Here is a 58,034-nt window from a genome sequence, read left to right as displayed (position 1 = left end):
TTTCTATTCATGCTTTCACTGATACTTTAACCATCTACCTCTCAGCCCTGCTTTATTGTTGGGACTCAAATGTTAAACTGATACTTTGTCTACAAACTCTCCTCTTGAATTATCTAAAATGAAGTTTGTTAACTACCAAACTAAATGGTTCATAAGACAGTACTTGCCTATTTGTTTTCTCTGTCAATTTTTTTTTATGAAAATTTAATTAAGTTCCTCCAAGTTACTGAAGCTCAATTTGGCCTATTTATCCTTGTATGGAATACTGCTCTCATTTTTGGATGCTTCATATTTTGCTGTTACCCTGATGGGAGAGAATCTAAAGCAATTAGTTTACAATTGACTGCCTTTTCTTCTTCCTTTGATCATATTCCTTCTAATTAAGATCCAGGGGACAAACAAGTGTGACCAATTTGCTGAAGGAACTGAATTACTTCAATCATTGAGCTTGTTTTGTTTTGAAGAATGAGTTAATCCAGCACTGTAATGGGTTTGCTTTGTTTTTATTAGATTCATTTCATAACCTGTCTCACAGAGCTCAAAATATGTTTCTCTGACCATCCGGTAGCCTCGTAACACCTATCTCAGTCATCAGTAATCCTTAGATTGCAAGACTCACATTGTTTTTTCCCTCTATTGCCAAGCTTTAGAATTCACTTAGTTTCTGTTTTTCTTGACTCTTGATTTTCATCCTTTAAGAGGAATTACTCCTAACAACTTAAGGGTCATCAGTTCATCCATGTAGCATGAATGAAACTTGATTTTTAGATTCTACTTGCTCATTAACAAGTACTCAAATTCCCCAGGATTATGTGAGACAAAGAAACTTTGTACTCCACATTATAAAAGCAATGAAAATGAAATCTTCAAGTCAGGGAAATCCTGTTAGTACAAGGAATGGGGAAAAAATCTCTGACTAACTCAAGTACAACAAAAGATGTACAGTATTTAATTGACAAATGGTTCAATTTTTCCCAACTCACAAGGTCCTCTCCAAGTAATATGTCAACCAGAAACAGCACCATGAAAGACTCAGAAGCAGGAGTGAATGCCAGACAGTACCACAACTTACCCCATTTCCATTCATTTCTGTATTTGGACAGTATCCACTAACAGTGATATATTTGCCTATGTAAGTAAGGGATTAATTTTAAAAGTTTAACTTAATAAGAAAACAGCCTGTATCTCAAACGTTATAAACCTTTTAGATTCTACAATTCAGTTAAAAGAAAAATACAAGTTACACATGTTTTCACTATTAGTGAATAGTTAAACCTGAGAACTGGTACTCACAATATGAGAGAACAAGTGATAACTACCCCCACACGTTCACCATGAAAAGGTCTCCCAAGCAATGCTTATATATTCCTGGCACTTTTCTATCAATCCATTTCACTGGGGATCCTCTTTCTTCTGTGGAATCTCCATTCCTTCTTGAATTCCTTACAGCAATTTAAAATCATCTTAAAATAGGGTCTCTATACCAAGGAATCAGCCTTTCAAAATGCTGTAATATAAATAGCAAAATATAATACAAGTTTATGGAATTTAATTAAATATCAAAATGAGGATCAACTGTATTATCATATATAAAATATAAATATACACAATATTTACAAAACAATCACAAAGCATATATTCCCATTTAGCAAACATGCTGACTTCCTTCCATTCATCTTACATCATATATCCATTTGTTTAAAATTCTCAGGTACACAGTCACTATCCTATAGATCTTTTCTTAAATAAAATTTGTCTGCATAAAACTCTCATTTAAAACTTCCCAAATACTGAAATACTCATTAAAACAGACTTTCCTTTCATCATTGTTCAAATCATAAGTTTGCACTCTCCAATAACTGCACTTTGCTTTTGAGGGAAAAAATGCCATGTCATCTGTATATTTCTTTCAAGTGTGTACAGTCTTCCTCTTTAAATCACAATAACTGTGTCCAAACACATCCACTTCCTGACATTGTACTATTTTAACATATATTGTCAAGACGAGCATCTATCTACTGTGGCCATTAACTCTCACGTTCGGTCGAATAACTATAGCCTTTTCTCCACCCATCAAGTCCTCTAAAAATTGTGACAAAAGTTTAACGAGTGAATGTCGTTTAAATCTACTGGCCTCGTGGATCACATCTTTGACCATCTTTAATTTTGAATCGTGAGAGCCCTGTATGGTGTTCAGCTGATCAAACAGTTTGGAGAAATCTGAAAAAAAAAAAAAAGTATTTTAAGTTACAATTCCTGTTTTAACTATATTATAGTCTAATTTTCAGAAATGAAATGCTGTAATAATGCAATGAAAAACTGAATGCACTAAAAATAATAATCCATTTCCTATCCATACAGTAAAATTCTATCCTCAACAGCCAAATACCAAAATCCTCCTTAATCATTATGAATTAAAATAATTTAAAAGCATTTACCTTTGTAAACATGGCTTGAGCACATGAAAACCTTTTCAACTAAAAAAACTAACAGTCAAAAGTATGTTTCCTAAAATGACACATTTTTAATTAATTTATATTTTTCATAGCTAACAAACCTGCAGTCTTAACGTGAAGATAAATTCTTCTAGCACCAGCTGGAAACTGGTAAGAAACACTAAAATTGTGGTGCAAGGAATTGTTGGCAACGGGGTTCGACCCATGGGATGAGAGAGGGGGCATCAGCCGACCTTCTCTCACCTGATATGCTGTGACGCATCCAGTTTCTTCCAGCCCAGGAAAAGAATGAGGGGAGGCAAAGGTGGGCAGTATACGTTAAGACCACAAGTTTGTTAGCTAAGAAAAATACAAATTAATTAAAAATTTGTCATTTGTTCATACATGGAACAAACCTGGGACTTAACGCAAGGATAGACTCACTTTTGGTAGGAGGAAATAGTCTTGAGACAACTGAAGGTTCAGCACACCTGGTCTCGTTTCCTGGATAAGAGAGTGAAAAGGAAGGAGACGCAAGCCTCTGATCTGTTTGATAAAAAGTTATCAAACAGGCAGACCACTGGGCTAATATACAATGTGAAGAATGACTGCATAGATGGAAGGTAAAGATCTATATCTGTTCAGATAACAAACTTCGTTAGCCACCAACCTTGTTTGTTATCATTCCTCTCTCCCCTCGCTAGAGAGGAAGGACAAGCTTCTGAAAGGTCATGTTCGTGTATAAACACAATATACTCAAACACAATGACCACTAGCTCACCTGTACCTAACCAGTTCCAGCGTATGATGGATCAATCTTCTCAATGCCTGCCGGTAGAGAAGAAAGGGGAAAGGGAAAAGGAAAACGACCAGCCATCTCATTCATTCTCACTTTCATCCCATCAACTTAGTAGATACAAACTGTCTCGCTGAGCAGCCACCACCGGACCCAAGGAAAAAGTGTCCAAGGACCTGTGGGCAATGTCCCGTAGGTAGAAGGATGTGAAGGTGGTTTGACGAAGCCAAGTACCAGCCTTCAGAATCCTTTGAACAGACAAGTTCTTTTTGAATGCCAAAGAGGGGCCTGATCCCTTAACATCATGTGCTCTTGCATGCACTATGTTGGCATCAGAAGTTGAAGAACTGTAAGCATGTCTAATCACTTCACGTAGCCAAAAGGAGATGGTATTCTTGGACACTTCCTTGTTGTACTGGCCTGTACTAACAAATATTCTTCAACACCCTGGTCTGAGGCGATGAATCCTTTTTAGGTAACTACGCAGTGCCCTGACAGGACAAAGTAACAATTCATCCGGAACGTTGTCAACAAAATCCCCAAGGGAAGGGATAGAAAAGGACTCAAACCTGTCATCATGAGCCAAGGAATTCTTAGTCTTAGCCACGAATTCCGGGACAAATTCGAAGGCTACTGACCCCAAGCTCCCATATGTTTAACATTAAATGAGAGACCATGGAGTTCACCCACTCTCCTTGATGAAGCTAAGGCCAGTAAGAAGACTGTCTTGAGGGTCAAGTTTCTGTCCGAAGGTTGACGTAAAGGTTCATGTGGAGCACGAGTGAGACTACTGTACTTAATACCAGAGTCAGGTCCCAACTAGTAGGTTTAGACTCTCTAGGAGAACAAGACTGCCTACAACTTTTGAGCAGAAATGAGATTTCCGAAGAGGAGGACAGGTCCACATCTTTCTAACGTAGAACTACACCCAAAACAGCTCTGTGGCCTTTGATGGCAGACACAGAAGTATGTTTTTCCATACGGAGAAAAACAAGGAAATCACCTATCTGCTGAACAGAAGTTCCGACTGGAGAGAAAGCCCATTGACGACACCAATCACATAGACAGCCCATTTCCCCTGGTACACAGCTGAGAAAGATCTCCCGAGATAGCCACACATCTCTGACGCTGTTCTGCGAGAAAAACCTCTTGCTCGAAGGAGATACTAGATAGTCTCCAGCCGTGAAAAGATAGGGACCTTACTGATTGAAGATATCTCTCGACGTGAGGCTGGCAGAGGAGGCTGTGCTATGCAGGAATTTCTCTTGGAACTGCAGACAGCAGAGCTAGCAGATCGGGGAGCCATTCTGCATGAGGCCACAAGGGAGCTACTAGGGTCATCCTGAGATTCTGGGAAATCACTACCCTGTTCAAGACTTGACGGATCAAGCAAAAGGGAGGAAAGGTGTAAACTCCCAGACTGTCCCATGGATGAAGCAGGGTGTCCTCTGCCACAGCGCAGAAATCTTCAGCCACCAAACAATAGACCTCTAACTTTCTGTTGAATCTTGTTGCAAACAGGTCTATCATTGGTCTCCTCCACAGATGGAAGATCCTGTCCGCTACCTCCTGACGCTAGGACCTGGTGCTGACAACTTAGCTTGTCGGCTACTACATTCCTCTTGCCTGGAACATACCTGGCTGAGAGATACTGTATACTGAACAATTGATTGCACACTGGTGCAAAAGTACCACCGGTAAGTAAAGTTGGCGTGACACTTACCCGCCGTTTGTTTACTTAACCCACCAACGTAGTTTAACCAACATCAGAATTACGGAGTGCCCCGTCACCCTTTCCCGAAACTCCTCAAGTGCTCGGAAAGCTGCCTTCAGCTCCAGAACATTTATATGAAGTTGCTTGTTCTGTGAAGATTCCACACTCCCAATGTCAGATCTAGATGTGTTCCCAACCCTCGTACGAGGAGTCTGAGAACAAAAGCTCTGGAGGTGGTGAATGAAGAGGCACTCCTATAGCCAAGTTTTTGTCGTTCAGCCACCACAGGTCTTTTCTCACTTCTACTGACAGAAGGTCCTGAAACAGATGGGAAGCCCTCACAGGGGACCAGAATTCTTTCAACCTCCACTGGATTGATCGAAGATGTAGACGGCCGTGTGGAACAAGTTTCCCCAAGGAGGTCAAGCACTGATGCTATAAGGCCCCATTATAAAGTAAATGACTTTTTTTACCTTATGATTAAAGGGATTTGCTTCAAATTTTTACCACTTATTCTACAACTAATAATGGAAATTCTCTTGTGGGGAAATTTAGAAATTCAACCTCTTGAAGTTCACTTATTTTGCAGTTGAAAAAAATCATCACTTTACTTTTCAAAAATAATATGCAAAAGTAAAAGTTGCCCAGAAAAGTGATTTTCCCGACGACAAAATAAAGATATACAGTATACTTATACTACACTCTGTAAAAGTTTCACTGAATGTGGTTCAGCCTTCTTGGAGAAATAAACATTTAGTTTTGAAAAAAATAAGTTTTGAGAAAACAGCAAAACAAAATAATTTTTGGACTTTCAAGACTCCTGAGAGAATCAGGACATTTTGAGCAAGTTATCCCTATATCATTATAACCCGTTTTCTCTATGATGCTACTGCTAGAGAGAATGGGATAATTTAGTGGGTGACAATTATTTTTATATAAAATTTGTTGACACTTTTTCCAGGTTTTTTTTTACAATTTGTCATTCAGTGCCATGCAAGCAATGAACAAAGTTATCCATGAACCAACAAACTTATTCACGAACCAATCTAAAAAAAATTTTTTTTTTAGCAATAATATTTCAAGATATGCTTATTTACATGTAAAACAGTCCAAACCAGTGTATAACTCATACTTGATCGTAACCAGGATTACTCGTACAGACTTTTATAAGCTTTTTACAATTTGTCGTTCACAGTGTCGTACAAGCACTTACGAATCTTTTTACAATTTGTGGTTCACAGTGCCATACAAGCAATGAACAAAATTGTCAATAAAGCAATCTAAAAATTTTTTTTAGCATTGTTGCTTCAGGATATGTTTATTTAGATATAAAAGAGTTGAAAACTGTTAATAACTAATATTCGATAATTCTTCAAAATTTGGTGGTTGGCACACCCCTTAACAAGATCAATTACTTGCACTTCTCGACGTATAAATCTTTCAACAGTATTTGTTCTTAGAGACTTAGAGATGTAAATTAATTTAAGCAGGTAGTACGAAGAGGCCAAAGGAAATGATTGAAAGCGTAAGACCAAACATGATACAGCTGGAGCTGAGAGGAAGCTGCATACACATCTGTGAGATGTGCTTCCAGCCATGATAAATTTCTCACAAATGACTAAAACTATTTGTTTTTGCCTAAAAAAGACAAGAAAGTACTCAGAGTTGGGGGACTAAAAATCTAAAGTTTATGAGCAACATGGACATCTGAAGGATTAAGATTACTACTCTGGCTAAAAGCACCCCTAGTCAGCCAACACATTTGTTGTACTAACTGCAGTGCTTAAAACAATCTGTCAAATACTTACATACACTACCAGCCTTATGACTCATTTTCTTCAAACTGGGAATAGTTTAATGCAACATCCCAAGGTCTTCTTTACTTTCCGACATAATCATTTCTCTTTGTACCAATCTTTGAAGGCTTCCTTGATCTTTCACTACATGCCTTCATCAACTGCATCAAGTTAATCCTACTGTTCTGCTTGCTTCAATGTTAAATAATTCATATTTCATAATGCCTACATAACTATATAGTTATCATTCTTGATGGCCAAACCACTGAACAAGAAAAATAAGAGCATAGAACTTTCTATTCACGTCCATTTTTTCTGATTTTATTATTGCCTTCACCCTGTTTCACTCTCCCAATTACACCTATTTCACTACTTAGCTAATGCTGATCCATAATTTCTTCATGTTAAGTAATAACACTGTTTTAGCAGTAGCAGACAGAATTTAGAAGCAGAGAAGTAAGCTTTTTCTTATTGTTTCACAATGCCACTTTATCTTCCTTTAAAATCATCCTTCCAATTACTACTGTAATCGAATCAGCGGTGCTACATTTCTTAACTGTACTCAAAAGGATACAAAAAACCACAGTACTTACCACGACCTGGTTTTTTCACTTCTTTAAAGCAAGCCATTCTAAGTTCTTTGTTGAATGTTTTTGTAGCCTGTGAATCAGATGGCATAACTGGACCATTCTTTTCTTCATGGGGTATTTCAGGAGGAGGAGTAAGGTTTCTTGTGGGTGAAGGTGCAAAATCAATTTCATATGGCTCTGGTCCACTCGTGGTACTAGTAGGGGAGGTATTTGCTGTGGTGTTCATTTCTTCTTCTCTCACAGAAGGGGGTGTTGGTGTAACATCTGCAACATTCAAAAGCATAACTGCCTATTTCCATAGTTCAAAACACCAAAAAGCCCTCTAAAAATGCTTATACCTGAATAGTTTAATATTTAATCACAAAAAGTGCATTCTGTTATGAAAATTAGATGAAAATACAGTAACCTGTGAATATTTCTCCATGAAAAATACCCTGAATGGGCGAATTTTCTGAGAATAATAAGAATATGTTCCACATAGAAATCCGCGAATAGGTGAAGCCACAAATCCGGAACCGCCAATGGGCAGGGGTCCACTGTACTACTGTATTTAGTTATGTATGAAAAAATAAAAAAGCATAGCTCTGACGCTAAGGGACTCCAACTAACTTTGTATATTTTTTGGACCTTCAAATTTCTTGGAGTTATAGCAAGTTATGCTTATGACACTCAGTTGTAACATTTACTGGCATTAAAAGTATGCACTGTAATGATTAGGTATATACAAATATTAAACACGTCTCATTCTTTGAGTAATAAGAAACTATAAATATTAACATGTCTCCCTCCTTGAGTAATTGTAGTCCATCACCATCCCTCATTTTATTTTTTCTTAAGTGTATTTAATTCAGAGACAAGGCAGGCAAGATACAGTGAAAATATGGAGATGGGAAGGTTGAGTGCTGGTCCTACATCTAAGTTCACATGTATTCATGATTAACTTTGCTTTTATCTGTTCAAGTTAGTGATACTTGTTTGGATTTTTTTAAACATTTTTTCTTGTTTCTTTTCTTTCTGCTTCACCCACATTACTTAACTATAGGAAGGGATTTTATTTGCAATCTTGATGTTTCAATACTGTTAAGAAGTCTAACATTTTAGGATAAGAGGTATTGAAAAATGCTCATTTCCACAGGTGACATTACCTCCATTTAACATGGTATGCACATCACTTGCTAGAGGAAGTGGTCTATCATCTGAGAGTGACACTGATGACGGTGATCCAGGAGGAGATACACTCAAAATTCCAGGAGAGTAACCAGGTGAAGGTGTTGCAGCATAACCAGAGGGCTGGAAAACAGGAGTGTCAGCACGTTCAGGTCTCGGTAATTCTTGACGCATTTCAAGTCTCTCCTCACCTCTCATGGGTGCAGGAGAACCAGGGGGACTAGACCTAGAACTAGGACTAGTAATAGGACTAGGAGCTGGACTAGGGCTAGGGCAAGGACTGGTATTTGGAGTTGTAGTAGTACTTGAACTGGGACTCTTGTTGATCCTCGGTAGAGTGAAATCCTGAGGTAATGGTCCCCGTCTTCGCTTGTTCGGTCTACCTGAGGGGGATTGGGATTCCACAGGTCGCTTTGATGTTCGACCTCCTCCACCTGCTCCTCCACCTGTTCCCATTAAATCTACATCAGCTTCATCAACCATCATAGACATCTTCTGTAAATAAGAAAACATGGCAATTAACAATATATTCACTAGATGCAAAGCTTGTTGCAATTTCTCAATTTTACGAAACAAACATACCAATATATAACAATTCTCATAGTGCAACACCACGGGGGCTGAGATTTTCTGAAGAATCAAGAACCTACTTAAATAAAACAAATAACAAACCTTGTCAATCTTGAAAGGATTTCCAAACATATGCTGCCTAACTGGGGTAGACTCAATTTCTCGCAACGGAGGTGTCATTTTCTTTAAATAATCCTGGAATATAAAAATAACTCCTCATAAAACTTACACTTCAGTCTCATGAAAATTCTTTTATACACTTATTAACTGCAGCCTTCACCTCAAAAGGTATACTGAATATATATAAACAGATCTGAGTAAATAGGTCCATTCCCAAGCTTTACAGTAACTGTATGCAATCCAAAAAGTTGATACAACTGTCACTTACTGTACCTCATTGTGGACTGCATACCCGCTTTAAAACACTTAGGTCCCATTAACAAAGCATGTTTGCACATTTAGAATTTTATTTATATGACCTACAACTCTAACTAAATCTGGGATACTTTTTGTATTTTTGAATTTTCTACAAAATCTGAAAATCTGGATGGAAGAAAAAACTGAAAAACTATAATAAACAATGAACACAAGTGGTTTGCCCAGCAAACTGACACCTCATAGCTACCTCCATGAGAGCTAAGAGTTTAGCTTGTGGTATGGTTAAATGACCTTTCATGATTAATAAAAGGGCAAACATCAAATTTTACAATTACACTATCATTGGAATTCAGTTTGCCAATGCAACAGTATCATAATGGAAGATATGTAATTACTGTAATCCCAGTACACAAAAATTAAAATCTGGATGTTAAAAAAAAAAATTTTAATTTACCAATTGTTTCTTACAATTACTCTCAATACAGTATAGCAAATGAGAAAAATATGAAACTTACCTGATAATTGCCCATTTGGTTAATTGGACGACAATGGAGTTGATCCATGTCACGTTCCGTTAACAGATGCGTTAAAGATGACTGTAAACAAAAAAAAATCAGTACAGAAAAGTTCTACCTTTACCTACTTCCAATCTTGTACATCATGTCATATACTCAAAATTCACCTTGTTTTCATGCTGTAAATAAAAAATTAGCAGAAAACATTAGTGGACTATATTGAGAAGTGGGCCTAATGCTTGCATAATTTTAATAAATTACTGGAACTGCATTTCATAAGTTTAACAGGAAGTTAACAATTTCTTTCCATAGTATGCATGACCTCTTTACACAGTAAAGTTCACGAGGAAAGCACGAAATGTTGAGGATAATGAAGTATCAGGAGGAAATAACTTCTTAATAGGTAAACAAATTTTCTAGATATTTCTTTGCACTAACATAAATACCAACAACTGTCATTTTAAGGTTATTAAAGATATTACAACATTATTGTTATTTATGTGGCATAGTAAATTATAAATTGATCAGAGCATAAAAATAAGTCATAGGGACTTGACCTAACTCATTTGTCTAACAGGTATGAACAAAATCATAATAATGTTTATCTGACTTGTATATAGAATCTCACTTTACCTCTCTCCCTCAAACACATATTATTGGTGTCATAATTTCAAGTTTGTCGAAGATATATTACAATGTTGTTATTTATGTTGTAAGATATAGGAAAAGATCAACTAAGTGCCAAAACACATCGTAAGTTTCTTGAATATGTGAAATCCTACAAAAATGCCTGGCTGACTAGCATAAAAAAGTCTTTCTTTCCTCTTTCTCTCACACAGCTATACTACTGATATTGTATTTTTTTAAGTAAAATACTTTAGGGTAAAACTATTTATATCATCAAACTGTACAAAAAATGTTAGGCTACTGAAACAAAAGTCTGTTAGTATTTTGTGTGCATACAGCCTTAATGTAATAAATTTAAAATTTGCTAAAAAAATATTGTATTTTGCAATGCTAATACAAATAAAGTAAAATACAAAGTACAGTAATAGGGTATGTACAATGTAATGCATGAAAAAATGGTCAATATTGGTAGGACATTGTACTGGGAGGAGAAAGGGGGGATATTGACAAAAGCTCATGGAATACAATGCTCAACAGAGGTATGATGACTGATGCATAATAAATACATTTTACAAATGTTTAACTTAGCTGCTTAATACATGGGCAATATATAAAACCCTTATGAATAAAGATGTCTATGAAGCAAAGGAGACTTGGTAAGTTTGGCCACATTAGATAATATTTAATGACATCCAACAATAACGAACACAATGCAAGTTCAGTAGATTTAAAATGACATGCATAACGTCAAGTTGAAACTGCTGTTGCTAGCTGCTTTTTACAATGATAAAAGAAAGCCCTTTATGCTTGGCTGTGTGTATGAAGAAAAGAAGATTAGAGTATGTTATGGGAAACAGAAAATTGAAAATTGCAAAGCAATATACTTCGTATTGCTTTTATATTTCTGACGTCAAACTTTGTTATAGGAGACAACAGTAGTTACGACTATGTCTGAGAGTATGATTTGTTGTTACCATAAACAGTAGCTCAAAACCCACATAATAAACTTGTATAATTGACCTTCACCATGAATTTCCTTGACCTTATATATGTGTCTTATATGCTCCAGCTTCCTACTGGGAATGCCTGACCAACAGGTGATCAAGATCACCATTCCATATTATGCCTTTTTAAAGGTTAACATAGCAGCTACTCCAATAACATTTATCAACTGGAATGTTGTTTGTAGATGTCAACCCAGTATTATCAGTTTCATCTCAAAACAAAAGATCAAATTGAAAAAGGGAGGATTTTCATGTACTACTAACATCAAACACCTCTTCCAAGCCAAAGATAAAAGGCATTTCAGATATCTTACTAATATTCACATGTAAAACTGCCCTACTTTACATATATCCTTATACTACGCTAACAGGGATTTTAGGAATTAACCTTGCATACTGTATTAAAATTGCCATTTTTAATCACCCACAAAAAGACAATCCATAAAATGACAATGACTTCAAACAGCTCACCAATAAAGCAGACCCAAAATTTAACTTTATAATGGCATTATTAAAACTTTACATACCTGCAAGAAGTTTGCTCTCATTCTTGTTAACTGATCTAGGAGAAGGGATCTGGGAATATCGAAAGGATTCCTATACATTTGAGGATTCACTTCCCCTTCACGAACCGCAAGGACAAAGTTAGAATATTCCGTAACTTGATCACGTAAAGAGGCCAATTTACCTAATATAAAAAAGAAAATTTTTTTCTTAAAACTAATTATTAAAAATATATTTTTAGAAAATAAAAACTTGAACTGTTCAACATCATCAATTGCTAATATACTAAGGCCTTCATAATGGAGCACAGAAATTAAAAAAAAAAAACTAGTTTCTCATATAAACCATCAATCACACCTATGCCTCCAGCACAAGCCGCAATGATCCCAAGACGTACAATTCTTAGTTCACAAAATTAAAGCACTCTAACCACTAGTGCTATCGTGACCCTCAGGTATGTATTCACCAAACACCTCATATTCCAAATAGAATAAAGATATAGATTTAAGATTAAGGGAGTTGGGCAGTGGGTACTTTAAAATTATTCATGGGTCTGTATGTACTCTGATTTTTTGTTGTTATAACTTTGTCTATAACAGCACCAACAAATCATACACTTGCCTACATTGTTACTTATGTGGAAGTATGAGTTACTGAATGTCCCAATTTGACTGTGAAGGCTTCAAGGATCCAGGGGAGCTCTTATAAACCAATAAGTGAAGGACTGTCTCTAAGAAATTTATGAAGGGGTTTATTCCAGGAGTTAATGAACCCAAGGAGAACTACATGACATTTGTATTCACTTTAATTTCATTAGGAAATGTACAGAAACAAACCAACTAATAAGCGAGTCACTGGAGCATAAAATTATACAGAAAGAGTGAATGGAAAATAAAGACGTGTAAGAAAATAAAACTGTATCTCCCAAAGTAATAATTGGTGCATCATGATTAATCACAACGATAAATTCAACCATCTGTATGTCAGACCAAAGCCCTAGCTAAAATAATTAAGTTATGAACAATTACTGAAGGAAAGAGGGTTCTAAATAAAAGTTACATCTCTTACTTGTACTGTCTCCTTGTCTCGATCCTACTCAAAGGTTCTTCAGAATGACCTGTCTGAGGCTTTTTTCTCAGCTGTTCTGTCAAGAGGTAAGGCCAGATATCTGACTTCACATAAGAAGTGTTCAAAAACCTTCTCCAAACTGCCTAAGAATACGGTAATGGAGGTTGAGGCATATTTGGAGAAGGAAGCAGCGATAACTTTTGGCACTCACCACCTAAGACTACATATCTAAGTATACCAGAAATGAAGTAAATGCATCCCTCTCAAGTCCCATTCATTTAAAATGAATTTTAGATGCTGGTACATTGGCACAAGTCTGTATACAGCAAAACCTGTCTAGTGCCAATGTTGACTGATGTCTGTGTTTAGTGACAGGTCAGATAACCAACAAAGTATCTCCTTTCCCCATCTATGAAGACTGTCATCAAGAAGAAACTCTAGGAAGAACAATGTGATCAGCAAGGATGAATAACACCAATCAATGAGGAACCAGACATAAGCCAATCTGCAGGTAATGAACTAAGAAGTTAAATCTATTATGAAGTTAATCTGGCCACTCAAATGGTCTAACAGAGGATTGACAAAACCTTACTGGCCAAATCAGAGGTACCAAAGCTGATGGGTCAAAGACAGATTAACTAGGCTGTAAATGTGAACCTCATAGAAGTCCAATGAAACTAAAAGATTGCGTTAATGGAGAGTATTGAATCCACAACCAACAACAAGGCTGAGAAATGGGTGGCTGAAGGACAAAAATGGGCATTGTTGGAGTCTTAGCGACTCAACCCTCACTGATCAATTTGTGAGCATTACCTCACATCTTTGTCAACTGATCAACTACATCAGTATTACCACCATACATCCCGAAGTCCACTGGTAGCCACAAAAAAGCAGAGACATCCTTCAGCAGTCATCTGGTGGCTCAATCTTACCTGCAAGAGCAGGCACACCAAAGCATGAATGGTTCAGTCACCATAGTAAGCATGAAAACAGTTTATATAAGAAAAAGAACAGTCCATTGGTTACTCATCTGGAAGCTCAATCACTGTTGCACGTATGGCACTGCTAGGACAGTCACTAATACCATGCAACCTCCAAATAATCTCTAATCAAGATTTTATACCCAGAAAGAAAATTTGGACATGAAAACACTAGTAAGGAAATTTAGGAAAGATTAAACACAACAAAACAAAGTATGGGGGCAGGAACAGAGCCAGCCCTTAAAAAAGCTTGCAATCCCATGGAAGGAGATTGAGGCTCATTAGTTTCCCTGAGCCATACACATGACAAAATACAGATAAGAAAGGACTTCGACCTGTGACTTCAAAAGAGGCAAAAAATGGAAGAGCAATGCTTCCTCGATGTCGGCATTAGTCACACTACAGAGCAAAGATAAATGAATACAGCTGTGATAAGGGTACCACTGAGAGCTGTGGGAGCATATTGTTCATCTACAGCACTACAGCAGGTTGGTACAACTGGGATACAGCTACATGGAATAGGGCATTTTACGATAGGTTTCAATGAAAAAACCTCTTTACAAACCTCATATTTCCCGAGGAGAATCTAACAGATGCAGATCCTTATCTAAGGATAACATAAAAGAATTACATTCCATACCAGGTAACCCCTGATTCACATGCTACACACATGAGGGTTAAGTAAACAAAGGTAAACACTAGCCTGAGGCTAAAAACAACACACACCACTCGAGCCTGACTTGAACTACAAACAGGCTGCATTCATGAATAAGCCAAAGAGGAAAATTAAATGTGGTTAATAATCCGATACACACGAAAACTGAAACTTTCTAAATTTTCAAGAGTATCTGATGTAAAATATAATATAATGAGAGACTGAATGCAAAAGGGAAATCACTGCACTACTTAGTAAAATAAAAAAATTCAAATTTAACTGTAAATTGAGAAAAAATGTTTCAAATCCCACTAACGTAACCCCAAAACAAAGAATGCTAGAGCTTCAGCAAAAGACAATGAATGAAGGGAATAAAAAAGAATCAAACTGGGTAACTGATGTACAAACCCATGGATGCTAAGAAATTGCACAACTGAATGACGACTGGTGGGATGCATCCAAGGATGGTCCAAACATGCATACTGGAAGCTTATTTTTTCCCTGAGATTTACTTCAGGGAAAAAAAGCAGTAAGAACAGTGGTAGCTTTGTTCAATAACAGCTAAAACAGGAAGGGATGACACCTTGCCTCCTCTTGTTAATGAGTAAGGCACTAATATCAACTATAAAATATGCAAAATATAAATTAAAGTGGATAAAAAAAGCTTAATTCATTTGAAATACTCTGAAACATGCTACACGCAAGCTTAAGGGTAAAAAATACAGGAAACTGAGATCTATGACTGCTTACATGTAGCTACTGAGAAACCATAAAACCTAATCATATGATATTCCCCCAATTCTAGTTTCATTATACAAACTTATAGTAAAAATAAATGGGTGAAACAAGTTGTGATTACAGCTAAAAAGAATACATAGCTGAGGGTCCATAAGGAACTAGTGCTGCAAGTGCTCCTCTGCTTTTGTGAACTAAGGACTGAGTCTGGAAATGATCACAGACCACAATGGTGGCATTTGTACAATTGATGGGTTATAAACAATACCATTTTCATTCAAACTATGAATTACACAACAATTACATAAACTTGAACAGTCCAATTATGAATTTTATGAATATTCTAGAATACCCATATACAATTCCCCAGTGTTTTCAGAGCTCAACAACTACTGAACCACAGGGCTGAATGCAATGAACACATTTTAACTGGCACTGGGGCAGCCATATGCATGTTTATCTTAATGAAGATAATAAAAAACCTACTAGGATATAATTATAAAACAAAGTGAACACATTTTCTGGTTTGTGATATTACACCAGCTGCTTAAAATTAACTACCTGACAACAACATATAGTCCATAGTGACAAAATTACTTTAAATAAAAGGGGCTACATTTTTTAAAACTAGGAGACTTTTGAAAGATTTTACCAACTCCTATAAAGGTAAGTATGAGGGAATTACTTTCCATGTTATCAAAATATAAAATTTTCATGATTGAGTAAGAATTTGCTTGTTACTTGTGCGACTTAAGACAGGTATAAGGTATCATCAAGGTAATGAAAAAGTAGATTTACTAAGGAGAAAAATAATCTACTGTACCTTGTAATGTATGATTAGAGGTTAAATGTCTACTTAAAGGTCTTCTTGGTTGAACTCTAATCCCTTCATGAACATGACAAGTGGTTTGAGATAGTCTTTTCTCCACCTGAAAATATTAATGAGCATACAGTTATGATGGTATAAATCCATTCGTTTAAACAACTTCCTTACCAAAACCACACTTTTTACAAATACAGTAATTAATAGAATGGAATGTAATATAAAGTTTAGGCCAGAGGCCAAGCACTGGGACCTAAGAGGTCATTCAGCGGTGAAAGGGAAACAGAAAGTAAAAAGGTTTTAAGATGTAGGAGGAGGAGGAAAACCCTACACATGCACTATGAAAACAATTGTTAGGAGGGGATGGAAAGTAAGATAGAAGGAAAAGAATATGAACACAAGCACAGTATAAGGAATGAAAGGGTTGCAGCTAAGGCTGAAGATATACTGCAAAGAACCTATAAGTAATGCCTACAATGCATTGCTGAGGTGTGCTGAAAGCACTACCCCTTACAGGGATACAAATAATCAAATAAAATTTCCTTTATAAAAACTCATCACTAAAGAACATTATATATTGTTTAATATACTTTAACTCCTTTTTTATGTCACTGGATTATTATTATGTAAGTTTAACCGGACCACTTTGTCAAAATCATATTTATTACAGGGCTAGCCCAAAAGGTTTACCTTTACTAACGAAAAATGATGAAGTTTAAATCAATTTGTATTTTTCATAACTAACAAACCAGTGGTCTTAACGTAAGGGATAAATTCTCTAGCGCCTGCTGGAGTCCGGTTAAAAATATCACAAGCTATGAAAAAGCTGGAGAAAGAGGAAGCACATTTAAGACCCAAGTGGAGGAATTTCGCACAATGCCTTTTGAATCACTGGGTGTTGGAGACAATGACAATAATGATCACAGTAGTTGCCACTTCGGCTGCTTTACCAGCATCTTCAGCTCCTTAATGCCCATATAGGCAGGGATCCACAGTATTCTAATATTCACACCTGATTCAAGTATGTAATGAAATCCTTATTTGTCTTACAAGAGAATTTTCAGAACAATAGTTCTGAAAGGGTTCTATAGCACTTCTAGTCACATAAGATCACAAACTTCTGCAGCTGCCTACTACCCAATTCAAGTTGGATTTAATATGGTCACTGTCCTCCACCCTGCTCTTCCTTGAGCCCTCACTGGCTTCCCTTAACAAAGGAGGTCTGTGGGCTCCCTCCCACTTCTCAACTATTTATTCTTGATTTTCCTTTCTGTGTCTGGACTGCAGGCTCCCCAGCTCTCTTCAACTGCTTATTTTGAATGTTAGTTGCTGTTTGGACTATATCCCGAACCCATCCATGTAAGTCGTCGTTGATGCCTTGGCCTTTACTCATTCCTGAACCCACAGAAGGTTATCAGTTGGGCTCCTAGTATTTCCACTGTGGTGATGGGATACTCGCAGAGAGGAGTATGCCATGTGAAGACCTGTAGGGTTAGTAGAATGTTGCTCTTCAGTTCTCGAGGTCCTACTTGAGGTTTTCCGTAATTTTCATACTGAATGCCCTTCTTGGCTGGGTCTTGGGCCTCTTGCCTCCACCTCCAAATGGCTGTCGCTGTTTCATTCCCAAAGATTATCAGCTTCCCTTCAGTGAACTGATTAACCCTTTCAACAGAAAATCAGCTGTGTGACCAGCTGCAGCTCTGGCCTTTGTTACAGTGAGCATGGCAGCTAGGTTAAACAGTTACTTTTCAATACCATCCATGGTAGCTCCTCTACCAATTATCTTTCTTTACTATGCTGGAAGGTTAATTATTAAATCTCCATGAATTACATGCGAGCAACCAATTGAAGACATGATAGAATTATTCCATAATGTGCTCTACTGTAATAAAAAAGTAATTCAGTGATAGACTGGATTCTTCAATTTATTCTTATCAGATTCATCACTCCATAAAATCTGCCTCTGACTGACAGTGATGGGTTTTATATTTAGAAAATCACTAATGCCCCATTTTTCAGCATCTTCATTCCTTTTATGCCCCACATGGGCAACGATCCAATACATTTCACCTTTACATGAGCTTCATATAAATTCATGTGATGAAAACCTTACCTTATGTACAAAAGCATGTTGAGGACTACAGTCTGACAGGTTTCTACAAATTTTTCTATCAGAGTGGTCTCCGCACCCAGAGATATGCATCTGTATTTACCAAACGCTTAATGGTGAGACAAAAAAATACATAACACAGGCAGGCATGATATGTAAAATACAAAAGGTTCTTTGGCTTCTGTGGAGAATGCCTTTAATAATCTATTTGCTACAAATTTCAATTCCAAGTTACCAGTGCACCCCTCAGCCCAGATGGACAATGAGAGTAGAAAATTAACTACAAGCTGGATCTCTCTAATCCAGTAACCTTGGGACCTGGATGCTGCTGGATGATACACACTTACCTTAAGAACCCTAAAGGAACCCCATAATTAACCATTTGCTTATTCCATATGCATACTGCTGGGTTCCCAAATGCATATCGGTGGGTTCCCAAAGTTTTCTTTTTTAAAGAGTAGTTTTACCTGACCACTGAGTTAAAAGAACACTTCTAGGGCTAGCCCAAGGGATTAGTTAGCAATGTTATATGTAAAGTTTATTTGTTGTAAACTAGATTTTATTCAAGAGGCTGCAAAAGTATGAAAATTTGTTCCCCAAAGGTAGAACCAAGCATGAAGTAGGACAAAATACCACCCATAACCCACAAAGGCTACAGTAATGCTGCTTTAGGACCATCCCAACAATAAACAATTTCAAATCTTATGACAAAACCATTACCCTTTCAGTTGTCTTTAACATCCAACTATTATGTCACTGGAATAGCCATTTTCATTGCAATAATTAAGTGTCACTGAATATCAAACTGCTTTGTCAAAAAAAAGTCTCAACATTGTTAAAATTTTTACTACTATAAATTGTCACTGAATATTAAATTGCTATATCAGAAGTCTACACAAATATTACAATGTGCAAAATAAAAAATCGTCAGTCACCTTTTACATTCCAACTATATGCCTAAATTTACTTTATGATATCTGGAATATTTTTGTTGAAAAAATGAGGTTCATTTTGTAGTTTAAACATGAGACCAAATTCAAGGTTCATCAGATTTAGTTGACTGACATATCCCATACATACAGTACTTTCTGTTTCTTCCTATGATATTTTATGTTCCATGCCTGCCTGTGATATTTATTTTTGTCTCAGCGGTAAGCATCTGATAAATACAAGCACATAAGGTAAGTAATTCACATATGTAAAACTGCACACTAGAATTTTTTGGTTCTGTTAGAAATAAGCAAATGAAGAGCCAAAAATAAAAGTTTGTTACAAAAAAAAATGGCAAAAATAACAATGCTAATGAAAAATATGCCAAACCATGGGAGTTGCTGAACCTGTTTTAATATTATTGATGAATAATTTACACATACCCAGGACTCTTCCACTGCAAAAGAAATTACTTCACCAACCGCAATTCCATAAGTTTCACATGTACCAAGACACATCACTTGATTAAGTAGTTTAAGCAGAATACTTCACTCATGGGAATTATGCAGCGAGATCCCAGGGACAGAGGCTGTTGTGCACAAGCAGCCACATCTATCACTGGATCTTCTAAAACTTCAACCAACAACTCCAACTAGAGAACTGGAGATAATTCGTGATTGGTGTAATGGGAAGAGTATTAATCCTCTCAGATTCTGGAGGGGATGGGGAAGGGGGTTGTCCAACTTCATCTAACTATTTTTCCTATATACAAGCAATGATCCTTCTCACTGATAAGTAAAAAAAAAAAAAAAAAAAAAAAAACCTTAACCGACTACAGGGCACCATTTGTATCTTTAACATAACAATAATGTATAAGGGTGACATTAATTACATGTACAAATGACCTCCCCACTTTCATACAACATATACTTACATCCAAGCATATCCTTTCATATTCTAATTTTGCTTGATTTTTTAGTCTTTTCAGATGATTAGTAACTTGAAAACTGAGAGAATTGTCTAAATTATCAGCAAACAGATTTGAAGCGCCCATTCGACCAAGGGCTCGTTTTAGTGGCTGTAAAACAGGAAAAGTAAATTAGCAAGTGGCAACAGCTTTAAATTACAATAAAAAATGTTTTCTTATGTTCTAAGGGTCTACAGTTACATATGAGGCTGAATTTTCAATTAAATTGTAAATATATGCACAGTGAAGATATCTAAAAGTCTTGAAATATTCTATACTTACATTCGCATAATATGGAGGCATTGTACGTATATAATTGTCAAACTGCAGTCTCCATTCTTTGGTAGGTTTGAGACGATGAGTTTTGAACAGATCATCCAGAAGAGGTAGCAAGACTGGGTAATTATAAGGCATTACGAAGAGATTTACAGTCTGAAGTGAAGTACTTGCCTTCAGATACCCAAAGGGATGACCTACATCACTGTTTTTACTACTGTTTGGGATGTAAACCTGCAAGAGAGAAAATCTATGAATACAACAACATCAATCACTCTGAAGACTATGCCCCATACAATCTTACAAATTTAATAAGTATCAGAATGAAACCTACCTGCCAGCATACAGTAGGCTGCTTTCTTGATAAGATAAATTGCGTTAAGGGCGAAGGTTCTAATTCATACTTGTCAAACGGAAGATTATCTATTACCATTGGTTCTTGACTTGTACATGTGAATTTTACATTAGGATGAGCACTTCTAGCAGGCTGAAAAATAATGCAAAAATTAGTGCAATATTAAAGCAAAATCAATAGAGAACACCAAAAATGGAAAAATTCTCATTTATCAGAGACCTGGCAACAAGGATTACTTTTATAAAGAAAACTTATCTAATACAGTAGAGCTCTAATAAGATTTAATTTCTAAATTAGATCAAAACAGGAAAATAAAGATTACCATTATCACCATAAAAGAGACCTCTAGGTCAGGTTGGTAGACTATCATTGGGCTTGTCCAAAGGATTTGTTCTTAAATGAATATTGAAAATGGAACAGGGTTATATTAAAAAATATGACAGCTGAGTGGGAAGAGACCAAACAAATTGGATCAAAGGTACAAAGCAGAAGCAAAGGTTAAAGTACCAAAAAAAAAAAAAAAAAAAGCAAAACGGTAAGTGCCATCTCCAATGTGCTTAGAAAGGCACAAAGTAAGCAGAATGCCCCCACAGAAAGTGTATAATTATCTTTAAAACAAAATAAATTTTTCAGGCAAATCCATTACTAATAATCAGCCCTTGCATGTGAGAGTAAACTGCCTGATATTTATTGCATGGCAATCCCAAGGTCTCATTTGTGCCATCTGATTCATGAACTGCTAGAATTAGTGGATTTCAACATACATTCAATGCCAAGATTTGAATAAAATTCTACAGGTCATTTTCCTAGTAAATTTAACAGTTTTTAAAACTTAAAGATGAATACCATCACATGAAATAAATTGGTCTTAACAGATAAAATCCTCTCTAACTTATTCTGTTATTGAAACGTAAAGCAGCTGTGGCCAGTTAAATACCATTTTAAGAACATATCACTCATGACAGCACAAATTTGCAAATTTTAACACTTTTCTTCTATATCATAAAACCTTAACTTCAAATGCAAAAGAATTATAGTCAATACAAAAATAATATATAAATAAAAATTCTCAACAAAAATTTACTTACGAGTGAAACAGTATTAACATCTGGCCAAAAGGATTCTGGTATTGGCCAGAAACCTGAAGGACTACCTCTCTGAGCAGGTCTTGGTACATAGATCATCTTACGACAGTTATGCCACGCATTACTAGAGGGATTTGGTAGTGGCAAAGGCATTGAATTTGGGGTATGGGGACGTCCTCCATTCTGAAGCATGTGACCTAACATGCCTCCTCCAGTCCCTGCCAAAGTGCTGGCACTTCCTAAACTACCATTATTCTCCATATTATTTTGTTGGTTCTCTTTGTCCACTTCAATGACATCCGGCACCTCTTTTCCTAAAGAACATAAATTACAATCATGTTTTCTATAAGTTTAAGATAAAAGTTCTCAAATTTCCTAATAGCACTGGAATATATTACACTTTAGAATTTATTAAAAGTGAACAGAACATTTTAAATTTTGCACTGAAGAACAACTTTACACTTAGGAAAACTTTGTTCAATTTAGAAAGACAATGTACTTTGCTCACCATCAGAATTTATAGGTGGAGGGTCAGGACCAATTTTTTCAAAATTTATTACAACACCACTCTGCACTTTTTGGACCAAACTGTCAATGCACTGTTGGAACATTCGATGTGAACGAACTGCATAGGAACGACCTAGATTGATGGGAAAAAAATCTACAGTGAATCCTAACCATATAATGGGAACCGAATACCATAAAATGGAAGGAATGGTCAAGCAGACTATTTGCTTGATTACTAAAATTTCCTTCATCTCTTTAAAGCAGATTATCAGTGTATCAAAATTTGCTGCAACCTTATTAATTTGGTGCTTCTCTGAAGTTCATTAAATCCAAGAATTTTCTTTAGTTTACTTATCCTATAATCATTAAGGACACTTAGCACAACTACTTTTTCTGAGGAGAATGCTAAAGCAAGTTTCACAATCCACAATAAACCCTTTATTCCAGTGACCATACTATTTGTAATGAAATGTACTAGGCAAAAAATCTTCAAATGAACAACAATCCACGCACATCAGTACTGCTCATGAGTAAGTCCAGATCTACAGGTCCTCGATGTCCAACCAGTTCATACCATTTTTGTCTGCTTTTGTATTTTGTGATGGACCACCATTTTTTTACACACTAATCTCTCTTTTATCCATTTACTGCTTTGAATCATCCTCATTATACAAAAACCCACTAACCATAATTAGCCTTATTCCATTTACAATGAATCCAAGATAAAAGACATAATTTGACAAGGATGCATCCTAACCTCCCCTTAACCTAACCTATCCAAAGGGACTGTACCTGATCTAGCAGAATGATGTGCCAGCAACTATTCTGCGGTGTTAACTTGTGCTTTTCGTCCTCTCTGTTATTGTGTGCTTTTTTCATTCACTCTCTTTTTCAAAGTGGTCAACGTGTGTACTTCACTGATCTTAATCTGTATGTATTGGTTTGATTTTATTCTTTTTCAGCTGGTTTCGTTCAGCTGACACAGTCACACATGTACAAGAGGTTTCCTTTCTGAGATTCCTAAGCACCTTATTAATCATATGTAACTTTTACCCTTGCTTGGCTATCATTGGAACTTTACATTATTTCTCCAGACTCAATATGTCTTCATATCTCCCATTTTCTGTTTCTTCACTCATATCAGTATGTTGCACTATTACTGGACGATTTCAATAATATGTCTTAATATCTCCCATTTTCTGTTTCTTCACTCATATCAGTAAGTTGCACTACTGCTGGACGATTTCATTTTCTCCCACATCTCGAGTGGTCCCTTTCCTGCTCATTTAATGTTAATTACTCAGTCCTCCTTGTAACTGCTTGACTAGCTCAGGGTGACTCTTCCTTCAAAGAGAGCCTAGCAACATCTGAAGGTCACTTCTATCAACATTTTGTCCATTCTCCTCCAAGTACTTCAGTCTGATGATGGAGTTTCAAGACAGTGACACTGGTATTTCCTTTAGCAAACACTGGTCTCTGTACCTTCATCTCATACCTGAGGAGCCCATCCTCAAATGTTTCATTTTTATGTGACTTCAGGTGCTGAACTCTGACTTCTCTTTTCACTCTTCATTTCAAAGATTTTCTGGATGCAGATTTTTCTCCAGCCTAGCTCCCTTCCTCTCCACGAAGGCTTCCTTGCTTCAAATATGTCATCTTTAAACACAACAGCAAGACCAACACAATCATCTAAGTTAGGACCCATCTGTATATGTATTATGTGTACCATTACAACATCACTTCTGCATACACCCCTGTCATCATCCTGTATGTCTCATGTAATAAATGGATAGATTAACAGCATAATATGATACATAAATCTTTTCTTAACCCCAAATCCACAATTATCTCGGCATACTATTATAAACTTCTTCCATTTGTGCTAACAAGGTTTTCTCAGTGGGGGCTGAACTCTTTAAGGTATTCTGTAAAGTGCAAAGCAGACCTTTAATTTCTCTGTTCAATCTGGAGATTTCATTGTTTGATTCCTTTTAACCTGTGTATTGATAAACTTAATTTTTCCTACAAACCTTTTACTTAACAGAATTTCACACCTCCCTGTCCTACATTCTCATGATCAGAGGTGCAAACATCACGAGGTATAAACCAGGTGGACAGTCAGGACCTGTGGATCTACCATACACATCTTGACTACTTACATACATCAAGGGATCCTTCTTCACTTGAATCTTTTTTGTGACAATAAATGAGCACTATTAATAATTTTGAAAAAAATTATATATTCACAATAAGAGATATAGCACAAATAGGCCATCTGTGCACCACATGGAGACATCAAGAACTACAGGTTCATGAAAAATGGCTAGGTCACACTTACGAAGTACTTGAAGCAAGTTACTTCTTAACCAAAGTTACAGTACATTAATACAACATAAAACATTTTTCTTACCTCCAGTCTGTTCACAGAGTTTATCTAAAGGTGAATTATCACTTGGAACTATACCCATAGGGTCAGGTGCAGGAGTACCAGTCAATCTTAGAACTAATCCAAATAGCCTTTGGTCCCAACGGAAGATTTCTTTAGTAAGCTCTGCACCCGGTATTGGATTCACCTTGGGTAAGGGGAATATCTGTGGATGAAAAATATGATAATTTTCATTATAAAATTAATTATTTGGATACTTACCTACTGTTAATGTTAGATTTATCTTTGTGCCTTTTGGTGTGATTGGTATTTGAAAAAAAAATCTAAATACACTTGGCTAACCACTCTGACTGTCACTGTAGTTGTCTGTTGTGCACCAGATGGTGTTGGAACGTTTGTGTTCCTGTCACATTTCTTCATGACCACCCACTAAGATGTGGCAAGGCTGGGTGGGTTTCCACTTTAACAGTAGTTAAGTATCCAAATAATTAATTTTATCATGAAAATTATCATAATTTGGAATGAATCTTACCTACTATTAAAGTTAGCTGAATGAGGGTGGTGGGTTAGTGCAGCCAGAGAAACAGAGTTCAGCCAAGCAAACTAAAGGCTTTTTAAAGGAAAAAAAAAATCTCAACATTCCTGCCTGCTGAGTGATCCTTACTGGCAAGTAATGTCGCCAGACATTGGAAACACAACAGGGTGTAAGGTCCTCGTAGTGAGACTTGTCAGAGGATCCTTACAGGGGAAAAAAAGGACTCTATCTCATAGAGCACTGGTGACTCCTGTGCCTGAGTCGAAAGCCCATAAACAACAGTCGAAAACTAAAGACAACTACCACCATCAGATAAGAAGGTGCACTCCTATACACCAAAAGTGTACTTTCATGCTCCCAAAATTCAATAACGGGATTTCTAACAGCTCTTGATTTTATTTATTTTATTTATTTATTTATTTATTTTTTTTTATTTATTTGTTTTTATTTACTTATTTTTATTTATTTATTTTTTTATTTATTTTTATTTATTTATTTATTTATTTTATAAGACAGAAAGCAAGGTTAGAGTACTACCATATTTGGTTTAGGAGAAAGAATCCCCGTAGCAACGAAAGGACTAAGGGCTTAATACCTCATGCTAAAACTGAACACTTGTAAATGATGAGACAAAAATTGGTTATAATTCCCCTAGGTGCAAGACAACCTTCTCTAGAAAAAGGTTTTAAAGTAAATAAAGACATGTTTACGGTACAGAACCCATGAGGATATTTCCAAAGATGGTAAAAACTCAGGAATCAACTCTGTGTGCATTGATTTTAGCCACCTTGGACACAGGAGTGTTTGGCCTTCTAACACCACAGATAAATTCTCAACTTCTCCTCTTTCAGGTTTATGATTGTCCAGGTAAACCATTATGAGTTCTAACTGGTAATAAGACACCCACTGTTCCATTGCTACCTAAGCAATTAAATTAGGCACTGTCACAAATCTGGGAAGGACTTACACCCCAAGTCCTTCCCTCTACAGTAAACGAAAGTTGTCACTACAGCAGTGCCAAAGAACAAGATAGGCTTAAAGTCACTACTATAACCTCTTACTAAGTCTAATCTGGGACATAAAGCACAGCTACTTTTCATTCTTTCTTACTAAAGTAGTTAAAATGACAAATTTTAATCAATTTGTATTTTACATAATAAACCAACTTGCAGTCTTAACCTAGGGGGATTTTCTCCAGCGCCTGCTGGAGTCCTGCTATTAATAGCACACGGAATTTGGCAGCAACAGAAGCCAGTCAATGGGGATGAAGGAGGCAGGCGCAGCCAAACCTGGCTTACCCTATCCACGCTGTGACGTAACAGTTCTCTCTAAAAAGCCTTCCTAGCTGCCTTTCTCACCAAGAAGCCTGTTGTTTTAGCACTATAACAAAACTGGGAAGGACTTCCTACTCTATATCTTTTCTTCGAGGCAAAGAAAGAAAAGAAAGGGGTTGCAACTAAAACAAAGCCCCCATACAAGAAAAGGCTTGAAGCTCACTAATACACTTTTCTGCAACAACCTAAAAGAAAAGTGTCTCCAAAGTTCTTAAGTGATGCCTTATTAAAGGGCTTAACTGAGTTTATGTTACTATCTGAAGGATTACGTCTAAATTTCACCAAAAAACATGATTGAAAGAAGAAATTCCCAGCACAAAAGATAGGAAACCTCTTCAAACTTTAAATCGTGAGCAATAATCCAGTCAGCCTCATGCAGAACTGAAAGCAAACTAAAGAGGTATCCTTGATTGATGTGACAGAAAAACTGCTTTGTGTATCTGAGGTACTGGAGAGCTTAACTCAAGATATCTAGTGGAATGAGTGCTGGATATCACTCAGGACAAGCACCAAGATCAAAAAACTAACCAGTTATTGATATACAGGTCTAATTTAAGGATTGCTTTCCTGGCCATACTAGAAATGCTCCACGCAGTCAGATTAAGTATGTGGAGGTTGATGGAATCTTCCTGATTAAGACACTCTGAAAAGATCCTTCCCAGATGAAAGAAGACAAGGAACATCTACTACCAGGAAAGAAAGTTAGGAGAGCCATTCCCTTGGGGCCACAAATGCACTAACAAAATAATCCTTGTGATCTGCAAAGTTCTCAACTTGTCGACTATTTCCTCAAAAACAGCCAACAGAGGAAAAGCTTAAAGGTTTAAATTCGAACGTTCTAGAAGGAAGGCATCCACTGCCCATGCCTCAGGGTCCTGGCATGGAGGGTAGTAAACTGGTAGTGTAGTGTTTTGGGCAGTTGTGAACAGATGGGTGTTTGGGTCTCCCTAAAGGTTCCACAACTTCTGGCAAACCTGAGGCAGAGGAAACTATCTGAATGGAGACCTTGCCTTACCGCTGAGTCAGTCTTCAGTACCAAGGTTTCTTCTTAGGATACAACGAGGAAAAAGAATGACATTGCTGGACTGTCCAAAGGAAAAGGAAGTTTCTTTGTTAAATCTGGACAAAATTCTTGATTTGTGTCTCCTTGTCATCTTGTGTAAGAATCGAGACTTGCATAAGAATATTCCAAATTGCCAAGAGCTGTAGGATGTTTACACTTCCACTTTGCGAAATCAAATGTTTCTTCAAAATGGCCCATGTAGATCTCAACAGTGGTAGAAAATTGATATCTTTCTATCTGTTGGAAAAAACTTCCGACAAGAGGTAGTTGATCCTCATCCTCAGATAAACAACTGACTGGATTCAAAAAGCAAAGATAGTCAACCTTGACAAAATGTCCGCTCCTAAGACTAGACATAAAACATAATTCTCATCATACCAAATTGGTGAAAACAACCAGTCGTCCAAATATGGGAGAACTACAGTAGTCTGATATCAAGCAGATGCATCCATACTGCTAAGACTTCAACTCACAGGAGAATACTTTACTTCAACTGAGGGAGTACTGGGAAGTGGAAGTACGTGTCCTACATGTTGACAGAACTTACCTTTTGCCCTTCTGAAAAACTGCCAGGACCCAACTGAAAAGAAAGCAGCAGAACCAACACACGGATCTTAACTACTGGCCAACATAATATGTCTGAATTCCTAACTCTACAGTCCACCTAAATCACAATACTCTCTCCAAAATGGGTGGAATGGGAGACTTAGTGCAAGTAATTTAAGGAAAACGATGTGTTTAGCAGGTTTGTAGTTAGTCACAATTGCAACACTGGGGCCACGAACATGAGAGGCAACCTGAACTCACCCAGAGACCTTCCTTGCTGAACCCGAGCCAGAAAAACAGTAGAGAGAGGTGTTGAAGGAAACAGAACTTGGTCCTGAGACATGCCTTGGTTCCCTGCTGGAGGAGACAACCAACCGACAAAGGCCAGTCCAGAGGGCAAGCTACAGACAGATGCTAAGGCTCCGAAACCTTCTCTCTTGGGAAGGCTAAAAATGGTCGAAAATTGGGCGGGGGAGGGATCTTGGCCCTAATATTTCTAATGAAATCTTAACTAATAAAAGGATATGTGTCAATTATTATTTTTCTCCTGAACCACACAGAGTGCAAAAGAACGAGGAGCAGAAAGAGAGAGAGAGAGGAATAAACCTAGGATAACAGGTAGGTTAATGGAAGAGAAGCCACACCAAAAGACAAAAGGAAAAGACGGAGTAGGCTTCTGGTGAGCCCTAACTAACTGTCCACGTAAATTATTGGCCTCTAACATCTTCTGATGCTAAACAAAATTTACATCCTCTCATCAGAGCACTCAAAATCTACATATCAAGAAAACTACTCATGCCAGAGCAGCAAGCCCAACATAGGCTATGTGGTCATTTTGCAAAATCTACCTTTCAGTTTTCAAAAAGTCTTTCCTATATAGCCTAATGCTTTCAGCTCTGCTTGTTGTGGATGACATAAAGCAAAAACATAAACAAGCACAATACCGTACAAGAGAAAATAGCCCAATTCATCAAAATATTATTAACAGCGATCTGACCACCATGTCAGCATGAAGAAATATTACAGGAACGTATACATTCCAACACCATCTGGTGGGAAACAGATGACTACAGTAACAGTCCAAGTGGGTTAGCCAAGCGTATTTTGATTTTTTTTAAAATGCCAATCACACCAAAAGGAGTGAAGATAAAGCTAACTTGAACAGTAGGTAGGATTCATTCCAAATAAAACACTTTTTGTTTTAGTTACAGGCAAAAATAAACAAAAATAAGTTAATGGAGCCAATTTTCTTCAAGTTGGTAACCAGTGACACTTGGGTACAATCCCTAAACAGAAGAAAACCATTCTTTAAAAAAAATATCATGCCACATACTGAAGTAATTTCATCTTATCTCTAAAGTATCAAGACTCATCTGACCCATGATACTCACTGAATAGTTCACGTGACCCAATCCCTGTATCCCAAAATGCACATCAATACTTTACAGTTAACATATCTTATCTGACAGTTCAAGCCTCAATCAACAGCAAATGTCAAGCTTTGAAAATAAATCAGTTATAGAAATTTAGCCAATTATCAAGTTTCTACGGAATTAGCAAGTTAACAGATAAGATTTAAATTCTATTATTAGAGAAAAACCATTGGAGATTTTGACTCTGCAATCTTATCAAGCTAATAATGATACAGATGACGCTTTAACCTACTTTTCCCAATCAGAGCCACGAAAACAAAATTTCAATACCCCTCCTGTAAAAGACCTATTACAGAACGCTTGTTTGGAGAATGACTGACTGAACCAATCCCAGTGAAATACTGTATAAAAAAAATTTCTATTATAATGACGATGAATCTTCCACGCCCCCAACAGCACTACTACAACCAAAAAATGAAGCATGTAACAGTAAAAACCACTTGGCCTAATCCACATATTCACAGCCTTATGTCCATATGACTGTCTCATTGCTGCTTTTCACTCTCAACATCTGGCCAAAAGTGTTAAGATACAGAATCTTTTGGTATTTCTTGATCAATCAGCACAAGAATTATTGATCTTAGATAGGATTTCTAAAATAAACTTTGCTTTACCCCATGAGCTAAAAATCCTAAAGCCACTAAGATCTGACACTGCACGATGCCTCACGTGTTCTTGGAATCATCTTTCAGAAATGGAGAGGACCTATAAACCTCTGGTTTGTTGTTCTTTTAAACAAATGCACTTCCAAGAGACAAAAATAGCTTCTACAGATACCTATCAGTTTGTAGACAAGTATAATACACAAAACAAATTATCAATGCAGCTTTAATATAATTGTATAAATAGAATTAGTGTACTCACATCTTCCTGAACCCCTTGTTGTGAAGAGAGCTTTTCTCCATCTGTTATGATAATTATTACAGAAGGTTCTAAGAAAAACGGACTTCTTCCAGTACCATAAGTATCAATACCTGGAATTAAGATCGTGTATTAGAAGCACTGTTTTAAGATATCACCACTAAACCTTTATATACTAAAATAATACATACTAAAATAATATCCCTGTAGGTAATGAACATAAGTCTTTAGAAAAAATCTAAAAATTAATTGTAACATGCTATGTTACTTCCCAAAATAAGAACTGAAAAAAGACATCTCAGGTCTACACAAGTTGCCAAACTGTACTCAAGAGAGTGCTTGCAAAATTGTATTTAAAGTGCTTGTAATAATGGGAGATTGAAAATTCACAAATTTAAACAAACACTGTACTCTTTCTGTAAAGGAAAAGAAGCCATACCTGACTGCATACGATTGATATTCAAAACGTCAAAAACATTCTTGATTGCAGGTCCTAAAGTAGATAAGCCAGTAGCCTTAATGTTTTTTAATTCATTCATGAAAGTTGCAAGATTTTCCTTCCATCCTGCCTACAATGAAAAATAAAGTCTGGTTCTAGAAGCAATATACAGTAGATATCACACAGAGGAAATTATCAATAAAAACATATTGTGGACATTTAAAAAAGTTAAGAGTACCAGACTCTCCATAATCATAAAACATCAATATCATCTATGTTATAACAACAGGTTTATAATACAACACAATGCCAACAGCTGTAATAATCAATATATTTCATGCTAACAATTTGGTCCTTACCTTTATGTGAGCTGGGGGTTCCTCAAAGGTAAACAACATATACCTATCACCACGGCTCTCAGGACTACGTTGACGCAACTGAAAATACACATTCAAATATATATGTAAGAAAAATGAGATGCCTTCAAATTTTTCACTGTACTCTAATGCAACAGCGAAAAAAAATTAATTAGAGTATTCACTACCTATGAGAAGCTAATATGTGAATCAACTGAGAGTAAAAAACACTAAACAGCATTGGCATTTTCAAAAAATAAAAAATAAAAAATTTATTGTATTTCCATGCATAAAGAATCTGAGCCAGAGGTAAAGTAAAACTTAAGTGATTAAATTAATAAATTAACATCACAACATAAAAAAAACAGCAAAAGGGTAAACAACTACTGAAGCAACAAGTTGTAAACAAAATACAGAAATCAACCTATTTATTCCACAATCAAACTTTCACATTAAAATTTAATCATTCATAAACCATAAAACATGAAACTTGAAAATACTGAAATACCCAGTTTAGCAACAATAACAGATCAGAAAGCAGACATCTCCCTCACTAAAACCAATAATACTGTACTGTACCACTCAACGTAAAATAGTACAATCCCAGATCCTTGTAAATCATAGATGTCTTTCCATCATGTAATGCTCACTCTTAAGGGAATTAGCAACCGTTTAAATGGCTAATGGGGCTGTTGCAAAGGCTTGTGTCAAGTACGGTCAACATGGAACAAACGAGACGAATCTGGTTAGGTAAGTCATCAACTCATAGCCAAGGACTCTCAACACACTCAAGAAAGGGAAAGTATACTGCAATCCTAACCAAAGCTCAATGAACAAAACAAAATGAACAGAGCTGGAACAGAAACTAACATTTTTCTATAGTTCTTATGCTCCTTGAAGACTGCTTTAATTGCAAGGTCTGGTGCTTCCAGCATTTACCACGCTACTATAACATATCTTGGGATAAGTGTAATATATATTCCTTTCAGCAGTCCAGAAAAAAAAAATGCTGAAAGCCATTACTGTATGTAGAAACTTTCTGATCTAATCCTCCATAATATCATTAAACTGTGGAACATTAGAACATACACAATCATTGAAACTCCTATAATAGCTTTATGAGGAATTCAAGGATTACATTAGTCTATCCAGGAGATTACGCATTAAGGTGCACTCTTACAGTGACGCACCTATATCTGTCTGCAACCATGGTCAAAGATCAAACAAATAGGCATCACTAATGAAGTGTGGGAGTGCTCAACAGAGTTCTTCAATCTAATGCGCACTGATGCTTCACAAAACCAAATGGCTTGGGCAAAAATACAGAAAAAAAAGCCTGACAAGTCACTACAATTTGTACTACTGTACTACCATCATGCAGATACACACATTCCTAACATAAAATTCAGGAAGACTCTTCTTACTTCAATAAAAACCTGATGCTCATAGCAACAGAACTACTTTTATATCCTTGCCTACTATTCTCTTGACACCATCAGTGTACGAATGTCACCCAAGTATATGTGCAGAGGGGCAAGATTACTATTAATTTAATGACTTTGACTGTCACTGCTGGCGTTTGAAATATAGTCCTGTCCCCTAATTATACCATTAAATAAAAGTTCCACATTCTCATGGTCTGAACTCATGAATAAATAATCAATCTAATTAAAAAGATCGTAGGAAGAAAAATTCAAGATGGACAACTAAGTAGGCTGAGAATAATGGACTGAGAATGAGCATAAAGACAGCAAGAGGCTTTGAAGAACCTTCAGTCGTGCTCAAAATGACATAAGGCATATAAAGCAGTAACCCCCTGGGAGAACAATGGAATAGACTCCCAAAGCTGCGGAGAAAAAGAAGCAAAATGCCCCCAATACGCACACCAACCCAAGGTGCTTTACTCATGACTGATAAACAGGTCCCAACAGCATCCCTGAAACACTAAAAGCCAGAAAATGCACAATGTCACAAACCCAAGACCAACAGTACTATCTCCAACTATAACAAAATGATGGTTACATATAAACTATGAGGAAGCAGCCCTATGTTTTGTGCTCATGCAATCCTCGGCACTACACAAGCAGTTGTAATTTGGTCGCAAGTGACAGACATTCCCACTTCCTGGCTACAAGGGTGAAAGGTGACATGCTTTAGCATAACTGATGGCTGACATGAACAGGAACTGAGATTTCTTCCAAACAACTTAAAACCACCCCAGGCATCTAGAACCTTTACTGATGACGTACTATCCATAAGTAAAGACAAGAAAAAAAGATGTAGATGTACAATTCTAAGCAAAGCGCAAGCATACCCACACTCCCGATACTTGAGTTACTCTTGATTATCTCCCAAGCATGTTAAAAAGGTGACAGATACAGAACAATGTGAATCACCTGCCCTTCTAGGTTAGTACCAAGACTTTCAATATAAGATCTTTTCAAACCCCTAAATCTTAATTATTTTTGTCCTGAAGCTCCAGCAACACTGACCTAAGGAAGTCAGTATCTTCAAATCCAGGTTCATGGCAAGAATAGTTACCATCCTCTATTTCAACACCATCACCTCCAAAGGATTTGGCTACTCTACAAGATTAAAAGAACTTTTTTTGTCAACACTCAATAGCATAAAGAACTTTCAACTGACTGACTGTAAGTAAACTAGCATCACAACTACCAGGGTCACTGAGTCAAATTACTACTGCATTCAACTGCAGCATGATCCTACCTAAAGAATAACTCTGGCAACCATTGTACTGTACTGTAAAGGAAATAACTCTCAATCAACCAATGAACTAGGGACACAGATCAAAGTATAGTACTTTACCCTGCATAATGAAGGTCTGAATCTGGGGAACAACCTTATTACAAGGTCTCTAACCAACCAGTAACAACCATGCCCTTGTACCACAACTACCTCATCAAAATTACAATCAAGTAGAAAACATATTGGTAACAACTGTAGCTACCCACAAACTTGAAGGCAATTCTCTCAATGACGAAAATATGTATAAATATACAAGACTCAAAAATTCCATCAGCACTCACTTGGTCATTACAAAGATCATCCATTACTCAACAATAATCCATGGAATATGCTATAAATGTAGCACTGTAAAAGAATTCATCCTAAAGTCCTTCGCAAAAAAAAAAAGCAGCAAATAAAAGTTTAGTATTAGATATATGAAATAGTCAGCATCCAAAGAGATAAAAATGCCCAAATTATATGGAAATTGAAACATGTTTCCACAAATTAAATCATGTTTTCTTACAACTAAATTAATCACGAATAGCTTCACTTCCATGCAAACAGCTCTCAAATTACACAAACTTATTGAGAGCCTGAAAGAGACAAGACTCTACATCACATCAAACGGACCAATATCTACGGTATCCCCTGGGATTCCTGAAACACCTGGGGGATGTTTGCCATACAAAAATGTAAACTGCCCTTCAAATATTCTCTCCAACTTCTCAACAGAGATTCTTCTCCCACAAAACTGTAATAAAATGGAGTGGAAAAAGGTGTTATCACATAGCCTAATTGATTATCTGGGGTAACAATTTTTCCTTAATTATATTAGCACAACAAAAAGCAATGTTTATCCCATATTTTTTGTGTAACAATGATAGTCTACGAGTAGACCTGCCTTCGCCCAGCCTCCATTACTACTGGCCCCTAAATACTTTAAAGTGTAGAGAATGAAGGTGCCTTGGTCCAAGCTTAAGAACAGTATGCAATATCCCTTGGGTTAGGATTTGCTGTCTCAAATGTCTCCTTACAATTTCTAGTATTACTGTACTGTACTATGCTTACAATTGTTGCATGTGGCCAAATAGGCATGGTCATACTGTACATTCTTTTAGAGCAAGCTGCAAGGCTATTAATTTGCACAGCAACACCCCAAAGAAAAGAATGTCCATAAGTGAAAAAGATAAGACCAGCAAGGAAGAAATAAGAAGATATAAACAAAAAATTAAATATGCTGTAGATTTCATGAAAAATGACAAATTTTAAATCACTTTGTATTTTTCATAACTAACAAACCTGCGGTCTTAACGTAAATGAAAATTCTCTAGTGCCGGCTGGAGTCCAGTTAAAAAAAGTACAAGGATTTTGGTGGCAACAGGAGTTAGCCAAGGAGGCAGAAAGGAGGAGGGCACAGCTGACCTGCCTTGACCCATCCCAGCTACAACGCATCATTCAGGTAACTAAATGAGGAGTGGTTTGAGGTGGGCCAAGTTTGTACGTTATGAAAAATACAAACTGATATAAAATTTGGTCTTAATGTAAAGGAGATTTACTCTTGGAGGGAGGACAGAGAAAACCTCACAACTGACTGGAGGTTCAGCACACCACACCTAAGCTCACTTCCTGCACTAAACAAAGGCTATGGCAGAGCCAAAGTTTTGAGAACTAAATTATGCATATTGGTGCACTTCATCTATGGGAGTTTGCACACACGCACACACACACACACACACACAAATACCATAGTTCTCTCGTAGATATGATGACTTGTTCTTGGTACTGATATGTAAAGAGTCAGTACAGATGTAACTGAGTGTTACAATTCCTAGAGAATTCACTAAGACTCATATGACTAGTATCTCAAGCAAATGGATTCAACAGTCTCCTTCCATACAGGAGTACTACTTAGGGTGTGCCTTGTGTGACAAACTTTAGATAAAACCAAAGTTGTAGCAACATCCTTTTATCCCCACCTGCATTGCTTTCTGCCTTTTTCCATGCTGCAACTTTCACCTTCATTTCAAGAACAAATTCTTTGGGTAAGTCCTATGAATCTGGAAGCATGACCTGACTTCTTGACAGGCTGACTCATACCACCCCATGGTGAACACCTCTTGAAAAAAGAGCTAATGAATATGTACCATGAAAAGGCAACAAATTACATGTGAGAGAAACTTCCATTCTTAATGGTGATTGAAGGAAAACTAACGAGACCCTTAACCAAAAAGATAAAACCTTCATTCCTGTGAATAACAGCATTACATGGCCTGGGTGTGGAGAAGCACTTAAGAAAGTCGGTTAGAGGTGATGAAGATACTCAAAACAGCTGCAGTGCCCACCAGTAATTACCTTCCTTTGATTATCATGACCTTGCTGTAACATACAGAGTACATCTTTTAAATCTAACCCACAAGTGTCTTATTGCCAACCATCATTTGACTAAGTCAAGGGTATAGGTAAATCATCAGTATCCAGCCTTTAGGCATCTTGCTGATTACTGATATCCTATTTTAATAATTCCTCAATATGTCCCAAACTTCCTCTATTACACCAGTTATCTCATCCAATGCTGCTAACTTCTCTGTTGATTTATAGTCTGGCATTACAATAACTATGAAGCTGCTGATTACTCTTTCCAACCTGTACATCTGAGGACCAATCACAGAAGTGATAGTGGGAGGTTTGGGGGAGGGAAGGTTACAGAATGAAAATAACTGTACCCACAAGTCTGAACTGAAACTCTGACATTTCCAACTAATCATAGACACTGGGAAGCTGGGGCTGGTGAGCACCATAGTGGAAGAAGGTGAATGGTTAACAGCATTTTTTTCCTCGATTTTTCTATTTATATAAAACTGCTACTACCTGGCCCTTCTAGAATCGGTCCTAGCAGGGAACCCTTAACTGAAATAACAGGATAGGTACATTTGCAGCACTCTTAACTTTTTGTCCCTGGCTAGTGTACCCTACTTTGCAAATATCTAAAGGAAGAAACAGCTTAAGTCTTCATGTGGTAGGCATTGGGATCTCTGCTTGCTTCATCAGACTACACTAAAATTTTCCATGCAATGCAGTTTTCATTTTTTTTTTTTTTTACTTCAGGCTGAGAACCACCAACTCCAGTAGTTGACTGGAGCTCAATATGTGACACAAAAGTATCACATCTATAAGAAGTCAAGTTGGTAACAGGTTTAGAATATTTAGAGAATACCCTTCCAATACAATGGAAATCCTCATCGCTTGTCACAAGTCATCTTCAAAACACAGAGCATACAGCCAAAAGGCAGATGCTGTAGCATGATCATGTAAGGATGCATGACCAAGACAGTTTTGAGTTATTCACTGGATGTCCACACTTCAATATTTGCAACTAGGGCTGCACTGGATTGATTACAGTTCAGATCATGAAATCTACTTTAAAATAGCCTGATCATTTTCAGATACTGATAGTCATCCTCTCCAATTATGTTACAAATGCTTCAAATTTAAAGTATTGGTCCACCTATTTTGAATTTTTTGATAAAGAGTATTAAACCCTAGGTTTTTCTTTGAAACGTACCTTGAATCCAAGGCACCAATTTAATGAATGGTATAACATCCTCTTGGCTCCTAGCTGTATTATTTTCTACATTTCATCTTTCATTAAATCTTCAGCTGGAAACCTTACAGACAGTCAACAGACTATAAACCCAAGATTTTATTGCTCCTAAGATTACAGTACTACTGTTTTGAGAAGATTAGTTGGTCTTAAAAGTTTTTCTTCTATTTGGAAGAAGGAAAACACAGTTGCATTACCTACAGGACTGTCTCTCTTCTCGTGCCCTTGGCACACAGGCAGATTTTAATTACCCGTCTTATCTATAGTTTTTGAGAAGATGCTTTCTAGTGTCTTTGTAAGGATAATTATCTGCTACCTGAATTACAGTTTGGGTTTCTTAAAGGCCTTGGTACTTGTGATGCACTCTCGTCAACGACACTAACCTATGTTGAGGACCTAGAACACTCATTACAAATGAGAAGTAAAGACACTAACCTATGTTGAGGACCTAGAACACTGAAACCTGAATGTAAGGTGTAGCTCCAGTTGAGATAACAGCCTAAATTAAACTTATAACCACATACTATATTGCAGTACCATTTTACCTGACACCCTTATACTTAAAAATGAAAGCAGCTATGAAAAAAACATTTCTAAGGGCAAGGATAGGCCTATTGTAAATACAAGCAAACAAAAAACATTCATCATATGAAAGATTAATTTTGTTATAATAAAAGGCTTGAAATGCAGACAAGATGGGCCCTTGTTTCTATTCAATTATCATGAACGAAAATAAGGTTCAACTTATGCCAACTGGCAAAATATCATTCATATGTAAAATTACCATTCACAAGAATCTCAATCCTTTTCTGTTTACACATACAAATAAATATATATTTATATGTATCTGGTAAACTGTATAAAACTAAAAACAGAGATGACTATGAATAGTAATTTTTGCTGTATATTTTTACGTGTGATTGCTAATTTACAACAATTATGTTTAACATAGTTTCCAGTGCAAAGTAAGCGGAGATATAAGGTATAGGTAAGTTATTTGTATGATAAATGATTGAGTTTGTGGTCTTCTGTGTCTAAGTGATAATGTCCACTGGTCATAAAATTAATTTGATGTATACAATAGGATAGTAATAAGAAAGCATTAAGCTGATTATCACAGTACCTCACTGTAGCAGTGAAATACCACTAACAGTATTGAGTGGTTTTAATTAAAAATTATTTGAATTTTTAAATATTTTTAATGGCAACTAATCAATAATTAGAATAGTATACTGTGTATATATATATATATATATATATATATATATATATATATATATATATATATATATATATATATATGATATATATACCTAGGCAGTCCCCGGTGCTCGGTGGGCTGTGTGTAATCCGGTGTTTGGGCTTGTCTAATAACGAAAATTAGCGATTTTCAGCCTGATAATCATGTATTGGCTCAGCCATACCTGAGCGTAATAACTGAAAATCTCTGATTTTGGTTATCGTGATGTTAAGCTTATTGTCATTACATCGGAACGGAACACCCGCTGATAATCGGGGACTGCCTGTGTGTGTGTGTGTGTGTGTGTGTATATTATGAGCATCTGTATACTGTATACATATATAAATATCTAGTATATACATGTTCATATATATATATATATATATATATATATATATATATATATATATATATATATATATATATATATATATATATATATATATATATATATATATATATATGTATATACACAAATATTGAAATATATAATGTACATACATAAACTGTTGTAATTATTGATTAGTTGCCATTTAAAATAGTTACAAATGCAAAAAATTTTTAATTAAAACTACTCCTAATACTATTGGTAGTAATTACAGCTACAGTGAGGTATAAATGTGATAAACGGCTCAAGCATACCTTAGTTTAACCAGATCACTGAGCTGATTGACAGCTCTCCTACGGCTGGTCCGAAGTATTAGATTTATTTTACGTGGCTAAGAACCAATTGGTTACCTAGCATCGGGACCTACAGCTTATTGTGGAATCTGAACCACATTATAACGAGAAACGAATTTCTATCACCAGAAATAAATTTCTCCAATTCTTCATTGGCTGGTCGGAGAATCGAACGCGGGCCCAGCAGAGTGCTAGCCAAGAACGATACCAACCCCATCCAATGAGGAACTGATAATGCTATCTTGTAACTAACCTATTCTATAGAGTAAATTAGATTAATTGTGTGCCTAGTGAACGTCACCATTTAGACACAAAAGAGCATAACCTCAATCATTGATAATAAAGTATAACAATCACCAAAAGAAAGTCTACATAAGGTCTCACAAATAAAAGCAAATCTGAGAGATCTTAGGAATGCACCAATTAAAATAAAAAAAATGGTTTCTCTGCTTTGACAAATAGATATAAGATCTGTCCATTTTTTCTTCCAACCAAAACATGAATACGTTGTTTGATCGTACCTACGAGCAAACACCTAAACCTAAATAACTTCTCATCTATTGACTTTCTGTCACAGATGCAGTTTTTGAGACACAATATGGTGCAGTGAAAAAATCATAACTTTTGTTTACTCGTCGCCATAGCTACTACTCAGTAATCTGCTGCTTGCACAATATTTAGCCTGATGTGCTGCCAACTTTTGATTACAATATTACTTGAATATACTTCTCTCACAGATTACAATAATAATCAAGAGGGTAATACAGCAGAATAGTAGAACACACGTCGTACTACTTTGCACTAAGTCCCATTGGCGGGTCCACCCTAGGGCAGGTTAGGTTATGATGCATCCTAACATGTCTTTGATCTGCTCTTAAGCAAAACGTGACCCACAGAAGATGTGCAAAACTCTTCTGCGATTTTAAAATCAAGAAACGTTTTTGTTAAAACTAACACAAAAGTTTAGACTAAATAAAGTACAACCCACAAAATATTTCACTGAAAGATTTACAGCAGATTATGTCAGATCTCCAATGCACACACCCTCCACTAAAAATTTGGTGTCCTTGGTTAGGTTAGCTTAGGATGTATCCTTCCAATAGCCCTTACCAAACCTTCATGTTTAATATACTTTCTCTTACTGTTATCGATTACACAAATAAACCATATGTTATTCTGATGGCTTACCTGGTGACTTACATTTTCTAATCACTCCAGTTGATGCCATTCACTCAATTATATTGCCTAATCCCCCCCCAAAAAGAGGCTATTTGCCCAAACACTAATGTTCTAAAGCCATTAAAACCAGATAAAACAGATGGGAAACTGAATGGTTCAATTACATGGTGTTAAAATATATAAGATAATACCAAATTCTGGCCACATGTAGACCCATAGCCAGCAAAGGATTTGCCTAGCCTATGCATCAATTAATAAAATGAAACAAAGGTAACTCCATCATGAAACACAGGATGAATTGAAGAGGCTTACGAATGCCAGCGAAAACCACAGCAAGGCCCAAGACTATGCTGGGAGGCCCTATTCCACTTCTAGGCTAACCGATACAATAATCCAGCTTACCCTAACAAGTCTTGTCTTACATAATAGGCTGGGAGAGTATAAACTCACCTGACCTAAGCTAAAACTAACCTATTCATTTAGAAATGTTCAAAGAATGAAGAAGGATGAGGCATTTGCTGCAATCCAGACAACTGGTTTTCTAAGCTGCACAATCCTACAATTCAAAATAAAAACTAACCCAACCTGATATTCAAATAGGAAAACTAACCTATTGTAAAATTAAAATAAAAAGCTTCAGGAACTAAGCTCACTAAAATAAGGCCTCCTTAACTGAGTATACTTAGCTTGGGCATACTTTGTGCAACAGTGAACTTCCAGTCCGTCCAACTTCTCAAACAGTTAAGACTAAGCCAGCTTAACTTTTTCTCCGGTTAATTGTAAGCCTCCAAATCCCAGCTTAACTTGTGAATCGGCTTAGGCCTATTAACCCTTCACGTTACACAACAGTAGGCCTACTGCAACCGAAACTAAGCTTACACGTCTTGGGTACGAAGAGCACTTTGCACTAGCCTAACGATTTACAAGCTGGAGCATTAAAATAAACGAGTCAAAACTTACTTAAATCCCTTTAAAAGTTAAAACCCAACTTATAAAAGTGGTTAATGATGTCCCATTGCAAGTAGGCCTATGTGGAGACTAGCATTGCCTTGCAACTTCCTTCAAAGTGAAATCATATGGTCGCTCAAACACTGGCCATAATTCAAAATTCCTCTGAAGGATCTCTATGGAATTCATTTCTTTCCCTAAACCAACCACGAAATATCAGGCCTCGTTAACCACAAGCCTGACAGCTCTTGACACAGGCGATAGTGAGGAAAAAGTGAAATGACAATGGAAAACTTAGCAGCAATTCGTCCTCAAAAAAATTAAGGCTGCTTATCAGAGAAACCCCATTTCCCCCCCTGGATTCGGGAGCCTCATCGTCAACTACCGTTTAACAAAGCTATTCCTAGCGATTAGGTGTGGTAAACGACGAGTATTTATGAATGATGATGATGATGATGATGATGGTGATGACATTTTAGCAACGAAGCCAAGAGCAACACTTTCGGACACCGCCGCCACTTTGAAGCGCCTCCGTAACAAAGCCATTTATTCGTTTTAATTCGCGCTGTGGGGCCACTTTTCCACCGCCGAAAGAACTATTGCACTTTCATCTCGCCATAGACGACCACAGAGGACGCCCAAAGACGCGAATAACGACGCAAAGGGCGTCATGAAGCGAAGCAGCAGCAGCAGCAGCAGAAGCAGAAGAAGAACCCTCCTCCTCCTCCTCCTCACCTTCACGAATGTCTCGACGGCGCCTTTCGCTATGTCTAACATCGTCGGCCGGGCCCCTATGAAAGTCCTTTGGTTCATAGAGGCCGACGTGTCAATCAGAAACACTATGATAGTCATTATGGATATAACGAATTACAATGACACGGCTTCCTCTTCGAAATTAAAATGGATTCATGGCAGCGGGCGGCACGTGTCCGCTCTAGAGTAATGTTAGCCCACGACTGAGAATCAGGAGGACTTCTCTCTCTTCCCTCACCTCAAACAAGCTGCCACAATTACCAACCACACCACTCCTCATGCTATATACTTTTTATCTTAAAGGGAATTTGGGCACCTTTGTTCACCCATTCAGATAAAGCTTATATAAATAAATCGCTACATGTATATTCAAGTCACGCCCAAGTAATAATATTGAATATATTCACATAATTTATGTAGATAGCGAAAATTAATACCGCCAATAAATTATCGCGTGTGATTTGGTCAAAAACAGTGATATCGAAGGCATTGGTGACCATTTCTTGACATTGAAAGATCAATTCTTATGTTATGGTAGGTATAATATGATAAATGTACTTTTATTTTGAAAAGCCAAATTTACCATCGGTGAAATTATATATTGCAAGAGTTATGTTGGCACTCCCGTTCACAATATGTGCCCGAGCCGATCATACAGGTATTTGTGTACTGTTTTTCCTAACTTTTTCTTAAGTTCTTAATTAATAGTTTTTGAATTAAAAGAATTTAATAGGTCTAAATGAAATTGATAAAATATAGTACATGCAAACGCTAGAACTATACATATAGAAAACAATGTTTTACACTTGATACGCAAGATAAATAAAGTTGCATTATAAATCAATCATGTAAATCACATTACGGAGGTTAGCAATTTTGGTTCAACTTCGGATTAATCGAACAGTTTCACTGCTTTTGCATGGTGTAAAAGCCGACTCTCGACGGTGCACTCCAATTTTTAATGCATTACGGATAAAAATGAAAATTTGAAGAGATTTGAAAATAATTCCTAAACTGTTGCAGCTATAATCTGATGCCGTCCCAACACGTCCACATCATTCTGGCAAAAATGCAGTGGCTATGTAGGACTTTCCTTCATCCAATAAGCGACAATTGAATTTATAGAACACTATTACTGTAATGAAGTGGAGTTACGCATCTGTGGATATTATGGTTTGCACAGCCGCTGTAAACAAACATACAGCATACTTAACTTTCCAGCCGTCCACTTTTGAGACACCAATACGAATTATTAATCAAAGGGGGACAGTGCATCAAGTTTACGGGAGTATTTTTATAGGATGATTTTATTACAGCTCGTATTTGGAAGACTGTGGAGGATGTGGTACGTTTGCAGGCGAATTTATATAAAACACTAAAACAGAACGTCACCGTCAGGGGTTCTAAACCCTGAGAACTGTTACATTTCACGTCAGCATAATTGCTTGTCTTCTGTTTGTTCGTCTGACCGTGCCCAGTCGTCATCTCGGATGCTAGTAGGATTAGTCACTAGAATGGCAAGGAAAATTTTGTCAAAATTTCTGAGAACTCTTCATCTTTTTATCTAATGCATATTTTTTTGCGAGCCATGTGACCAGTGATGTTTGACGTTAGGAAGTAAATCTTCTGAATCTCGTATTTATTCTGATTACTATATAATGTGTTTTTTAAACTTTTTGAGAAGCTTGACAAAACGCCAATAATGGTAATGACCAACGAGCTGATTTGTAGCACATGTGCGGTGCTCAATAGGCAAAGAGCCCATGCTGGCACCAGACATTTGGTTTACAATAAGTCGTTCTTGTGTTGGCACAGGCTCTTGCTCCTACATCAGCCGTGGAGTCCTGGCATAAGTAGCCCTGTTTGACAACAATGGGTGTCTTGATCCTGATTAAGCGGGTTGGAATGGCTTAGTGTGAAAAAGACATAACAAGGAAAGATGGTTTCCGGAAAAAGTTACTTCTGAGAAGTGAACTAGACGTAATTAGACTGTGATGTTAGAGTACACCCGACCTGGGTTTTCAACGCACCGTTTAATTGTTTTTATTCCTTTTGTAATTTTCTTAAAGCAGGGACCAGTGGCCCTGGCTGGCCCAGGCCCGCAGAAACATAGAATTTAAATGTGGGCAGACAGACGCAGCCTGACAGGCGCCACGAAGACTAAAGAGGAGGAAATTCTTAAAAATGAAAGGAAAATGGGTTGCCACCTACCATTCGCAGGCTTCTACGAACGACAGGGGAACGTGGTGTCGAGGAATGCCATAAGATAAAGTGCAATTCACAAATGCTCATTCCACTTGGCAGAAACATCTCAAGCCCGACTGAGGCGAGAGGGCTTCCGGTAGATTTAGGGGGCTTGGGTACGTCGGAAACTGTAATGACAATAATGGTAGGGAGAAAGTAGATGTAGGGTTATTTAGAAGGCATGTTATTAAGGGGATTTTTCCAGGTTATGTTTCTTGGTAAGTTTCAAAAAGATTTTTTGAGGTATACTTCTTAAAAGGCGTGTATTTCAGATGTATGGTTCTCTGAGAGATTATTTTTAAAACTTATTCATGTTGAAAGGTACGTTTTTACTTTTCGAGATAAATTAATGAGTAATGCAAAGCAACTTAGTACAATTATGACTATTAAATCCAGGTTGCTGGTGCTAACTCTACAATACGGTCATGTGGATATAATCATTTCTAATATCGGCTTAACGAGAATCAGATTTACTATTAAAGGTAGATTTTCCTGATGCAGTGTGTTACATTTACTCTTTGTCACTTATTTTTTCCGTTACTCAGCCTAGTTGTTCACTCTTAACATTCAGATCGTTGTCCAAAAAGTGATCTTACTTTATTTATTTATTTATTTTTTTACTTTTTGAAGGCTCTTTCTTCTGCCCAACTTCTTGCGTATCTCAAAATCAATAGTTTCTTATCAAAACTTATTCTTCAATGTCATGTTTTTTGGTTTTTACAAAGGCTTTCAGTTAAATCCTGAAAATCTACGGGTTGTTGCATCTTTCTCATTCTTGGAGCAACTTTTTGAAGATAAATTTTGGTAACGTCAGCTATAAGTGATAAGATGCTTAATGTATCTAAATACAAAACTACTTGAAAAAGAAAGAAGATAAACAGCCGATAGGCCAAGGCCTCGTTTTTCAGATTTCGAAGGTGACAAGTTTTAGTTAGGATTTGAGAAGGAAAAAATGCTCAGATCACAACCGACATGATACCCTTTTCAGTGGGAGTAAATAGCCATATTCAATGTCCTGTAAGACAAAGGCTGAGTAAAAAGTTGTTTGCGTCATATAATTTAGTGACGCTAATCCTCAGCAACTTCAGCCACGATAACAGAGCCAGCAGATTAATAATACCAAGTCCATCAACTTATCAGTTACCTGAAGCACCGGTTCCCGACATTAGACTCGCAGAGGGTTTCCAAAGGGGAACTTCAGGAAGTGACTTTAGTCTCACTTCTGTGCAGTATCAAATGGTATTTTGTTTATGACGTTAACTTTTAACTGTGTTATCCAGTGTGGTATCATTTGACGACGTAATAATTTTAATTCCTGTTGGGAGTTTTCTATGTATGACCATTTTCTTTGAAGATATGCCTCGATCGTCTGATAATTTGGGGAGTGCTTGATCATGGGAGAAAAGGTTCACAATCCCTGCCGTAGGAAGGTCCAGCAATAAAAGAACGGATGACGTTTCAAGAATCTATTTGTGAAGAATCTGCAAGAAAAGATTACTCTCTCGAATTCATTCAAACCAAGAACCTCGAGACCTCACGTTAGTACTATACGTTCGCTTGGTCTAAGCCAAAAAGATCCCATTTTTTTTTCTTTGTGTAGGGTGATCAGACTACAATTTCTCTCTGTTAAGAAACGGACGGACCAAGACTAACTTCTGGAGGGTAATGGCATGATTTAGCAAAACAGAAATATACTTCAGAGTGGTTTTGGTCTGCAGAGATTCGCAGGTTGCAACTGATTCAGGTGCTATGCATCATTTCGTTCGACTTTTCAAGTGTTTTTATTTTTCAACTTTAATTTCTATGACAGAAATTTCTTACCTGGAGGCAATGGATAATTGCCTTGCATAGCATGTTCAAGACACTGGGTTTCTTGTATATCACGAGCTCTGTTGTGTTTACAGCACGAAGGTAAATGACTGCCTTGCAAGGAGGTCTCTGATTTGACACCTGCAATGTATAATACAGAACTTGTTTCGCATGTGTTAAACATAAAAATTGTCTCTCTAGATGTATCGATGATTAAAAAGGCGTCTTGATAAAGGTATGGTATACCCAGAAAAGCGAGCAATGACATATGTATGTTAACATTCAAGCCATGCATGTCAATTTGATTTGACAATTTTGCTTTCTATGTATCTTAGTGAATTAAGAATTAGTTAGAGAAACCCTTCTGGACAAGAGAATACCTACATAAGTGTTTGTAGTAAAACAACAAGTAAAAAAATGATCGAGTTTTCTGTACAGCGTATAATCAAGGCCACCGAAAATAGGTCTATCTTTCGGTGGTCTCGGTATGATGCTGTATGAGCCGCGGCCCATGAAACTTGAACCAAGGCCCGGTGGTGGCCTGTCCTATATAGTTGCCAGACGCACGATTTGGGTAACTTTAACCTTAAAGAAAATAAAAACACTGAGGCCAGAGGGGCTGCAATCTGGTATGTTTTGACGACTGGAGGGTGGATGATCAACATATACCGATTCACAAAGTGCCTAGCCTCAGTCGTTTTTAAGATTTGAGGAGGACAGAAAAAGTGCGGACGGAGAGACAAAGCCGCTTTAATTTTTTCTTTACAGAAAACTAAAAAGTAAGTTATATAATGTTTACCGTATAGAGTACCAATTTATAGCATCTGTTTCTCCAGATATCCATACACGAATATGGATATGTGGTTTTAAACATATTTCCAGAATGTTAAAGGTCATAAAGGTTAGGTGTGTATTCACATACGGAACAGTGAAAAACTAATGATCTGTAAAAGTTTACTATCTGACTGCAGTGGTTTTTACTTCGGTCAAAAAGGCAGTGATATCTTAACGAGATTAGAACAACATAAAATATTTGAAAAGAATCAGACAAAAATCTAATCCACCTATTTATGTATGTGCAAGATTTTCGACAGAACGAATTGGTCATTTCCTTCCTTCTGGTTAGACCGAACAACTTGAACGGAATCAATGCTTTTGAGGCGGCAGAAATCCAGCTGACAAAAGGAAGTAACGTTAACAGAGGCTGAAGATGGCCCAATTATCTCCCCTCCTCGTTATCTCCCCTTATCGTGCCTTCCGATGAATGCAAATCGCCTAAACTGTACACTCGTTTATGGATATAACGTATTTGTGTAGTTAGTGTGGGAGGAAACGGGAATAAAATCAATGAATGACGAATTTGTCATATTTATGCAAACGCCTTTTCTCTTTGTGGAGCGGTGGCGCCAGGAGGAAAATCCTCCGGTTTCTCAGTAAGTCTCTAGGGGTGAGGTTGCTGGTCCTCTGGCCCTTTTCTTGACCAGAGCAGCTGGTTGGACTGGGAGCGATCCACAGACCTTACAAACTTGAGAGATTGAGAGTCACATACTGTACCACTTAGCCATGGAACTCAATTGATAGTTGCATCTTCCAAAGCGGGCGGTGGTGTTGCTACACTACTATATGCCAAAAGTATATATATATATATATATATATATATATATATATATATATATATATATATATATATATATATATATATATATGTATACACAATTATACCACAACTACAGTCTATCTAGAATTCAGATGTCTTACTGACACTTTTTACTTCACACTGACATGAAGCCTTTTGTTCTTACTCTGATATCAGCTTGGCGTTCATGACCTTGATATTGCGAAGTCACATCATTACGTCGAAAAATAAAAAAAAAGTCACCTTTCAATTTCTTCCCTCTAGTCGGGTGAAATGGAAAATGAAGTACGTCAGGTAAGGTAGAGAGGATAACAATAGGCCTAGTTCCCACCAGCATGTCTCAGTTGTTTGGGAGCGTTCATTTCGTTATAAGATGACATTTCTTTGCCATTAGTGATATCAGTTGTTCGGGAGAGTTCATTTTGTTATAAAATGGTCTCTCTTTGCCATTAGCGACGAACAATTCCGCTTACCTGACTTGTGAACCTTGCAGCCTAGCAAGGAAATCCCCCTTCGTCATGGCTGGCGGCATTCGTCCTCTGTCATGCGTGCATTTTTTGCATACGCAAGTACACTTGTGTTTGTGCGTGTTTGCAGTACATACATATGTGTGCTAGCATAAACTGTAAGTAACTTGTGAAAAGACATCACTATGTGTGCATGGATGTATGTATATCTAGATTAAACTACATCACACAAAAATGGAAGCCCACAAATCTTCTATGTCTTATTAATTAAAAAGGCGCAGAATGGACCTGAAACTTATTATATGAAGCTTTACGTAACCAGTTCGGGCAAACTAGACCATGAGAAGTAATTCGCACGGGTAGGAGATTTATCTTTTATTCAACATGTAATAACTTCAAGCACTAGACAGCGAAAACTTTACCGTGAAATTCTGGTCAGGTTTTAACAGTGCAAATAATAAACACTTTGAGCATGATTTGATATCTTACGACGCGCGTGCGTGCTCAATAAGGGACACGAGAAGAACGGGGTGTTAAAAGGACTGCACCTGACTTGTACTTAAGCCTGGTTTGTATCTAACCAAAAATTTGGCAGGGTAATTCGTGAGAGATTTTAATCACCTTTCCAAATTTTATTGAAAGATGGTAGGCCTAAGATTTTCTTTTCTCCGGTAGCTTTTACCGGGATATATCGAGCAGAAACTTGTTCAAAATCAATGCAACGATGTGCAGGCACAAAAGACGCGTAGGCAGATGCAGAAAAAATCTTTTTGCGTGTAATGTAATTTGAGGAAATTATGATGTAATCTAGATTGCTCCTCGCTGATTGTGCTCGTTTCGCCACCAGACACCTGCCACCTCTATCGGATTTTCCTTTCCTTGCTTAACTCACCGGTTCCCTGACGAGTATGAAACACACAAGTTGATTTTAAACTCTATTTTCAAGATAGTCACGGACCTAGTAAAGTTTATTTTCGCAGATTCTTAGTTAAACTGAAGACGTCTTAATGCACACATAACTTAAGAGCTGAATGGTCTGAGTTTTATCAGTCATTAAATTGTACTAGAGAAAATGCGCAGAGAAATATCTCGGCTCTGCACACATATGGTTCTCAATGTTTATTCTTCAAATTACTCAAGTAATTCAGGTAACTGTATGTGGTGATTTCGTCACAGCTAAAATGCTAATATAATGATAATATAATTTTCATTAAATTATATTATTAGGGAAAAAAAGAATCCATACATACCATTACGTTACTGAAATTACATGAAACATCGGGGACTTATACTTGTGAGATGTTCATTTCCAGGGGAATTTTCGTGACATCAGAAAATAACGAATATTCACAGACACCAATGAAAGAGCATTTTTTAATATTTTTTTTTCCTTTTTCGCAAAGAGGTCTCGTCTTAAGCGCTACTGGTAGATGCTGAGACAGAATTTTAAGACAATCGGACTGGAACTGAAATGAAGCAGAAAAAAGATACCAGACTGGATGAGTAAAGGGAATGAAACTTGATGAGGTTTAGGAACTGTGCTGTTTCTTTATCAACTCAAACCGCTGGAACTTGAGCCTGGCTGTGAACCTTGGCGCTAGGACTATACCTTTCCATGACTTTTCATTTTAACGCAAATAACTTCCTGTTGTTTTCGAACAGGATTCCGTTTAGTTTGCCAGTGTACAAACATTTGATGTCTGTTGCAGAAGCTTGCAACAGACCATAAGTGTGTGACGTGAGAGGTAGTCACATTGAGGCACACGGCACACCAGAGTATATGAATGAGTGAGTTTCTTATAGGGAAACTCTATAGATAGTTGTACGCCTGAACCATTGTCTTTGGTTTTGAGGCTGTAAGCGTAATAATAATAATAATAATAGCCCTGATGTTGAAAACCTTCCTCCTTCCAGAGCAAGATCAGATGAAATTTTCTATAATTAATCAAGATTGTTTTCTGCGCGGGTATAAAACTGACTGGGGTGTCACAGTACCCATAACATTGGCGAAGTCTGTCACCAGTCCTGGGTTTGGTGTCAACGTCGCTGAAAATATCAAAGTTCCCATATGACACTATCGTCCTAGTTCATGAAGTACTGAATATTACAATATTAGCTTGCGCTGCAATAAAGCAAAACGGTCTCTCTGATAATCTCCAGTGGTTGGACAGGTTCTCACTAAGGCCCTCAGCTGAATGTCAGTGCATTGGTTATTATCAAATTATGCAGATGAAGGCACGCTGATTATATATATATAATTATATATATATATATATATAACTATATATATATATATATATATATATATACATGCATGTAATATATATATATATATATATATATATATATATATTATTATCACTTTCATGGTGAATTTTCACAAATGGTAAAAATAAAAGCTTATCAGACACTGTTATTAAGAAACACTCACAGTGGCAACTAAAGGTGGGGAGAGAGAGAGAGAGAGAGAGAAACTGGCAGCAGATAACATTAACTTCCGTGATAGATAACAGAAGTCATGTTAAGCTGTGAAGGCAGGGGAGTAATGAATCGGGTAAAAAACGCTGTCATGTAAAGTAATAAAGGATATGAGACAATGAAACGACTTTACGCGGCTGACTGAAATATGCTTATTAAACAGCAGGACTTCAAAAAGACTTCTGACAATTGGAATGGAATGCAGAGTTTAGGCCAAGCACTGGGACCTTTGAGGTCATTGAGCGCTGGAAAGGAAATTGAGGGTAGGTAGGTTTGAAAGGTGTAAGAGGAGGAATACCTCGCAGTTGCACTATGAAATAATCGTTAGGAGAGGGTGGATAGCAAGATGGAAGAAAGGGAATATGAATGGAGGTACAGTGAAAGGAATGAAAGGGGTTGCAGCTAGGGGCCGAAGGGACGCTGCAAAGAACCTTTAGTAATGCCTACAGTGCATCGCATGAGGTGCACTGACAGCATTAACCCCCTACGGGGATTTCTGACGATTATTTTATTTTATTATTTTTTTTGTTTTTGTTTCAGTATCAATTCCATAACAGCACGATCTGGGATTTGTCAGAAACTGAGAATTTTCCCTTTTATGTAATTTCAGAGAAGCTGATCATTATATTTTATAGTTTCTAGACATTATCGAAATTAAATGAGGCAGAGCAGACGCCATGAGTATTTTTTTTGCATAACAGCTTATTTTCTATTACGTACGACTTTCTAAAATAATACTATCCCCCATTTCCTGTAAGTCTTTTACACAAGAAACTTCCTTCGTTTTTTAATACCTATTCTTAAACTATTTCATTAGATTTTAATATTATGAAACTAAAGGACTGCAAAATTATGAATAGCCTTAATCTCACTTTCGGAGAATTCTCTGCACTCGTGCATTGATGGAATCCAACTTTCTTTCATGAAATTTGTAAAGAATATTTGCATTACTCTTTATAAAATGTAAGAAACACTCACACACACACACACATATACTCGTATATATATATATATATATATATATATATATATATATATATATATATATATATATATATATATATATATATATATATATATCAGTGGTAAAGGAATGCTACAATCACGTCCTATGTACTGGAGGAATTTCATGTATTTTTCCTATTAATTCATCACCGTGTGTGCTAACGAAGTTATAAAAATACCGAAGCAAGCATTCACCGGTGTAACTTATGGTTTACTGGGCATCCTCTCTAAAGTGGAATACTTTCATCACCCATAATAATGAAAATAGTATATACTTCATAAATCTCTGTCCACGGAAGGATGAGTCTAATCGACTATAGCTGACGGAAGAGTCGCAGAATTGAGAGGAGAATGTCTATGACTTCAGAAGGAGTCGGTTGACGCTCTCTTTCTGCGTTGCCCATTGAATTCTTCTGGCATGCTTGACGACGCTGAAAGTCTGTCGTAGTCTTTTTACCACATTCGGTTATCCAGGTTACTTCAGACTTGTCACGGACGGATGCCAAAGTTCAGATTGTACATTTTATTCTGTAAATATACCTTTGTTCTGTCTAGAAGTCGAGAAATTAGTTTTAATTGACATGCTGAAGCTTGTAGGTAGGGTTTATCAAACCCTGCTTCGACACTGCCTCGTATTTGCGAGGTTTTCTTTGGTTTCCGTCCCAGCAAGGATACTCTCGTTAATCAGAGATTGCGTTATCAATTTTCTTGAAATATCTTTCTCTCAAACACAAAACAGTTTCCCCCGTAGTGGGGTAGAGCCGTCAGTGCACCACATGCGGTGCATTGTGGGCATTACTTGAGGTTCTTTGCAGCGTGCCTTCGGCCCTTAGCTGCAACCCCTTTCGTTTCTTTTACTGTACCTCCTTTTATATTCTCTTCCATGTTACTTTCCACCCTTTCCTAACAATTGATTTATAGTGCAACTGCGAGGTTTTCCTCCTGTTACACCTTTCAGACCTTTTGCTGTCATTTTCCATTTCAGAGCTGAATGACCTCATAGGACCCAGTGTTTGGCCTTTGGCCTAAATCCTATATTCAATTCAATTCAAAATAGCTTCGCTGGGTCTTTTCTACAAGTATTTTTTCGGTCACTGATCCTTTGAACTGGAGAAGAAATTCCTCATATCCTCAGGCAACCTCGCAACTCTCCACCAAGATTCCTTACCTAGAGTTCTCGACTTTGAGATCAGCAAAGCAGGGATGAATTGATTCAGTTCCTATTTCTTTTTCTTGACTACCAGGCCTCGGAATTTATTCACTGCCTCCTTTTTTCAAGAGGATCACGAGGAGTGTCAGTCACTTCTTTGTCATTACGCCTTTTTCTTTTTCCTCTCTCTTCTTTTGACCGTGTTTTTCTGGGCTGGTCTAGGTGCGGTTATCATTAACCTAAAACCACCAGGACCAACGGAATTCGTAGAAATATACCTACAATAATATAACGAGGAAATATTAGGCTAACGTAATTCGGTCATAAATTCACAACCTCTTCATAGTGAAGTCGCAATAAAAGAAGGAAGTGAAGAAAGTGTTTCTCAGTGAATTACATAAATACTTGTGGTTCCATTAAAAGCCTCTGGTGCTTAAGCGTTATCACGTCATTCAGGTATAATGGCATCAAATTTATTTCGAGTGACTGACGTTCATGTTCTTGACAGCATCATAAGAAAAAAAATAGTCGCATTAAACTCCTAATAACTATGCAAATGTAAGTCATGGGTCGATGGTGGTTATCGTGATAAGTAAAACGGGGAATATTTCAGTAGTACTAAGGAAGCATCGTATGACTGAATAAGGATGAAGAAGAAGAAGAAGAAGAAGAAGAAGAAGAAGAAGAAGAAGAAGAAGAAGAAGAAAACACGTTATCTTCTGTTCTCCAACTTGTGCTGCGTTCGTCTCGATTCAAGTCATGTGACGAACTCTGTGAAAAATGGCAGTGTGGATGTTTTGCAGTACGGTTTTTGAGGCCGCGGGAGTTTACCTTAGAGAGAGAGAGAGAGAGAAAGAGAGAGAGAGAGAGAGAGAGAAAGAAAGGATGACTGATACATGTCTAGATGAAGAAACAGAAGACAGACGCTCAATGAAGCGCATATCTCTCTCTCTCTCTCTCTCTCTCTCTCTCTCTCTCTCTCTCTCTCTCTCTCTCTCTCATCAAGGTCAACTAGACAAAGACAAGTCAGGTCTAGCTCATAATTTTTACGCATCTCGGGTGCTCCAGAATGATTAATACTATTCCAAATGCCACGATAAGTTGTCAAGTCATAAAGGTCTCCTCAAGCCAATTGTCTGATGCCTCACCTTATGCTTAAAATTTCGACTGATCTGAAAACAAAAGAATTGACAATTTTGGCGCCCTGTGTCACTGTGGCTGAAAACGTTCTTGCAGATTTTTTAAACTTAGTAACGCATACGTTCTTGTGGGGCAGTGGGGCACATTTGTGCAAAAAATTAAAAATCTTTTATTTTCCTTTCAATTTCATTTCTCGTAGTTATCCGTTAATCATTCGTCTCCAGACTATTTTGCGATCTGTTTACTGAGTTGTTTTTAGTTGAGCAGGTTTGTTTGACTGTTTTTCTGTCGGTTAGAGGCATTGCGCAGATAACTAATGCATCGATTTTTACGAAAATGTTACAAAAAGGTGGACTTCGTGACTGGCAACAAATGACTGAATTTTTCGGGAGGTCCGGTTATGAATAAGCGATATTTTTACGGGGAGGAAAGAGCGTATCCTTGAAATTTTAAACCACTAACTTATAGTTTATGTAACTGACATCTTTATCGTCTTAAAACGCAGAAATCTTATTATAGAACTCTTAATGAATGTATAATAAACCAAGGTAACAAAACCAGATTTGCTACGGAGAAGTCAACGACAAAATTCCATTTTCTGGACCTGCTAAGCGAACGATAGGTCAAAATAATATATTTCGGGAAGAAATATACATCAAGGTTCTCATTAAAGAAATCTGGTAAGTTTTTAGAAATATCCAGCTTCAAATAACTCCAAATTCACTGTGTACAACAGCTTCAAAATATATACATATTCTTTTAACAAAGATAAAATGCCTGATTGACCATATGCATCAACTGGTTGCCTTTCCCGATGCCCTTGTTGCCCGGCAGGCTACACTGGTTCAATTTGAGCCAATTTTCATTTGAGAGTGGATTATTATTATTATTATTATTATTATTATTATTATTATTACTATTATTATTATTATTATTATTATTATTATTATTATTACAGAAGCATTGTTGATTGCACTTCCTCTAACTCAGCTTTCAAAAAAGAGAACGACCACATTCGGGGTCACTTATCGGTCTAAAATATTTATGCCGCCTGAAAACAAGCTTCAGTGCAAATTGGCTGCGGTCGAGCTGCTTACTGCCTTCAAAGTATTTGCGAAAGTTTGAAGTTACGCAATGTTTTCCCCGGTTACTACTTTACCTTTATGCGGTGTTGCACGACCGCTCTTTTTTTCTGTCACTTATCATCATCTTCCTGATCAACTTGACGGCGAGTCTCCATAGATAAGTTTGTCTATGTATGCGCTCGCGTGACAGTACCTTAAGGAACAAGGATGATTCGATGTTAAATTTTGCGAATGGTATATGTAGATAAATAATGGCTACTTGGTACAGAATTTAGCGGCATGGTGACAAAAGATATCAGGAAACATTCTCGTGACACTGTCTCCAATTCTACGGCAAAGGCTCCGTATCCTTTTCTTCTTCTACATCCATTCTATAGTACAGAACGCACCTGCAATGGAACTAACTGAGTCACGAACCTCGCTGTAACTTTCCAAAGAAAAAATTCCTTAAAATCTCTGAAACCTTTAGTAGTGTAACCCTATATTCCAAGCAGTTTTAAATATCTTACGCAGAGGTCACTCTAAAAAGAGTGGAAGAGGAAAAAAACTTCGTACAAAATATCTTTCTTTAAGTCGTCCAACTGATTCCCGCCCAATATCGTGTTCACTGCCGTGCACCCAAGAACTGATTAACTGTTAGGACTGAAACTTTTCCGTTTTTATCGCCATCATCGGCTATAACTCCCCATTCTTGAAGGTCGGATTGGACCCTCTTTACCACAGTTCAAAGAAAGTGAAGTTGGAGATGTTATTTTCACTAATGGCACAGCAAGTATTATTTGTACGATTATGTCATTAGAGAGGGGTGGGAAAGGTGGAGGTGGTTGGGTGTTGGGGCATACCAGTGATGAATTGTCAGTGTGATTTGGACAATGCGTTTTCTGTTCATTATATCTGTGAGGACGCAAAGCCAGTCCACTAATGCAACTGCCAATAACCTTTCCCGAATCACACCGCTGCACTTCTATGCTAGAGTGCGTGTTTCAAGTCTATATCCAATCATCTGCCGTTTTAATGGATTTGCAATATGCCTGGTAACAATCTCGGTGTGAACTTCGTCACCCGTACATACATGTATACATGCACAGTCACATACCAGACACACACATATATATACATATATATATATATATATATATATATATATATATATATATATATATATATATATATATATATATATATATATATGTATATAGTGGATCTAATCAAACATGAGAACGTGTTTCACAGAAATAATTTTTGACTAACATCCGGATCGGACCCAGGCTCTCAAATGAAAAAAGGGTTGCTTCCAACTGACCTTTCATTTGAAAGGCCTGGTTCGATCCCGACGGTGAGTCAGAAAATATATATATATATATATATATATATATATATATATATATATATATATATATATATATATATATATATATAGTTTTTTCCAAGTTTTATGGTGGATTCAGTGAAAAACAACGCAATGGTTAGTGCTATTATTATTATTATTATTATTATTATTATTATTATTATTATTATTATTATTATTATTATTATTATTCAGTAGAGGAAACCTATTCATACGGGAACAAGATTCCACTGGGGCCACTGACTTGACACTCAAGCTTCCAAAGAATATGGTGTTCATTAGGAAGAAGTAAGAGGAAGGGAAATACAGAAAGAAGAGATACCACTTATTAAAAAAGAAAAAAATAAGTCAATAAATAGATAAAAATGTATCAAAACGCAGGAAGACTAGTATTAGGGTAGTCATGCACTGCATTTTCGCTTGAACCTCTGAAGTTCATAGGCCTACTTCAAATACTGAATCGTAGAACATCCAGTACAGTAAACATCTACATTAGCCGTTTCATACGCCTACAGAGAAGGCTCGTCAGAAGCGCACTGGATTCCTCTAAACATACTACGTCATTCATCCTTACGTTGTATGTAATCATTCATTTCCTAGATATTAAGGCCCTGCCTTCCAAATTCCTATTTCACCACATGTAATCAACCATTTTTTGGTCTTATTCAGCTTCCTTTCTTCCTCTTTATATTTTTGAACTGTACAATGTTTTCCCCATTCTTTCCACATGACCAAACTATCTCACACTATTCTGACATACTCTTTCACCTGTGCTAACCTTTGTCCTATGCCTATGTATTTCAGCATTTCTCACCCCATCAGTTCTTCTTTTGCCACGCATACTGAAAAAACACCTCATCTCAACTGCTTCAACCATTTTCGTTTTAATTCACTTTCAGCATTCACACATATCTTCTATAAAGGAGAGTTGACTGAACAATCCCATCATACTGCCCAGCCTTAGCATCTAAGGAAAATTTAA

The 58,034-nt window shown here is 36.9% G+C and overlaps 1 protein-coding gene across 3 annotated transcripts; it reads right to left on the bottom strand.

The window, feature by feature from the left end:
• Window positions 1–1,565: 1,565 nt before the first annotated feature.
• On the bottom strand, window positions 1,566–42,906 carry IntS6 (integrator complex subunit 6). 3 transcript variants are annotated; one of them, XM_067099171.1, is made up of 17 exons: window positions 42,673–42,906; window positions 31,544–31,621; window positions 31,185–31,314; window positions 30,749–30,858; window positions 24,998–25,178; window positions 22,589–22,720; window positions 22,084–22,394; window positions 20,975–21,127; window positions 20,647–20,874; window positions 20,332–20,475; window positions 16,358–16,463; window positions 12,120–12,280; window positions 9,962–10,042; window positions 9,171–9,263; window positions 8,477–8,993; window positions 7,335–7,595; window positions 1,566–2,220 (listed from the first exon to the last, which is right to left on the bottom strand). In XM_067099171.1, the coding sequence occupies exons 1-17, from the start codon at window positions 42,787–42,789 to the stop codon at window positions 2,012–2,014; spliced, it is 3,012 nt and encodes a 1,003-aa protein (XP_066955272.1). In that variant the 5' UTR covers window positions 42,790–42,906; the 3' UTR covers window positions 1,566–2,011. The 3 variants fall into 3 exon arrangements, with proteins under 3 accessions (XP_066955272.1, XP_066955273.1, XP_066955274.1); XM_067099172.1 differs by lacking the exon at window positions 42,673–42,906 and adding an exon at window positions 40,999–42,512; XM_067099173.1 differs by lacking the exon at window positions 42,673–42,906 and adding an exon at window positions 41,950–42,052.
• Between the last annotated feature and the right edge of the window lie 15,128 nt (window positions 42,907–58,034).

Source organism: Macrobrachium rosenbergii, chromosome 55 (genome assembly GCF_040412425.1).
Source record: "Macrobrachium rosenbergii isolate ZJJX-2024 chromosome 55, ASM4041242v1, whole genome shotgun sequence".
Classification (NCBI taxonomy): domain Eukaryota; kingdom Metazoa; phylum Arthropoda; class Malacostraca; order Decapoda; family Palaemonidae; genus Macrobrachium; species Macrobrachium rosenbergii.
Note: the sequence above shows the minus strand (reverse complement) of the source record. Positions and strands in the feature narration are given on the sequence as shown.

Excerpts from the sequence above, each read along its gene's own strand:
- IntS6 (XM_067099171.1), bottom strand. The coding sequence starts at position 42,789 with ATGACTATCATAGTGTTTCTGATTGACACGTCGGCCTCTATGAACCAA. Across the intron at positions 21,128-22,083 it reads ATGTTAATACTGTTTCACTC|CCTGCTAGAAGTGCTCATCC; the intron begins GTAAGTAAATTT and ends ATTATTTTTCAG. Across the intron at positions 7,596-8,476 it reads GCATACCATGTTAAATGGAG|ATGTTACACCAACACCCCCT; the intron begins GTAATGTCACCT and ends TGAATGTTGCAG.